The sequence below is a fragment of the Caretta caretta genome, chromosome 24 (assembly GCF_965140235.1).
Source record: "Caretta caretta isolate rCarCar2 chromosome 24, rCarCar1.hap1, whole genome shotgun sequence".
NCBI lineage: Eukaryota > Metazoa > Chordata > Testudines > Cheloniidae > Caretta > Caretta caretta.
In genome coordinates, this window is record NC_134229.1 from 7,786,433 (window position 1) to 7,858,050 (window position 71,618).

The window sequence follows — 71,618 nt, forward strand, 5'->3', positions numbered from 1 at the left end:
CTTACTTCCTTTGAAGCAGCCGTTATTATATAATCCTAATTTACCTCCACCTCATGCAAACCTGATCTCGCCTTGCCTGAAAAATTATTTACGGAGAAGTCATGAAACTGAGGTGAACTGACATGATTTATACTGAAACCACCAAACCATCTGCTTTTAAAGCAACTCCTGCACTCTTAATTCTTCTTGTGGCTGTCAGTGGGCTGGGCAGTCAGCTTTGTCCCACCATCAGGGTCTTAACAGGGGGGAGAGGGATACTTATTTTATAAGCCATTTCACATATATGTTCGCAGAGTTGTAGCTGTGTTGGTCCCAGGAGACACACATGGGTACGTGTGGTAGTATTTTTCACTGGACCAGCTTCTGTTGGTAGAAGATACAAGCTTTCGATCTACAAGCTTTTCGATTCTTCAGATGACCTGATGGGGCAGGTGAGCTGAAGAAGAGCTCTGTGTAGCTCAAAAGCTTGTACCTTCCACCAACAGACACTGGCTGGTGCAATAAAAGATATTACCTCATCCATCTTGTTTCGCTCCACAACATGTAATCATGGTTTCATGGAGACCTGTAACCTTAGCCCTGGTCTACACTTAAAACTTCCACCCCTGAGCACCCTAGTTAAACCAACCTGACCCAGGTGAAGACACAGCAAAGTCAATGGAAGAATTCAAGCCCCCCAAGCTCCAACCAACAGTGGAGCCCCCCATGCTGAAGTCCAAAGCCCCACCCAGCACTCCCAGATCCTCCCTCCACCATAATCCCCTGCCCCTAGTGGACCCACCCCCGAGCCTGGATTCAGACCAGGAGCTCCCCCAAAATCACAATCTCCCCCCATTCCTCTGACCCTCTCCCACCCCATGGCTGCCCCCTTGCTCCAGAAGCTTCCACACACCCCCAGTATCCCACCACCCTGCTCTGACCCAACCCTGTCCCGCCTCAGAGCTGCCCCACGCCCCAGAGGCCTCCACACCCCCCGCATCCCACAATCCACCACCCCTCACCCGCCCAGACTCACTCTGCACTTAAGCCCTATCTACCCCACGACTCACACCCCCCGGAAGTACCACCCCAGCAGGCCTGTAGCCAATGACCAAACACCATTACCGGGAGCGACGAATACGGCAGCCAATCACAGTGCGGCGGGCGCGTACGGGCAGTCCAAGTAGCCAATCGGAGCCCAGAACGATCCCGCCGCGACTCAGCCCTCACCTGTTTCTCGTCGCCCGTCTGTTCGCACCGGCTGTCGGTACCGAGCTTCTCCGACATGGTGGGGCAGGGAAGGGAAGAGGGACGTGACTGAGAGAAGGGCCGGTGTTCTGCTTCCCACACTCTCCCCGGCTCCTGTCACTTTCACTCTGTAACCAAAATGGCCGCCGCCGCCCCCCTAACGTTTCTGCCTGGTAACTGACAAGCAGAGCAGCCAATAAGAAAGCTTCGGAGGCCGGGGTGACATCATAACCAACCAATCACAGCCCTCAGAAGACGGGACGAGGGGGGTGGGATACTGAGATGAGACAGATGGGGCAAAGGGCCAATGGAGAGTGAGGCAAGAGCAAACCGGGCAGGGCAAAACTTGGGAATGACGAAAACTGAGCGGGACCAATAAGAGACGAAGAGGAGGCCGTGGGGCGGGGAACCAAAATAGGGGGCGGGGTGAGGCGGGTCCTGGCTGTTGCGGGGGAAATTTCATTGGCTGCCCTGAGCTCCGTGGCGCCCGGTCCTGCCCCTGGCTCGAGCAGTGGCCTGGGTGTGAGGGCGGGGACTGGCGTGAGCCCCGCCCCCTAGGCATGGGGCCCCGCCTCCAACCCCCCGTTCGGGACCCGCCGTCATCCACTGGGACCCACCCCCCGGACCCGGACCCGGACCCTCTGGGACTCACCACTGCCCCCCCGGGAGCCGCCCCCCATCACCCGGGACACGCCCCCCACATCACCCCGGGATCCAGCACCGCCCCCCAGGAACCTCTGGGACCTGCACCCGCACATCAGCCTGGAACCCACCACTGCCCCCCCCGGGACCCACCCCCCCTCCCCCTGGGACACGCCCCCCACATCACCCCGGGATCCACCACCGCCCCCCAGGAACCTCTGGGACCTGCACCCGCACATCAGCCTGGAACCCACCACTGCCCCCCTGGGACTTGCCCCCCAGGACCCACCCCCCACATCACCCTGGAACTCACCACTGCTCCCCCCGGGACCCGCCTCCCCCTCCCCCTGGGACACGCCCCCCACATCACCCCGGGATCCACCACCGCCCCCCAGGAACCTCTGGGACCTGCACCCGCACATCAGCCTGGAACCCACCACTGCCCCCCCCGGAACCCACCCCCCATCACCCCAGGAAACGCCCCCCACATCACCCCGGGATCCACCACCGCCCCCCAGGAACCTCTGGGACCTGCGCCCCTACATCACCCTGGAACCCACCACTGCCCCCCTGGGACTTGCCCCCCAGGACCCACCCCCCACATCACCCTGGAACTCACCACTGCTCCCCCCGGGACCCGCCTCCCCCTCCCCCTGGGACACGCCCCCCACATCACCCCGGGATCCACCACCGCCCCCCAGGAACCTCTGGGACCTGCACCCGCACATCAGCCTGGAACCCACCACTGCCCCCCCCGGAACCCACCCCCCATCACCCCAGGAAACGCCCCCCACATCACCCCGGGATCCACCACCGCCCCCCAGGAACCTCTGGGACCTGCGCCCCTACATCACCCTGGAACCCACCACTGCCCCCCTGGGACTTGCCCCCCAGGACCCACCCCCCACATCACCCTGGAACTCACCACTGCTCCCCCCGGGACCCGCCTCCCCCTCCCCCTGGGACACGCCCCCCACATCACCCCGGGATCCACCACCGCCCCCCAGGAACCTCTGGGACCTGCACCCCTACATCAGCCTGGAACCCACCACTGCCCCCCCCGGAACCCACCCCCCATCACCCCAGGACACGCCCCCCACATCACCCCGGGATCCAGCACCGCCCCCCAGGAACCTCTGGGACCTGCACCCGCACATCAGCCTAGAACCCACCACTGCCCCCCCGGAACCCACCCCCATCACCCCAGGGCACACCCCCCACATCATCCCGGGATCCACCACCGCCCTCCAGGAACCTCTGGGACCTGCACCCCTACATCACCCTGGAACTCACCACTGCTCCCCTGGGACTTGCCCCCCAGGACCCACCCCCCACATCACCCTGGGATCCACCACCACCACCCCGGGATACGCCCTCACATCACCCCAGGACCCAGCCCCTCCATATCACCCTAGGACCTACTGGCATCCCCCCCCCCCCCCAGACCACCCCACAGGAACCTCTGGGACCTGCCCCTCCACATCAGCCTGGAACCCACCACTGCTCCCCTGGGACCTGTCCCCCAAGACCCTCTGGGACCTCACGGTACCCATATCCCCACCACTGCCCCCGAGGACCCACCCCACATATCACCCTGGGACCTGCCTCCGCCCTCCTGGGACCCACCCCCTCAGAACCCCCTGGCTCCCCCATCACCCCAGGGCCTGCTCCCCGACCTCAGGACACACACCCCCACACCATATTACCCTGGGTGCCATACAGTTTGTGTCTTCTGTGGTGATTCAACGCTGAGTCCTCCTGTTCCTGGGAATTTGGGATGGGTCCCAACTTGGATGAAAATGATGTTTGCACAATTAGTGTGTAACCATGTGAATGGCTGTCGTTAACATGTTCTGATCCCAGTTTGGAGTGAGCAGCCTAGCTTGCATATGGTTCTTTAATCCAGCCGCTCTTTATGCCCTTGGGGACAGCTAGAGCCTGAATTTAGGCCCAAAATGTAGATTTTTGTTCAGGTTAAGGGGAAATTTGCACAATATAATATAGCTAGAAATGGGCTCCTCCAGCTGCATTTAAGATCTGAATTTCAAACACACAATACTGAATACTGCTTGCAGATGTGGTCGCCCCATCTCAAAAAAGAAATATTGGAATTGGAAAAGGTTCAGAAAAGGGCAACCAAAATGATGAGGGGTATGGAACGGCTTCCGTGTGAGGAGAGATTAATAAGACTGGGACTTTTCAGCTTGGAAAAGAGATGGCTGAGGGGGGAGATGACTGAGGTCTATAAAATCATGATGGGTGTGGAGAAAGTAAATAAGGAAGTGACTGGGCCTGGGAGTGGCTGGCTCATTACAAAAGCAGCTTTGCCTCTCCTGGAATTGACACCTCGTCATCTATTATTGGGAGTAGACCGCATCCACCCTGATCGAATTGGCCCTGCCAACACTGGTTCTCCACTTATTCCTTCACCCTCTCACTTCCCTGGTCCTTCTCGCATGAACAGAGAGCAACAATACCCGAAGTCCAAAGGTGCAAACAATTCAATGTTTATTGGGGTGACCTTCCAGCAAGCTTAAATCCAAGTTCCTTTTTCCTTATTTTTGAATCCCAACTTACTTCCTGTTTTCCCCTAATTTATATAGTAATAGTCTCAGCTATACCTTAACCAATCATTTTACTGAAATTTACCTAACCAGTCCTAACATACTGTAACATATTAGCTAACCAATTATATCCCACCACCTTAATTAGTTTACACCCAGCAAAATTAATTATACAGCAGGCAGAAACAATCACAGAACCAGACAGAGACCATGCAAATAAACAATAGTAAAGGGGGAACTATAATAACAAAACAATACAAAAGTAAGAATTTTACAACTACATCTATAAAGACATAAGGGTTTCCCAGCTGTGTCTATTAATAAGTGAGTTCTTATCAGACAGAAAACTATCAAACTAAATTTCCTTTTACATCTTCTAGGCTCTTCCCTTTCTCTGGAGGTAATAGATCGAATCACCTTTCCAACAGCCCCAGATTGCCTTATTTCAATATAACTAGTTTGAAATGTAAGAATGTGACCGTTCGCTTCCCAGCTTATGGCTGCCTCTGCTGCTTAGCCACAGCCTAAGCCTTAGCCTAAGACCAGGGCCTCAGACTGTCACAGTGAGAGAAGGCCCTTACACAGATTCTTTCTTTTATAACTGTATAACTAGCTAAATAATAAACATATACCTAAATTCTTAAGGTATAGGTTTTTACAAACAGGCTTAAATAGCTATATCCTAACACAAGGTAACACCCTTCCCTTCATGTGTCATTATATAAAGCCTGCATCTGTAATTTTCACTCCATGCATCTGAAGAAGTGGTGTTTTAGTCCACGAAAACTTATGCTCAAATAAATCTGTTAGTCTTTAAGGTGCCACCAGACTCCTTGTTTTTATGGATACAGACTAACCCAGCTACCCCCTGATACTTGACACCATGCAAGGCACTAAATTTAGCCGTATGGAGTGGAAATCCATCAACCTCAACAAAAAACTTGCACAGATACAGACAGACATCATCTTCCTCTCCAAGTGCAAACAGATGGACATCATACCAAATGGACTGAAGGTAAAAAATCCATTGCAATCGACATACTACACTGACTATGGTGAGAGACTGTGCCACACACTCCCAAAGAAACTGAGGAACCTCTTGATCAGCATCCTGTACAGCAGACAGGAGAAGTTCAAGAATGAGCTCTCAAAACTGGAGACTCTCATACAAAACCAACCTTCCACATGAATTTCTACGTGGCTGAACTTTACAAAAACGAGACAAGCCATTTACAACACACACTTCACTTCTCTACAGAGGAAAAAGGACAGTAAACTATCTAAACTCCTACATGCCACAGGGGGCTACAACAGTGGTACCCTCAACTCACCTAACAATATTGTTAATCTATCCAACCGCACACTTAGCCCAGCGGAAGAGTCTGTCCTATCTCGGGGACTCTCTTTCTGCCCTACCACCCCCACAAACACGATACAGTTCTGCAGTGATCTGGAAGCCTACTTTTGTTGTCTCCGACTCAAGGAATATTTTCAACACACCACTGAACAGTACACTGATCCACAGGAACCCTCCTACCAACACTGCAAAAAGAAGAATTCTGTGTGGACTCCTCCTGATGGTTGAAATGACAGACTGGATTTCGACAGAGAGTGCTTCCGCAGATGTGCACAGGCTGAAATTGTGAACAAACAGCATCACTTGCCCCATAACCTGAGCCGTACAGAACGCAAAGCCATCCACAGCCTCAGAAACAACTCTGACATTATAATCAAAGGGGCTGACAAAGGAGGTGCTGTTGTCATAATGAACAGGTCGGATTGTGAACAGGAGGCTGCCAGGCAACTCTCCATCGCCACATTCTAGAGGCCACTATCCTCTGATCCCACTGAGGAGTACCAAAAGGAACTACACCATCTGCTCAAGAAACTCCCTGCTAGAGCACGGGAAGAAATCTACATGGACACACCCCCAGAGCCCCGACCAGGGGTGGTCTATCTGCTACCCAAGATCCATAAACCTGAAAACGCTGGATGCCCCATCATCTCAGGCATCGGCACTCTTATAGCAGGATTATCTAGCTATTTGGAATCTCTTTCCTCAGACCCTACGCTACCAGCACTCCTAGCTATCTTCGAGACACCACCGACTTCTTGAGGAAACTACAATGCATTGGTGATCTTCCTGAAAACACCATCCTGGCCACCATGGATGTAGAAGCTCTTTACACCAATATTCCACATGAGGATGGACTACAAACTGTCAAGAACAGTATCCCTGATGAGGCCACGGCACACCTGGTGGCTGAGCTTTGTGACTTTGTCCTCACCCACAACCATTTTGGATTTGGGGACGACTTATACCTTCAAGTCAGCGGCACTGCTATGGGTTCCTGCATGGCCCCACAGGATGCCAACATTTTTATGGCTGACTCAGAACAACGCTTCCTCAGCTTTCGTCCCCTAGTGCCCCTCCTCTACTTGCGCTACATTGATGATATCTTCATCATCTGGACCCATGGGAAGAAAGCCCTTGAAGAATTCCACCTAGATTTCAACAATTTCCACCCCACCATCAACCTCAGCCTGGACCAGTCCAGACAAGAGATCCACTTCCTGGAAACTACAGTGCAAGTAAGCGATGGTCACATAAACACCACCCTATACCGGAAACCTACTCACCGCTATGCCTACCTACATGCTTCCAGCTTTCATCCAGACCACACCACATGGTCCATTGTCTACAGCCAAGCTCTGCGATACAACCGCATTTGCTCCAACCCCTCAGACAGAGACAAACACCTACAAGATCTTTATCAAGCATTCTTACAACTACAATACCCACCTGCGGAAGTGAAGAAACAGATTGACAGAGCCAGAAGAGTACCCAGAAGTCACCTACTACAGGACAGGCCGAACAAGGAAAATAACAGAACACCACTGGCCATCACGTACAGCCCCCAGCTAAAACCTCTTCAACACATTATCAACGATCTACAACCTATTCTGGAAAACGATCCCTCACTCTCCCAGACCTTGGGAGGAAGGCCAGTCCTCGCTTACAGACAGCCCCCCAACCTGAAGCAAATACTCACCAGCAACGACACACCACACCACAGAAACACTAACCCAGGAACCAAACCCTGTAGCAAACCTCATTGCCTACTATGTGTAAGGGGACTGTTGCCCCTTACTAACATTCAGTGGGGGTGTTTTAGTTGCTAGTTCCTAGTACTAAAAGGGGAAGGGTCTATGGGAAACCAGGACCCTGAGACTGGTAGCCCCCAGGAACAATGGGGAGAGGCCAATGCTCCAGGTCAGCCTGAATGACAGGGCGGGCAGGCTAATCAGAGAGTCAGGAGGCCAGGGAGGTCCTGTCCTCCGTGTGAGCTGGATTTGCCTGGGTCAGACAGAGTGGGGCCGAGCTAAGAAGAAAGCAGGGGCCCAAGCTGAGCTGGGGAGCAGAGCTGGGCCAGATCCCGAGGGACCAGAAAAGCAGCCCAGAGAGAGCAACCCTGTCCTGGGAGCAGAGCTGCAGCCCCACAGCCAGAGGCCCAGCCCAGAGAAAGCAGACTTTCCCTGGGAGCAGAGCTGCAGCAACCAGAGCCAGAGGGGCCAGAGAAGCAGCCCAGGAAGCAGGTCAGTGCTGGGAGCAGAGTCACAGAAGCAGCCTGCAGAGCAGACCTGTCCTGGGAGCAGAGCTGCAGCAACCAGAGCCAGAGGGGCCAGAGAAGCAGCCCAGGGAGCTGGAGGCAGCAACAGCAGCAGCCGTGCAGAGACCGAGCGGTGCAGCTGGGGCTGAAGCAGTCTGGAGCTGGGTGCGGTGAGCAGCTGGGGAGAGCGAGGGGGACCCTGGGCAGCGGGCCCAGCACAGGGAGACGCCTCAGCCAAGAGGCTCTGCAGGCCCGGCTTGGATCGTAACCCCAACAGGGCAGGGGCGACACTGGGCAGAAGGGTCCTACCACTTAGAGCCTGAGAGTGTGTGGCCACCACCAGAGCAAGTGTCCAACCCACAGCATCCCTGCAGCACAGCCAGGGCCGGAAAAGAAGGCCTGGGACTTACAAGGAGCAGACTGTGAACTGCCCTGACGTTCCAGAGACACTGTTTGTGATGTTCCCTGCCACAGAGCGGGGTGATGTGTTTCCTTTAACCTTTCCCATTTTCCTTATTCTTTTTAAAATTAATTGTTGATTAAATAACTTGCATTTGCTTTAACTTGTGTGTAATGGTCAGTGGGTCAGAGAAGTGCCCAGTGCAGAGAGAGTACCCTGGAGTGGGGACACCCTAGCCCCTGTCCTAGGTGACCACAGCAGGGTTGGGGGTCGAGCCCCCCAGGAATCCTGGGCCCAGCCTTGTTGGGGTTACGAGGACTCTGCCAGACAGGAGAGTGGAAGGGGAGTCCTCAAGGGCAGGGAGGCCACTCGGTAAAGGAAGTGAGAGCGAGGACTCAGATCCTTTCGCTAGCCCACTTCACCGGGGTAGTGAAGAAGCCAGGAAAGTTCCCTACAATAGCGGGACCATTCCCCTGCTTACATATGTCCCCATATCTATTCTAGCGACACCATCAGAGGACCCAACCACATCAGCCACACTATCAGAGGCTCGTTCACCTGCACATCTACCAATGTGATATATGCATCATGTGCCAGCAATGCCCCTCTGCCATGTACATTGGCCAAACCGGACAGTCCCTACGTAAAAGAATAAATGGACACAAATCGGACATCAGGAATGGTAAAATACAAAAGCCAGTAGAACACTTCAATCTTCCTGGACATTCTATAACATTTAAAAGTAGCTGTACTTGAACGAAAAAACTTCAGAAACAGACTTCAAGGAGAAACAGCAGAACTAAAATTCATTTGCAAATTTCAATTAACACCATTAATTTGGGCTTGAATAAGGACTGGGAGTGGCTGGCTCATTACAAAAGCAGCTTTGCCTCTCCTGGAATTGACACCTCCTCGTCTATTATTGGGAGTGGACCACATCCACCCTGCTCGAATTGTCCCTGTCAGCACTGGTTCTCCACTTGTGAGGTAACTCCCTTCTCTTCATGTGTCATTATATAACGCCTGCGTCTGTAATTTTCACTCCATTCATCTGAAGAAGTGGTGTTTTACCCACGTAAGCTTATGCCCAAATAAATCTGTTAGTCTTTAAGGTGCCACCAGACTCCTTGTTGTTTTTGTGGATACAGACTAACACAGCTACCCCCTGATAAATAAGGAAGTGTTATTTACTCTCTTTCTCATAACACAAGAACTAGGGGGTCACCAAATGAAATGAATAGGCAGCAGGTTTAAAACAAATAAAAGGAAGTATTTCTTCACACAACGCACAGTCAACCTGTGGAACTCCTTGCCAGAGGATGTTGTGAAGGTCAAGACTGTAACAGGTTTCAAAAAAGAACTAGATAAATTCATGGAGGAGAGGTCCATCAAGTGCTATTAGCCAGGGTGGGCAGGGACAGTGTCCCTACCCTCTGTTTGCCAGAAGCTGGGAATGGGTGACAGGGGGTGGATCATTTGATGATCCCCTGTTCTGTTCATTCCTTCTGGGGCCCCTGGCATTGGCCACTGTCAGAAGACGGGACACTGGGCTAGATGGACCTTTGGTCTGACCCAGTATGGCCGCTCTTACGTTCTTGCAAATGTTCAGGGATGTTTGGATCCAGGTTCTTCAGCTAAAAACAGGGATGAAATTGAAGGGGAAAAGTAGTGCTATGCTCCCAGGCTCCACCCTCAAACTAAGCCCTGCCCCTTTGAAGTGCCACAATGAATTGTGCAGCCCTTCCTAATATAGTTTTCTTTTTTTTTTTTGCGCTCTGCAGCACAGCGAGAGGAGTTGATCATCATCCATCAACTTTCTTGCATTCTTTGCACAGCAGTGAAGTAGTTTGCAACATTGCCAATCAAATGATCACCATTAGGTTTCAGAGTCAACAGTCTACTGAGGTTAACTGAGGCAAGTGACATCTCTCAGAGTGATTGTTTCAGGCTGGCTGCAGGCTCGGGCAGAAAGCAGTGCAGCGGTTTACACTTGGTTCGCAGTTTGATGATTCTGTTTGCAACTAGAAGCTTAATTTTGGTTTGGAACAAAACTGGGTTTGTTGGAGAACAAGGTGATGAAAAAACTAGGCCAAACCAGCCCACTTTGATCCTCTTTGTCATCCTTGTAAGAAAAGTCGGTGAAAACAAATGTTTAAGAATCTTGCTCTGCAGGGTTACCATCTCAAACGTGGCCACCTGGTGCAAACAAGAGGAGGGTTAAACTCAGAGCCTACGAGTGACAGGTTCACCTTTGTGCAGCGCCGAGCGCCATGGGGCTCTGGTCCGCGAGTGAGGCTCCAAATGCGACTAGATCATTACTGAGAATAGGAGAATAGCAGCGTGTTTTGGTTGCTATTTCCCCTCTAGAGATCAGGGCAGCTCCTCCGTGGGCCCCTTTCCTGTATTTGGGCCAGGAACAGGGATGGGAGGGGAGGATTCTGGTGGCTTTACGCTGCTTTTGTGCTCCCTGTACTGTGAGGCTGTGCAGCCTCAGGGCTGCTCTAACTTACACTCTGCTCCCCATGGACCCTGGAGAACAGTCACAGTGCAGCGGGCCCCAGCCGTGCCCCCAGTCCACCCTCTGTACTGAGGGCTGGGAGCAGGACCAACGCAGAGGGCTTATGCTAGCTCCACTCCAGCCAAGGCAACACCCAGGGAGCCATTTCCACCCATTTTAAGACCCATTTATGCTGCTAAAGTGGCATAAACAAGGCCTAGCACAAGGCCTAGTCAAGGCCTTGGTATTGAATGGTGCAGCAGAAACAATCACAGGGCTGGCTGTTACTGTTATTTTCCCTGGAGAAGGGTATGATGAAGTGGGAATTTTGGTAATACCGTATATTTGTGAGTCCTGCGTGTGCCTCAGTTTCCCACTGTGCATCGCCAGGCACAGGGTGTAAAGAGTTAAAAAGCTGTTCTTGGGGACTGGTTATAGGCTGGGACACAGCGCTGACCTTGGGACTCCGGGAAAAAGGTTTAAAACACCTTTGGTGTCACTTGAATTCAGATCACTCCAACAGCAGCATTCGCTGCCTCTTCAAACACCCCGCTAGTGACATTCCTCTTTTACTAAACATTCAAGCACTCCCCATTTCTCCTTTTGATGTCTGCTACCCGGACGGCACCATGCCTCCACCGGCCCCATTAGCAGAGCCGTGCTGAATGCAAACCAACCAAGAGCTCGCTTAGACACTCCGTTGGGGATTTCAGGGATTCTTAGGGTGACCAGACAGCAAGTGTGAAAAATCGGGGCAGAGGGTTGGGGGTAATAGGAGCCTATATAAGAAAAAGCCCCCAAAATCAGGACTGTCCCTATAAAATCGGAACATCTGGTCACCCTAGGGGTTCTTCCTCTCTCTAGTGGCCTTGAGTGCCGAGTGTGACATTAAACAGCCGATGCAGGAGTGGCATGAAACAAATCAAGCCGGGAAGATGTGTTTAACCATCCAACTTATACCTGGCACTTGCAGATTATTTACAGCAGAGAGAAGGAGGACTTGTGGCACCTGAGACTAACCAATTTATTTGAGCATAAGGGTTCGTGATGCATCCGATGAAGTGAGCTGTAGCTCACAAAAGCTTATGCTCAAATAAATTGGTTAGTCTCTAAGGTGCCACAAATCCTCCTGTTCTTTTTGCGAATACAGACTAACACGGCTGCTACTCTGAAACCTGTTATAGCAGAGAGGTTCTTGTCTTTAACCAAGGCCCAGTTGTCCAAAGCACGAAGATCACTGAGCTTGTAAATTCTTTGGGGGAAGGGACTGTCTTTTTGTTTGGCGTCGGCACAGTGCCTAGCTGACCCTGAGTGGAATTCCCGGGGTGTTACCGTAACACACACAATAATGTAACTAGAGAAATCTGAGCTGGGAACCCCTAGTCCCTCCTTTATTCTCCAGTCCTGTTTGAACTTCCCCTGGTAATGTGGCTTCCCTAATTCCTCTTCCGCTGCTCGGAAATGCTGCTCCCTGAGGTTCAGCCAACATTTCCCTTTGCTGAAGGACTCCAGGCATCTGAGGAAGTGGGTTTTTTACCCACAAAAGCTGATGCCCCAATAAAGCCGTTAGTCTTTAAGGTGCCACCAGGCTCCTCGTTGCCTGCGCTGAAGGGAAGCCACGCTCTGCAAGGCACTTGGCACGACACATTAGGGCCACTAGATGCCACTGTTGACACATTTTGCAGAGACTTTTACAGGCTTGGCTGAGGGCTGCACTGCAGCGGGGCAGCAGTACACATCTTCGCCAGGCATTCTGGGCAAGTGCAGCTACCCAGGTGGCAGATGCCCCAGTGTAGGAGATTGCTGACTGTGGAGGACAATCCTAGTTCTGCCGTGAACTTTAAATCCAGGCTTCTGGCCAGCCAAGCAGCGATAAGACCTCTCCCAGAAGACACATACGCTCTCAAAGTCACCGCCAAGAACAGGGCCGGTGGGAAGATCCAAGCAGAAGGCTTTGAACAGGGAAGCAAGGCAGACTGGCTCTTGGCTGGGTTTCTTTTTCAGCAGCAGCTTCATCGGGCCAGGCCAGGCTGATGGGAAGGGGATTCGCCTTCTCACCTTGCTATAAGTATGATGCTGCTTCACTCCACAAAGGGCTTCCCCATGGACTTGCCTGAGTGAGTTTCATTCATTCATTCATTAGTGCCAATCCGTGACTGACACCTCCATCCAATCTGTAGTTACTTGAGGCCTCTTTAGCAACCACAGAGCTGGGCAGAGTTGCTGATTTGAGGGGGAGAGGCAATCACACTTTTTTCCTTTGGCCTTCAGCTCCCACACCACCTTCAAAGGGCTCACATGCTGTCAACTCCTCCTCCAGGTGTCATCTCTCACACAGCATGAAGGAAATCCGTGGAACTCCCTGCTGCAGGAGAGCAGAAAGTCAGATACGGTGGCTGGGCTTGAAAAGGGGGTGAACAATGTTATGACCGATGCAGGCTACGCTGAGGGAATCAATTCTCACGTTCCAGGGCAAGAGTTGATCGCCATGAGGGTCCAGCAGGAATTTCTGCCTCATGCACAGAATGACCCAATAGGCCAGGTGCATTTTGGGAATCTTTTTTAACCTTCACCCGGGGCCCAATTCATCATTTGTGCTGGCTTTTATACCAGTGTAAAGTGGGTACAAAACTCCCAGTCACTTTGCACTGCTGTAATGAATGCACAAGGTATCAGGCAGCAGAAAATTCTGGCGCAGCTATCAACCACCAGCATTAGGAGTGACGGGCATGAGCCTTCCCTTGTTTGTGGGCCCGGGACTGTACTCTGATGCCTTTTAGAGGGAGTGGGCTTAGCTTAACGGGCCCTCCTTCCAGTAGGTTCAAATTCTAGCTGAGTTGACCTGTTGTGGTAGCTAAACGTGAATTCCATGCAGCAGGCTGGGTGAGAGTTTCTCAAAGAAAACTTTAAAAATCCAGGCTCTGTGTGGACTTTCTGGTCCCCTCGCCCTTCTTCTCCGAGTAGGGCTTTATCCATGGCCAAAATTCCACCCCCACAAACCCTATTTTTATGCACAGGGCTGCAGAGCTGTTGAAAGTTTTCAGCAGTTCACCAGTATTTCCAAATAATGTATTTCAACTCAAAAAAAAAAAAATAGGGACAAAAGCTGACCCGTTTTCACAAATTCTTGTGTGATAGCTTGTAGCTTCAGTAGATCTCAAAGCACTTTACAAAGGAGGTCAGTATCATTATCTCGATTTTACAGATGGGGAAACTGAGGCACAGAGAGGCGCAATAACTTGCCCAAGGTCAGCCAGCAGCCCAGTGAGCAAGCCAGGTATAGTACCCATGTCTCCTGAGTCCTAATCCAGGGTACTAGCCACTATGACACACTGCTTCCCTAAAGTAGGGTATCATTGAAGAAGTACAGACATCCCTAGTGTGAATGCAGCTATATAAAGGGGCTTTTTACCAGTACAGTGATTCCAGTATAAGCTGTACTATTATAAGGCACTGTTATACTCATGGCGCTGGGTCCACTCTTATGGTAAAACTATTTGTTGCAAATCAGACCCCTTAACCGATAGATTGTACAAAATGTGTGTCTAGACCAGGCCTTAGTTCAGTGGTTCCCAAACTGGGGTTCGTGAGCCCCTGGGGGTTCACGAAATGTTACAGGGGGTTCTCAGGGAAAAATTCCCTAATGGCGGACAGAGCTGTCCCTAGGAAGCATGGGGTCAGCAGCCCGGAGCCCCTGGACTGCCTAGAGCTAAGCAGATCAAAGCGAGCATCTCTATCACACTGAGGAGATTTAAACTTCAAGACTCCTTATAAGAAATGGAAAGGGAGGTGGATATTTTTTGCTGTTTTTAAAATTAAATAGGCAGCTAGTATTGTTTGTAAAATTATCATGATGAACAAGTTTAAGCTTTGTTGTAACGTGTGTCGTTTGCCTGGACTGCTCAAGACCTGAATGCTTGTGTAGAAGGAACTCTTTGAGTTGGCTTCTTAAATCCCTTTCACATCTGATACTCCTTGATGAAACCTAGGAGCCTTGTCTTATAACAGGCTTATTCAAAGTGATACAAGCTACAAAAGTGAGATCTTGGAAGAGTGTTGCCATTTTCATAATGAAATAAAAATACTGTAATGATAAATAATAATTATTAATAAATAGTGTGTAATAAGCATGTCATTAAAAACAAATTTTATATTTCCAGGATCACTGCTTTTATCATTTATACTCAGGTAAAGGAGAAAATCCCTGGAAATACTCATTTTTAGGAGGGGATTTGCGAGACTTGACATTTTAGTGAAAGGCGTTCACAGGTTGTTAAAGTTTGGGAACCACTGCCTTAGTGGAAAAGAGAATCCAGCCTAATTATGAATAGGGCCCTCTACGATGCACTCAGGGGTCAAGGTATTTGTAAAACACCCCAAATGGTAGACTCACGGCCCCACATGAAAGCAAATTGACCGAGCCTGGAGCTTTTCAATAAAGGACATTTACTTTGTGGGTAACATATCAACACAAACAGGTACAGACTGAGGTATCCAAGAAAAAACTTTGGTATAAAACGTACATGTCTTTAAAATGTTTACAGGCAAAGAGACTTTGGTTAGTTAGCACAGTCAACAAAGAAGAAACGAAGAAGAAACATTCAAGTGAATATATAGCAATGCACTGCTTTTCACACATGGTCACAGCACGCTACCAACGGGAAAGGAAGGAAAGGGCTGGTCGAGTTTAGCGTCACATATTATTTGTGAGTGGCTTCCGGTGGGGTCATTGCTTGGTTGGGTGTTTTGTGAATCGGTGCTGGTCAGCCAAAAAGAGAGAAAGGAATTCAGCAACAGAATTCAGATGTAGGTTTGGGGACGGTGGCCATGTGTTTGCAGTGGGATGGCACAGGGCCCAGTTCTGGACAGCGATCAAAGGGACCTGACGCCCCCCCAGCAGCAGCCACACGGATCCAGGAGACTCCTTGGCAGGGCAGCTACGCTCAGGGGGCTAGTCCCATTCCCACCCACCTTAAGGCCCCCTGTATGTTACCAGTGTGGCACAAAGAGGCCTGCATGTAACTGAGAATCAGGCCCACCGTTCTGTATGAATCCGTGTAGCCTGCCACAGCCAGAACGTGGCATCAGGGAAATGAAGGAAGGAGTATCACAGCAGTTGTTTGCATTGTGCACAGATAGGAACAGAGGGCAGGGTGCTCGCATGGCTAGGAACAAATGATGCTCAGAGCTGCTGCTAGATAATTCCCAGTTCCCCACTGTGGAGAAGAGGCCAGGCTGGGCTGCAGAGAATATAAAGGGGATTCTTGACTGAGGCTGCTGGACCCAGCCAGACCCTGTGGTTCTCTCTGACTGGCTTCTGCCAGTTCTGCAGCAGAGATGTGCCAGGGGCTGGCTGACAGAGGCACCTCTCAAAGTTGGACTGCAGTAGTGGGTGAGAATCTTACCATGCCTGACTTACAAGAGGGCACAGAGAGCTTCCACAGCCTTTTCCCTTTATCCCCATACTCCCACCAGCAGTCCTGTGTAGGGGAAACAGTTCCCCTGACCAAGACCGAAAGGCAGGGCTTAGAGGTAAAGTCAGCAGGTAGGTGGTCTTGGGATGATGGTATCTATCATCACAAGTTTAGGGATGGATGGGTTCAGAATCCCACTTTTGTGCCCTGGGGGGTGAATTGTCCAGGTCTTTTCTTTCTCTCTTTGATGTTGCCAATTCCAGTGTAAATCTGGACGTTAAAAGAGATGCCCTTTAGCCTCCCAAGTTGCAGACAAAGCCGCTGCTTGAGAGACACCAGTGGGGAGTGGACGAGGTTCGTGTCCTTAGAATCACCAGCATTTCCCAGCAACTGGGATTACTGGAGAGAGACTGGGATTTCCAGTGGAGTCTAAGGGAGTTAGGCACCCAGCTCACACTGCCATTCAATGAGATGCCTCAAAGCTCCTTTGAGCGTCCCCACCAGAGAGTCAAAGGGCCAGAGGGAAATCAGGGTACTAAAGTGAGCGGGAACCTGGACCCGAACAGCTCTGATCCTTGGGGATCCCCGTCTTGACCTTCCCGGCTTGTGGTGAAGTAACTCGGGCAGAATAAAGCCCTGCCTGAAACGCAATCAAAGCCCCTGAGCAGAACCATTTCAAAGTGCTGGATTGTTTCCTGCTCCAGGGGGATTGTCTGTGTTGGCGGTGACGGCTGTCTCACCTGGTTCCACATGAAAGCACCCCCAAAGGGCTTGTGTAACCCAAGCCAACGGGAGCTCCCTGCCCCAGCCCCCGTGGCCAGACCGCGTGTAGAGTTTCAGCAGCCCACTAGTCTCTCTGAGCCAACGGATCTGGGGCAAAATCCTGGCCCCACTAAAGTCATTGGCAAAACTCCCGTTGATTTCAAGCTTTCACTAAGCTTTCATTCTCTAATTCAGGCAGGGGCAGCTCAGGCTTTCAGATCCAGCGGTTCTGCATTTGCTCGTGACCCACCCAGGGACGCCCACTAGGAAGGCTCCTGCTGTATTTCTCACCTAAATGGAGACAGAGTCCCCTGAGAAACCTCCCAAAGGGGCCCGGATTTCATTCACAGGCAGAGCAGAGGGTTTGGGTCTGTCCCAGGACTCTGGGACGCTGATCCGGACCCAGCTGTCTGGGGTTTGCCCCTTGTTCTGACGGGAATGTTGAGAGGCTGTCCCCAGGGGAGTCAGAGACGCAACTGCAAGAATGGGTTGCGGTCCTGCTCAGTAGCTCTGCTCCCGGGGTGCGTTCAGGCTCATAGCAGCTGAACTGAGGGGCAAAGGGATGTTTTTAATGTTCCTAATTGCCCTGCAGGCTGTGGGGGACGGAGCCTGGTTCTAGCCTGGCTTGGGCCTCATGAATACAGTTAGTTCCTAGGTTCCCATTGCAAATCTCCCCCACAGATGTAGGAGCCAGCAAAGGTCCTAGGCACTTGTGCAGCCAGGGAAGCGTGCGCTGGCTGGAATGACATGGGGGCATGCTATGCAATGGAGACAGCAGAGCTGCCCAGAGCAGGATTTTTAGCGGGCAGAGGTTTTGTGGCTGGGGATGATTCCCAATTCAAAGTGAACCCAGTTTGATTCTCAGAGCCCAGCAGGAGTTTGCAGCACTGACAGCTTGTGGGGAAATATCTTTGCCCCGAGGATGTTTCTTGCTCAGTTAAGGGGGGGCGGGAACGAGCAGAAAAATAATCTTTGGATCTTTTTGCACAACAGCCTTGTAAACCAATCCGGAGCCCCACTAAACACAGATCCGGCCCCACCATCCTGCTTTTACGGAGAGTGACTCCTTAGCAGAACAGCACCGGTCTGTCCCTTGTTCGGCCACGGCTGGAACCTAATCACCGTTACAGGTGTCTCACTAAAGTGCATTGTATTGGTAACATCCAGAGAGCCGGGACCGTGGGGACTGTCACAGAATGGTTGTCTGGGTTAGGACAGATGCATCTAGGTCACTAGCTCTGCAGGGTGACAGTCCGACACCATAGAGCACTTCAAGAGACAAGCCATGCAAAAAATATATATCTATAAATATAGCTATCGACAGACGCCTGCAGGCCCACATAGGCGCCCACACGGAGACTCCTTGCAAAATCTTTGGTATCTTTGGTGCAAGAGACAAAGTGAGGTAGAAATTTGCCACAGTTTGACAAAACAGTAGATTCGCACAACACACATGAGGACAAATTCGGGTGAGGAGTGGCTGGGCAGGCAGCGGGATCCAGACTCCTGGGAGGTGTCGCTCCGGTTTGCGCTGGCGACGGTTTTCAGACAGCAAAGGGGAGATGGAGCCAGCAGAGTCTCGGCCGGGTCTGATGCGTTCATGCAGAAGCCAGGGCAGGGTTTTCTAGGTCAGATCCTTTCTTATGTGCAACTGATTCCAAGAGTTGGGGGTGGATTTCCCAGGGCCCTGGTGTAGCAGATGGATGGGGCAGGGTCTCAGCTGGGGGAATGAGCATCACGCCAAAGAAGCAGAGGCTCTGGCCGGTGCTATTTATCAGGACGAGCGCACACTGCATCGGGAGGGCTGAGGCCTTTCAGCACAGCCGCTTGGTTATTGATTCGTGACCGCGGTCGTCCCAGCTTGGGATCAGCCCTGCTCCATAGAAACGGAAGCCTGGCAGCGCCGCACAGGAGGGGTTAGTGGAGATCATTAAGGACAGGCTGCCTCTGGCTCGCTCATTTCACCCCAGAAGCGTCAACCATTTGACAAACCACTCAGATCAGAGCTTCACGGGTCAACCGCAGGTGCGATTTTGAAACTAGTTCACTTACACTGGTGCACCTTCGTGTGTGTTGACGCTCTTGCATGGCTTTAAGCCTGACCTATAGCGGGTTTAGTCTGGCCCAATGTGCCAGCTAAACCAGGTTGAACTGGATAGAATATGTCCATATGGTGGTCTAGTTAATCGAGTGCAAGCATGCGTGTGTGTAGACAAGCCCTAAATCACACCCGCATCCTGTAGAAGCAGGCAGCATGCCTGCCAAGCAAAGATCTCGGGTGCTGGGGTAGACGAGGGAAATTGGCCCAGGTTGCAACCCCCTCCTGCAGCCATGCTGCCCTGTGCAAAATGGGGCTCCCACCCGCTGGAGGGACCCTGGGAGCTGATCGGCCACAGTGATGCTGGCGCCAGCCCCGTCTTACAACAGCACAACGTGTCCACCACCAGCATAGTGACGCTGGTCAGAAACATCTCGGGTGAGAGCCCCCCCAGACCTTGGGGAGGTCGGGCACGAATGTCAGCTGTGCCAGGATTTCAGTCCTGGCCCAGGCGCGTGCTCTCGACTCCCAGCATGGGGATCCCATTCGCTTTCGAAATGGTCTCAGGGCATCACCTCGCCCCGCCACCCACAGGGCGCACAGATACCAGGGTGATGGGCACCTTAGTCAGACTCTGATTCTGTTCCTTGCTGCATCCTGCTTCCCCTTGAGCTCCGCCGAACAGGGAACCGGAGGGTGTCTGTCATGCACAGACAGGGGCGGGGCAAATAAATATAAGCGTTGCCACCTCCCCGAAGCAGGGGAGCCGCTCTGGACCCCAGCGAGGCGTCGGGGGGTGGTGGTGGGCAACTCCAGAGAGGGCAGGTTGGAGACGCTGGGTGGCAACCCAAGGAGGGTTTTTAAAGCACCAGGTCTTAGCTCTGAAGTCGAGCTCCAGCTCTGAACCCTCCCAAGGCTCCCGGAGGGGGTTGGAGCCGGTTTTTTGGTCTGTCCAGGCTGTACTAACGCCCTTAGCCCAGGCGCTAGCAGGGCAGGGGAGAGGGGGCGTCCGTAGTCCTATAAGCGCCCCCAAAACCCAGATCCCCCTTGACTTGCATGGGTGCTACGGCCCAGATCCTTGGCAGCTCTGCACCTGGGAAGCTTTCAGGATGGGTTTGGTTCATCTACATGCCCAGGCCTCTCCAGCGCACCAATCCCCTCTAGGCCAGGCAGAGATTGCCCATGGCTCTTATGGGCCCAGAAAACCCCCCTGGACCCACCCCCGCAGAGGCATCCATGGAAGGGACACAAGACAGAAGACCCCTTGATTTTTCCAGGCATCCTGGTTGTGAGGAGGAGGGGGATTGGGTCACGTTTGGGCAAAGCTCAAAGCCAGTCTGTCTTATCCAGATGGGGTCAAGCTCCCCCCTGCAGGCAGAATGGGCTCCTTGCCCCACTCCCCCCCGAGTTGATTTCCCCATCGCTCCGCACCCCATGCGGTCGCTGCATCAGTGCAAAGCGAGCGTGAGACCCCCCCTCACTGTTCTGTCCAGTCATGCACCACGAGCTCATCAGCACGGGAGTGTTTCACACTCACTTTGCGCGAGTGGAAGTGATGGCACCGAGGCGACAGAATCAGGACTCGGGATTTCAAAGCGCCAAGACTCAGATCCTCAAAGGCATTTAGGTGCCTAACTCCCCACAGGAAACCAATGGGAGTTGGGTGCCTATATGCCTCTGAGGATCTGGGCTTTAGGTCACAGATCTTAGCAAGCCGTCAGCTGATGCTGTTGGGCTGTTCACATGGGGCAGGACCACAGGGGAGCTGGGTGCAGAGCACTTGGCTGCCAGCCATCCCCCCTGCAGAAGGGACCACTCATATTCCCAGGGATTTGCTGTTTAAATGGATATGCCAAAAGCTCCCTGGGAAAACCTCCACATATGCACTGGGGAGAAGCCACTCGGGGAGCCGCACCACGAGGCGTGATTTGCAATCCAAAGCCCCCCTGCCCCCCGGCGCCTGAGTCTGAGCGGCACCAAGGATCCCCACCTCCCACTGGTGTTAAGAGAAGCTGCGGCTCTTTGCCACCACGCACTGGGTTCAAGGCTTCATTTGTACAGCACCTTGCGCAGCCATAAACGGCAGTGCCGAGCGGGTGGACAAGGCTGCCCTCTTTGAGCATAGTAGTGCGTTGAATGCACTTTGCACCTGTGCAAACAGCAGTACAAGGTGCTGGGCATGGGGGAATCAAGCTCACACAGAAACAGGCCCACAGTCTGGACACTTAGGCCAGAAGAGGAGGCAGGTTTGTCTACACAGGAAAATTAATCCAGATTAAGGTAGAGCATGAATTTAAAGCAGAATAGATATCCTGGAGTACCTCACCTGTAGATAAACCCTTAATTAAGTTGCCAGAGATAATTTTGATGGATTGACTTACTGCCAGTCAGCAAGAGAGGGGGAGCCAGGCTGGGGAAATGTCCCATTCGCCTTGGGACTTCTGCCCCTCAAACCTCCACCCAAACCAATCATCATATCCCGGAGAGGGATCTCCAGAGCACCTTTCCTCTCACAACACTTGACAGACACTGGCTCATTCAGCGTTCTGGCACCCCAGAGAGGTAGGGCAATTGTAAGGACTCCGACAGGTGGGGAAACTGAGGCACAGGACAGGGCGGCGATGTGCCCCAAGGTCACACACCAAGTCAGTGGCAGAGTCAGGAACAAAACCCAGGGCTCCTGATTTATCAGCTTCTGGTGATATTTCTAGAAACCTTGTCAGAGCCACATGTAGAACCCAGGAGTCCTGGCGCCCAGTCAACTGCTCTATCCATTAGATTGCATTTTCCCTCCCAGAGCCAAGGACAGAACCCAGGAGTCCTGGCTTCTAGGCTATCGTTCTAACCATTAGACATCACTCCCCTCTCAGAGCCAAGAACCAAATCCAGGAGTCCTGGCTCCCAGATAACTCTCCCCACTACCCCACCCCTCTCAGGGACACAAATAGGACCCAGGACTCCTGGCTCTGCTTCTCACCTCTGGCAGCGCCGCTTTCCAGAAAAAGGAAACAACCATGGGGTCAATCGTCAAGAGGAAACAAATGCTCTTTAAAGAGCCACGACCTCCCCCAGGCACCCAAATCTTCAGCCATGGGCTTCCCCTGCCTCCCAGGCAGTGTTATTGGAACCGGAGAGGGGGGGCCCAGCTCCCCAGCCGGTGCCAATCAGCGTGGCCCCATTTATCCCAGCTGAGGATCTTGCCTGTGATTATTTAAGCTCCGATCCCCAGCTGGGGTAAATCAGCAAGCCCCCACTCAATGCAAAGGAGCTGATTTATGTTAGCTGAGGATCTGGGCCATGTGGGTTCTGTTGAAACAGCTGAAAAAAAACTCGGGCAGGGGAAGGGGAAAGAAACCACCGAAGAGGAGAAATTAAAAACAACCCACCCTATCAAACCCCACCCAATTGACACCAGCCTGGCGTGGTGCTCCCTGTCCAGCACCCTGGCTTCCCCTCATGCTTTGGTGCAAGTGATGGTAGAAGAGGCGTGGGTGCCCGAGGATGGGGGGCGCCCCTCTTCCATCCACTTGTCCAGGCTGCGGCGCCGTGCATTCATGAAGAAGTTACTGACGGTGGAGAGCTCCAGGCCCAGCTGCTGGGCGATGGTGACCTGCAGGTCCTTGGAAGGCCGCTGGTTCTCATGGAAGATGGCATGAAGCGTGCGGCGCTGGATGTCCGTGAAGACCAGCCGGTGCCGCTTAGGGACGTGGTTTCTGTCGGCTTTGCCTTGCTCTTGCTCTTTCCTTTTGCAGGCTGCGGCAGAAGGAGAGAAGAGGAGACGCGATCAGAGAGGTGGGGAGCGGCTGCCCAGAGGCACTGAAGCTGGGCGGGTGGGGTGGGTTTAGAGCCAGGGAACCAGCCCAGCCAATAACCCCGGAGACTGGAATCCTCCGGCTACCCCCAGCCCTGGCAAGCTTCCCACATGCTACTTGGAGCCCCCGGCCACACTCCAGATCCTCAGCCACAAGCTCAACTCGGGGGGGACCTGCCCGACTGGATTAGCGCAGGGGCTTGTCCAGCTTCCCAGCTGCTAAGAAATCCTGCAGCAAAGGGATAAGCCGCCCCACGGGAAGTTTCCTCCTGACCCCCATTTGGCGCTTGCCCTGAAGGAGGAGGGTGTCTGTCCCAGCAGGGCACGCCTGATCCCCTGGCAGGGGATGGGAATTTCATCCGGCCCTGATCCAGGTTTCCTTAACCACAAGACCAACCTCATGGGCTCATAGGGACTGCCTGGTTGGATCAGAACCAAGGTCCAGCTAGCCGGCTATCCCACCTCCCACAGGGGCCAGTACCAGCTGCTTCAGAAGAAGGGGTCAGAACCTCGCAGTTGCCGATGGGGGAATATATGGGATATAAGTTTGAACTGGGGTAAATGACTGCATAAGGTGCAGGGCAAAGGAGACTCGCCCGCGGCATTAGATCATGTCCCAGTCTCCTTCCTCCCTCCTCCGGGGATGAGTCTCCTTTGCCCTGCACCGTGTGCAGTCATTTACACCAGTGCAAACTTATATCACACAAGCCTGCAACTGGGCTCAGGACCCCGGGGTGCTGGGCGCCGCATGGACACCCAGCGAGAACCGGGCCCTGCCCCAACAACTCACACTCTGCTGCCATAGCCGGGCCTATGAGTTTCCCCTAATTGTCAGCTCAGCTGCAGGGAGTGAACGGGAGCTCAGAAGATGTCAGGATGACCTAAAACAAGAACCACGGGTGGGCAAAGGGGCAGAAGTGAGACAGACAGAGACTGAATTTGTCCAAACAAACAGGTCTCCTGACATAACTCAAGGACTGAGTTCAGATCATGCCCGTTGAGCCAGAGCTGTGTAAGACTGGACCAGAACTTGTGTGAGACATTAGGCCTAACTGGGGGATAAAAGAACACCCATCCAACTCTTCATAACAACTCTTCCACACATCGCTCCCCCTTCGGGGTCCTCAGAAAGGGACTTTGGGAGGAACGCTGGCTGCGGCGACACTGGGTTGACACATGGAAAATGTGTCTAAATCCCTTGTTTAGAATGAATGGAAAACCCATCTAACCCCGCCAGGACAGGGCAGCTCTCAGCTGGGGTTCAGTTTGTGGGCACAGTGGGCTCCAGGCTACAGAAGTAACTGGGGATGGGACAACCAGTTCAGAGACAACCTGGCCTGAACCTACAACCCAAATCGCAGGTAGACGGCCCACAAAACTGTGACCAACACCCCCTTCCTCCTACCCCATATTCAATGTCCCCCACAGGGAATTCCCCTGCATAGCAGCTTCCCCAGCTGGCATTGAGTTGGTGGGCCCAACCCTCCAAGGTCTCTGCTCTGGCAGCGTAAAGGGGCCTTAAAGGGGATGGACAGGACCCCAGTGCAGGGGTCTCTCTGGCCAATGTGGAACTGGCATAAGGGGAGGCATTTCAGCGTGGCTATTCTCTCCTTCCCAGGGGCCACAGGTAGCAGCGCGCAAGTTAGAGCAACTCTGAGGCCGCTCTAAAATACACCTAGCTGGAAAAGGCTCCAGAGTACGGGGGACACAAAGATGGCTTAAAACCATTGCAACGCTTCCATGAGCATAGGGACTGAGTGACTGAGACTCAGGCCCATTGCCTCTTTCTGGGGATGGCCACAAAATTACAGCTGTTGCAAAGAAGAAGAAAAAAAAAACGGTCCTCTCTGCAGACGGTTCACTCAACACCATCACAATGTTAAACCCCCAGGGTATTTTTGCAAAGCCAGAATCCATGCCAGAGACCCAGACAGAACTGGGCGCCTGGCCAACGAGTCCAACAAACATTAACGTGAAGGGATTTGATTGCATGTAGTAAAAGCCTTGCGCACGTTCATTTTAAACAAATCTTCTGTTTTCATTAACAATCCCTGGATGGCTGAAGCTTTAAGATCCCTGCCATCTTCTTGGCAGCCAGCAGGGGCAGTGGGGAGAAACAGACCCCATTGCGCTTGGTGCTGTAGGAACACAGAACGAAAAGACCCCACAGAATTTACAATCTCTTATTGATCTGTGTTTGGACAGCCCTTAGCGCAACAGGGTGCTGGTCCGTGACTGCAGTGCGGGGTTGCTACTGTAATACACCTAGTAGCAATAACAATGTACAGCACCTAACACAGTGGGATCCTGGTCTGTGATTGTGGCTACCAGGTGCTAATACAATACAATTAATAATACGAGTTACTATTATTAATCATAAGTGGGAGGCGGAACCTTTCACCTCGAAGCCAGTGGTTCAAATACAGCCCCATGCTGGAGTGACCAAGTGAGGAGCTGGTTGGATGGGGTGCAGGGGTGGGTCAGGCTAAGTCCCAGTGGGCGGGGGTCTATGTTAGTGCCAGCTGTGTGGATGGTTCATCTATTTCACCCCCTGCCCTTCCCTTGTCCACCTCGGTAGAGCTGCCAGTGGCTGACTGGACCAGAGAGGCTGGTGTCTAGGGCAGGGCGGAGGGGAGTTGTCAGAACATGGGGCCTAGCAGGCCTACCCCAGTTATGAGCTCAGCCGCTGAAGAGCAGGTAAAATGAACACACCGGGGGGCAGAGCGCTGAAGCTTGCCCGCCCACTGCCCGTACTGGACATTGACTTGTGCCCGACCTTGCTACCAAGGCTGCTACTCCGGCTAGCTTTGAAAACACAGAACCTGGTGAGCTCCGGCAGAGGGCCTGCAGACTATTTAAAGGGCTACCACCCTCTCCCTCCACACCCCACGCAACTGCAGCCTGACACACCCGCTCCAAGGGAGTAACCGCAGCCCGGCTTCAGGTCGGGCGTCGATAGCCGTTCACAGCTCAGGAAACCAATAATGCATGAGAACCGTCACTTCACTTCACTCAAGCCTGGTCCGAGCAGCCACCCGCCATGAATATTGCATCAGGCACTTTAGGAGGCGCGTTGGGGGTGATGGATGGGATGGGCCCAGGGAGCCCAGTAATGAGCAAGAGGCCGACGGGGATGTGTGTGCGTGTGGGCGGGGGTGAGCTGTTAAATGCTGCCGTATTCAGCCACAGATCCTGTGTGAAAGACAGGCAGAACTATTTTGGGAGTCCTCAGTCCAGTGCTTCATGGGCCAGGCTCCTGGATCGACAGGGCCCAGCTAAGACCTGCTGCGACCCAGCAAGGCCAGCTAAGCACTTACGACTCCATATCCTACAGCACAGCCGAGGATAGGGGACGTCAGGCAAACGTCTGAGCGACGCAGAGGGTCACCGGGCCATTGTCTCTTATATCTGCTGCACCTCTTCTAAACCCTAGTATCTGAGTACCTCGTGATTGTTAATGGCCGGATCCTCCCAACCCCTCTGTGAGGCAGGGCAGGGCGATCACCCACTTTGTGCAGATGGGGGAAACCGAGGCACAGAGCGGCCAAGTGACTTGCCCAACTCTGCAGCAAAGCAGGGAATGGCACCACTTGAAAAGCAGGCGTGTGCCCTAACCACTGGGCCAACCTGAAGGTCACTCATAGAATCATAGGTTTCAGAGTAGCAGCCGTGTTAGTCTGTATTCACAAAAAGAAAAGGAGGACTTGTGGCACCTTAGAGACTAACCAATTTATTTGAGCATGAGCTTTCGTGAACTACATCCGATGAAGTGAGCTGTAGCTCATGAAAGCTTATGCTCAAATAAATTGGTTAGTCTCTAAGGTGCCACTAGTCCTCCTTTTCTTCATAGAATCATAGAATATCAGGGTTGGAAGGGACCTCAGGAGGTCATCTAGTCCAGCCCTCTGCTCAAAGCAGGACCAATCCCCAACTAAATCATCCCAGCCAGGGCTTTGTCAAGCCGGGCCTTAAAAACTCTAAGGATGGAGATCCCACCACGTCCCTAGGGAACCCATTCCAGTGCTTCTGGAACCCACCACCCTCCTAGTGAAATAGTTTTTCCTAATATCCAACCTAGATCTTCCCCACTGCAACTTGAGACCATCGCTCCTTGTTCTGTCATCTGCCACCACTGAGAACAGCCGAGCTCCATCCTCTTTGGAACCCCCCTTCAGGTAGTTGAAGGCTGCTATCAAATCCCCCCTCACTCTTCTCTTCTGCAGACTAAAGAAGCCCAGTTCCCTCAGCCTCTCCCCATAAGTCATGTGCCCCAGCCCCCTAATCATTTTCATTGCCCCCAGTGAACTTTCTCCAATTTGTCCACATCCCTTCTGTAGCAGGGGTCCCAAAACTGGACGCAGTACTCCAGATGTGGCCTCACCAGTGCCGAATAGAGGAGAATAATCACTTCCCTCCATCTGCCGGCAACGCTCCTACTAATGCAGCCCAATCTGCCATTGGCCTTCTTGGCAACGAGGGCCCACTGCTGACTCCTATCCAGCTTCTCATCCACTGTAATCCCCAGGTCCTTGTCTGCAGAACTGCTCCTTAGCCACTCAACCAATCCTGTTCTAAGGCTGGCTCCGGGACCTGAGCACAGCTGTCCTTGGACCTGGTTTAGTAGCCAGGCATGCCCGAAGTCAGGACCTCAGTCAGTTGCTAGAGGATAAACAGGTGAGTCTGTAGTTCCTAGCGGGACAACTGCAGACGGAGGCTGCAGCTGGGCTGAAATCAGCGGTGAGGATGACGAAGGCCTGGTAGAGACAGGAAGGACTAGCTGGAGGGCTGGATGCTTTAGTTTGAGTTAAACTTCCTCTTTGTAAAGCCAGCCACAGAAGGGAGCTAGTGCCCCCCAGCAAACCCAGCCCATGCGGGTAGAACCTGCCATGGCACTGAGATTGCCTTAAAAACCATGAGATTTTTAAGCCAGCAACAAGCCCGAGGCTCTTCTGATTTGGCTCCTGTTGTCCTAGCCGTTCGGGGTCCCATTTTCAAGCATTTCTCTGCAGCTGACAGAATCACCTGACTCCAGGAGCTGGGACTTTAAGCACCAAACGGCATGGGAGCTGGCGACACTGCCCTGCATGCCAAGCACACCCACCCAGAATGCACCTGCTGGTTTACCGGTGTAAGCGGGGCCTGCACACGTCTCTGTCAGCCCTGGCACACCTGTGACCCAGTGGCACCAGGGCACCGGTGGCAGCATACCACGTGATGCAACACCCCCTCGCTCCCCCTCCAGCCTCCTGCCCCACGCGCCCCCCCCCGGCCAGCTGTACAGAGGCTTCTCTCCCCAATGGCACCACTGTATCCAGCGATGATCTATGTGTCTGTCTTACGGCTGTGAAACATGAGGGCCCTGCCTTTCCCTCCTCCCCCACCCAGTTCCTGCTGTGCCCCCACCCCCAACCAGCCCCCACCCCACCCCCGCTCCCCGCCTGGCTCCTTGTCTGGGGCCGCGCGCTGATAGAAAATATTGATCAGATCCAAGCAGCGCGTCTGCAAGCAACAGCCTCTTTCACGTTAACCCTTGCCAAGCCGGGCTTGAAGCAGCCACGGATGGAATTGGCGGGGGGGGTTGGGGTTTGCTCAGCAGCCCTGAGGGTGCCTGATTCAAGCCAAACCAGCTGCTCTAGTGCACAGGGGCAGCCGTTACCCTGTCACCATCACACAAGGCAGCCTCTTGCCAGAAGCCCCTTTCAAAGCCAAAGAGGCCCCGAATAGATGAATAGCTATTCTGTGTGTGTGTGTGTGTGTGTGTGGCGGGAGGAGGGGGTTGTCTCCTGTCTTAGTACATAAAGACCCCACCCAAGACTGGTCTGACACAAGATGGGTGCCAGCCACAAAAATTCAGATCCAGGCTTTGAACACACTCAAACTTCGATGGGGAGGAGTTTGGGTCCGGGGTGGCTGGAGGTGATACTGGTGACAATCCCTAGTTCTAACTAGTAACAATGGGATGACAGGAATTGTCCATCTGGACCGATCTCCTCCTAGCCAAGTAACCCAGCCTCCCCGCAATGACCAGCCCCACTGGCTCCAAAGAAAGAGAGAGCCCAGGAGACAAGATTTTGTTTCCAGGACATCTTCCATCAGAAGATCTCAAAGCCCTTGGCAAAGAAACTCTCCTGCTTTTCTGTCTCTCTCCCCACCCCATTTTGCGTATTGCTCTTGTTAAGAGCCGATTGCAACCCCAGTCTCACTCCCCCCCGGCCCCCACTTGCTCCCCCTCTCCCACAGCGTATTCCCCATAACAGCTCTGCTGGTAATGTCACAATGGGCCCACAGCTGGAAATTCACAAGACGGCTGGATAGGCAGAAATTCAAAGGCCTCATTTTTCCCTGGTGTTGGGCACCTGCGACTCCCCCTGAGTTTGGCAGGAGCTGGGGGGAGGCTCAGCATCCCTCAGAAATCAGGCCCAAAGGTCCTGCGCCCCACTGAAATCAACGCAAAGCTCCTGTGGAGCTCAGCGGGGCAGGGTTCCCTCTGACTGCGGCACTGGCTTGAACACGGGAAAGGATGAGCCGCTGAGCGCCAGGTCTAAAGCCCTGGCAGGTCGCGAGGCGTAGGGACACTGAATGTACTTAGGGGCTGAGGGTCAGCCCTGAAAGCCGGACTCAGCTCAGCGCCTAGCGAAGTCAGGGCGAGTTGTTTGACTAAAAGCCCTTAGTCTATAATACACAGCAAGTCCCCAGCAGGCGCTTGGCCTTGTGGTGATGGGGCTGGAGTAGAACTGGGAAACCAGGGCTTGATTCCAGCTTTGCCACAGGCTCCCCTGGACGAGTCACGTCCTCTGTCTGGGCCTCAGTTCCCCAGCCGCTAAAATGAGTATAATAACCCTTCACTTGTCTGTCTAGACGTCAGGACGGGGACGTGGCTGGGCAGGGCCCGGCACGACGGGCCCCTGACCTCGGGCACTGTGTGTCTGGGCAGGGCCCGGCACGACGGGCCCCTGACCTCGGGCACTGTGTGTCTGGGCAGGGCCCGGCACGACGGGCCCCTGACCTCGGGCACTGTGTGTATGGGCAGGGCACAGCATGACAGGCCCCTGACCTCGGGCACTGTGTGTCTGGGCAGGGCCTGGCACGACGGGGCCCTGACCTCAGTCAGGGCTTTGAGCTCCCTTCAGATTCCTGGGTGTAAGGTCACTGACTTCCTCATTTCACGGGTGTGACTGAGAGGGGGATTTTGGCCCTAAGATTCCAGGCTGGGATCCCAAGATGCCTACGTGATTTAGGTGCCCAAAGCCCATTGGGTCGGCTCCAGTGGTGGCTCTACTGCTACGATTCACCCAAAGGACCAGAGCAGCCTGTTCTCTCGGTGCCCCTCGTGCCGGGGCAGGGTGGGGGTCCGGCACATCGTCCCTGCTCTAGTCCTTGTACCTAGACACCAGGACAGAGATGCTGGGAGCAGAGCAGGTGACATCAAGGTTAACGCAGGCAATGAGGGAGCGTGGCCATGAATCACGCTGCCGAGATAAATCGCCCACCGGGGGTTGCCATGGCAATGGAAAAGGCCAGGCAGATCGGCAGGATCCTCTCTGGACACAGGGGCACCGGGGTAACCAGCCCCCACCCTCCGGGAAGGGCGAGGGGCTGGGAGAGTCAATGCCCAAGGAAAGGATGCAACCTTTCCCCTTTACGTCTGGGAACGTTTGGCTGCCCTGCTCCTCTTGCAGGCATTTATACTGGTGCTGGGGGGGTACGCTGCTCCCCAGTCAGCATCCCTCCTACACACACACTTTGGGTCAGGGCAATGGTCACCAGGTCTCAAACCTTCACGCCCAGGAGGGCCAGTTCTGCTCTCTGGGGCAGCCCCCTGCACTCAGTGGTGGATCATGCTCCTTCCATGTGGCCTCTTTTCCCGATTTAATTTGCACCTGCTTTCGCTGTTCCCACACGACCTGCTGTCGTTTAAGGTCACGTCTCCTGCTCTCCCTGGCCCCGCCCCCCGAAAACCCCATGGCCAATCCTTTCCCAACTGGATCCAGCCCCCAAGCCTTAAAAGACCCATAGCTGGGGGAACTTCCCCAGCCCTGAAGGAGAACAAACACTGGGAACAGCCAACGCTTCCTTTAAGCATCTTCGCTAGGATACGAAACCTTACCGAGCTAAAAAACAGCCGCTGGCCCATGGAGAAGATATGGCTGAGTCCAAAGGGCCTGATCTCTCTCACAGAATCATAGAAGATTAGGGTTGGAAGGGACCTCAGGAGGTCATCTAGTCCAACCCCCTGCTCAAAGCAGGACCAACCCCAACTAAATCATCCCAGCCAGGACTTTGTCAAGCTGGGTCTTAAAAACCTCTAAGGATGGAGATTCCAGCCCCCAGAGGAAGGCTGACTGGCCCAGGACTCCAGCAATATGGCCTCCATCATGGCTCCGTGGCTACCCGGCCGCCATGGCCAGGTTGGGTTTTAAGGTGGCTGAGAGGAAGAATCTCTGCTGACGCTGTCTCTCAGCTGGGCCCAGTTCTTATTCGCCACTCCTGTAAATACACCCACTCTCAGGCCGCTCCCAGAGCCACCGTGTGAACGAGAATCCGCTTCCAGGGACTCGCCTCCGTAGAGAATGTTGCCCTCGCTTTGCATAGAGGATAAACACAGGCTGGGGGAGGGATGCAAAAAGAGGGGGCAAATTTTGGCAAATCCAAAATCAATGCTGCCCTTGCAGAAAAGCCCCCCTGGGGAATCGGGCGCAGGGAATTGTGGGCTATTGACTACTAGCTTGTGACTGTCACTGACTGACTGACTGCAAGGAGGAGAGAGAGAGAGAAAAAAATCAATGGCTTCCCTTAAATAAAGCACCCCAGGGGAGGTTGGAAATCAGCCAGGAATTCTCTCCTCCTCCCTTCCCCGATGGCAGCCTGGGTCTCTGTGGCATGGATGGGCTCTGGCACCTGCCTTGCTCGCCAGTCTGCATCCCTGCCACGTCCATCTGGTACCCAGCCCCCAGCCCCGCCGAAACAATGGACCCAGGTATTGCAACATTACTTGGTGCTTTCCATGGGAATGTCATGGAGCTTCCCAGCCCCGCACTGTGGGGTGTTAGGAGAGATGGGTAAATGGAGGGGGATGCTCCTGCCTGAGGGCATGCAGAGACTCAGGGCCAGGAATAAAACCCGGGAGTCCTGGATCCCAGGCCCAGACGCTAGTTCATGCTCCCCTCAGGAGCTGGAAACAGAAGACAGGAGTCCTCCAGCCCACGTCTCCTGCTCTAACCATTAAATATTCATGGTAAATACGCCCAATGGCCTGTGATGAGATATTAGATGGGGTGGGATCTGAGTTACCCAGGAAAGAATTTTCTGTAGTATCTGGCTGGTGAATCTTGCCCATATGCTCAGGGTTTAGCTGATCGCCATATTTGGGGTCGGGAAGGAATTTTCCTCCAGGGCTGATTGGAAGAGGCCCTGGAGGTTTTTCGCCTTCCTCTGTAGCATGGGGCACGGGATTCTCTGCTCCTTGAAGTCTTTAAACCACGATTTGAGGACTTCAATAGCACAGACATAGGTGAGAGGTTTTTTGCAGGAGTGGGCGGGTGAGATTCTGTGGCCTGCGTTGTGCAGGAGGTCGGACTAGATGATCATAATGGTCCCTTCGGACCTAAATATCTATGAGTCTATGAACCACTAGGAACCACTCCCCTCCCAGAACAGAGACTAGAGCCCAGGAATGCTGGCTCTCCCTGCTAAAATCACTAAACCCCGCTCTCTTGCTTTAATGGGGCACTGGGGACCGCCTGGCTGCAGCGTGAAGCCACCAGGCCAGAAATCTGCACCGTGTCCCTCCGTGAAATTCTCCCGATTGTGGGCTTCTCTTTGCCCAATGTTCAGAGTCGCTCTGGCTGGGAGCAGCTGCCACTTTGATGGAGGGCTGGGCAGATTTGACTCATTGGTCCTGTCTGCATCCTCAGCTGACATGGGGTCCGTAAACCTCTGCAGCCCCCCCCCCCCCCCCCAGGAGCTAGATCTTGCGTCTACACTGCATTGTGAAGCTGGGTCAGACTCAGGTTTGAGCCCCAACCACCTATCCATCGCCACACAAATCAGTCTGATGTGGGTCAGCAACCCCTGAGGACCCATATCCTATGGCCTGTCTTGGGGGGTGTCTGAGCCTGAGTCCCGCTGAAACTCTGATCAAAGCCCTGTCATTCTGCAGTGCGGACGCAGCTCAAGCCGCAGACCCTAGCCAGAAGGTTTGCACAGGGCAGTGTGTACGCTGCAAGACGTGGGTCCAGCAGCTGCAAACCCAGGTTTACAACGCAGCATGGATGCTTGAAAACACCAAGTCCACAGGTCCAGGTCCCACAGATACAGGTTCACAAGGCAGGGTAGACATCCCAGAGGGTACCCGCCCCCCCAGCCTGGTTTCAGAACCTGAGCAGGAACGGCCACACAGCTATGTTTAGTGCCACTGCAAGTCTGTAGACCCGAGTGCTGAGGCTGGTTGCCATGGTTTTTAGGGGTTTTTTGCAGTGTAGACGTACGCTTAGGGTAGACCTTCGGGTGAAGGCTTCAGCCCAGGCTCTGGGACCCTCCCACCACTCAGGGTCTGAGCCTGAACATCTGCGTAATAGTTAAACAGCCCCTGAACCCGAGCCTAAATCAGCTGGCACGGGCCGGCCGCGGGTTTTTCACTGCAGCGTAGAGGTACTCTCAGTGACTGGCCCAGGGTCAGGAAGTTTGTGGCAGAAGGAATTGAGCCTAGCTGGGACGTCTCCTAAATGACAGGCTTGTGGCCTAAGCCCCGGCCCCAGCCCTAGCCCCTCTCCCTCTCTTGTCTCTGTTTGCACCCAGCCAACATCCTGACTCGACCTGCCCGTCAAATCTAGAGCAGCTCCCCTCTCGCTAATTACCCGGCTCCCTGAAGTCCGGCTCATGGCTCCCCCAGCTGGAATTGGCACAGATCCTAAGATGACAGAGCAGCAGCCACTGCTAGCAGGGGACATTTTCTGACTGGTAACGTGCAGCCCAGCCAGTCCCCAGCTGTCTGACTTCATTCTCCCACGTGTCGCCCCCAGCCCCTGAGATTTTACCCCAGCCGTTTGGTCTAGGTTACAGAGCATTGCCTCATTCAAACAGGAGAGGAGTCAATTGCTCTGTCTCTCAGGGACATGCATGTTTCATTTACATTTTTGACACTAGACTAGGGAGCGCGGTTAGTGGTTAGAGCAGGAGGGGACTGGGAGACAGGACACCTGGGTTCTATTCCCAGCTCCAGGAAAGGGGTGTGTTTATAATACCACAAATAGCGGCTCCTTTCCAGTAAGACTCTCAAAGTGCCCCCCCCACCCCGCAGGGTCAGTATCTTTTGCCCCATTTTGCGGAGGGGGAAAGTGGAGTTCACAGAAAAGAAGCCACTGGCGCACGTGGGAACAGAACTCAGGATTCCCAGTCTCATTCCCTGTGTGGGTTTCCTATCTCTGCAGCCGACCTCCTGTGTCCCTTCAAGCAAATTCCCTCCCGTCTCTGTGCCTTAGTTTTCCCATCTGTAAAATGGGGGTGCTGACCCTCCTCTCCTGCAAATGACTATATTAACCGATGCTAGGAAAGTGCTACGAGACCCTGCAATCACAGGCGCTCCTAGGGCGAAGGATGACAGCTGTTAGACTGTTTGCTCTCTGAGTGTGTTTGAAGGTGGCCCAGAAAAGACCCTAGTGCTACATGATTTCTTCTGACCGACCGTCGGGCAGAATTCAGATACTCCTCCAGCCTCAAAGAGCTCCAGCAGGGAATATTCCCGCGCTTCAAAATAATGCTGAGCGACCACTGGATCTTTTGGTGCGGGGACCAAACCAAAACCTCCCCCCCACCCCCAAAATCCTAATCGTTCCTAGCCAAAAACTATTTTTTCCATTGAATCAGAAAACTCAACGTTCATTGGACATTTTGAGTTGCCTTGAAACAAAGATTCCCACCCCCCGGTTTTTTATTTCAATTCAGCCATTTCAGGTAGTTCCCCCCTCCAAGGGCATCATCATGGTGCTGGATGTTTTTGTCTCTGATAACAGGGGCTGAGACCCAACAAGTCGTTTCACACAAAGCAGCCATCAGAGGGAAACAGCTTTGGGTCACTGATGACCAGGCTGTGGAACCCAGACCTGGACCCCTGAAGGGGGTGAGACGCGTGGGGAGGAGAGATGTGTGGGGCAGGGGAAGCTTGACCTGAGCGGCACCTGGTTTTGGTTTCCAGGGGGAAGCCGATCCAGAGATCGCTCCAAAGAGCAGGGCTGACGGACTGGGCCCAGTTCTGGTCTCTCCCTGGTTTTATGCTAGCAAATCTCCAGGGTTTTCAGCGGGCTCTGGCTCGGATCCTCGGTGGAGCCACACCGGCATTAGCACAAGAATTGGGATCCCTGTCTCCATCCACCAGGCTGCTCCCCTTCAAACCAGGGGCCTGGCTCCAGTGGGAGCAGGGGCAACTTGGTTGTTTTCCAGCTGGTTCTGTTTAGCCCCCGTTGCAGCTGCAGCTGCTGCTCGCCCCCCCCGCCCGTTGTCGATTCCCAGCCTCGCTCTTCGATTCCTCTGCAGCAGCAAGGCCCAGTGTTTTGTCTGTGGCTCACGTACTGGAGCGGATTCTGCAAAGGGGACGCGCCGTGCCACACTGCGGCGGAGGTGGGGTTGGAATGGCCAGCCTGACTCCCCCGGGGGGCCTGGATTTCTGCGCTGAAACACACAGGCCAGGAGGCTCTGGAAGGAGTGTGCGTGTGCGTGTGTGTGTGTGTGGGGGGGGTCTATGCCCTTCTTGACCTGTGCACCCCCTAATGCAACACCCCCGCAAAGCAGCCCCCTCTCCCCTTTTCCCAGCAAAGCTGGAACAGCAGAATGTTCATACCGCTATAGCTTCATCACACTTACCCATGATACCACAACATTTTTACTCACCATTCAGATCTAAGGGCTAAGACACTAGACTGGGTCTATTCCTTGCCCTGCCATGGGCCTGTTTGAGTGACTTGGGGAGTGGGACGTCCACGCTTGGTGCCTCAGTTTCCCTCCCCCCCACACCTTTCGTCTGTCTTGTCTAAGTTCTCTGGGGCAGAGACTGCCTCTCACTCTGTGTCCGCTCACAATGTCTCCAGGCTCTAGTCCCATACAAGTAATAATGGCTTGCGACGGAGCGATGGTCTCAAGTTGCAGGGCGGGAGGTCTAGGCTGGACATTAGGAAACACTATTTCACTAGGAGGGTGGTGAAGCACTGGAACGGGTTCCCTAGGGAGGTGGTGGAATCTCCATCCTGAGAGGGTTTTAAGGCCCAGCTGGGATGATTTAGTTGGGGTTAGTCCTGCTTTAAAATGGGGTTGGACTAGCTGACCTCCTGAGGTCCCTTCCAACCCTGATATTCCATGATTATCAGTATTTGACTACCCCCTGCAGCACAAAGTACAGTTTGTTAAGTAGCGGGGTCTCAGGCCCGGGAAGCTAGGCTTTGCGTGTGGATCCCTGCACCCGCACCGAGCCCGGGTCACATGAATGGGGTTCGGGGGCGGGGTTCTACAGCACGGAACGGCTTGTGGGACTGACGCCTCGCCAGCACATTTGTTACAGAGCTAGACCGATGTTTCCCCCTCGATACATCATATCAGGGGGATTGTTGCTCTCCTGCTCCCCAACACGCTCTCCAGAATTAGGGCCCAGCCGTCCGAGCCCTGCGCCTTGCGAACGCCACCAAATCAGGACAATCGCGCTTTGCACCCCCCGTTTTGGGCTCCTGAAGATGGACGGGTCACAGAGACTCAGACCTGAACACCAAGGGCAGGAAACACCGGTTGATTGAAAGGCTGCTGGGCCAATCCCATAGTTTGCCCCGCCCCAGGAGGGGCCAAGGGGACATATTAATGTTTGTAAAGCACAGTTAAGGTGAAAAATGGCTACAGAACTGCTGTGGGGGGTAGCTAGGGTCCTGGGAATCAGGACTCCTGGGTTCCATCCCTAACCTGCCATCTTGCCCACAGCCTTGCTCTGTGCCTCAGTTTCCCCATCTGTAAAACAGGACTAACGATACTCACCTTCCTTAGAGAACCACGGATGAGACGTACTATCCACTATTGGTGCGTTAAAGTTTCTACTGATTATGAGTTGCCAACATATGGCTCCATTTGGCTTGGGTTTGAAGTCTGGGGCGGTATTTGTTTGCACACAGCTAAGGCCATAAGTAAATCAAAATCCAACTCTTACTTATACGGCAATAGCCTTGGTCTGTATTGCTTATAGAGTCAAAGGCCAGATGGGACCCACCGATCATCCTCCCTGATCTCCTGGATAGCCATGAACACTTCCCACCTGCCCCCACATTCATCCCCATAACCAGAGTTACACCAAAGTATCACAGCCCTCAGGAGACTAAACGGAGGTAGCACCCAGGGCGGAGAGTTGACTCAGCGAGCTAGACTAGAACAGAGTATGGACGCACTTCAAGCTGGTGGCGTGATTCCCAGCTTGATACTGATGCTAGCTGCCATCGAGCTTGCATGATAAAAACAGAGCAGAGGGGCTGGGGGCCCTGAGTATTGCCTCCTATCTCAGACAGGATCATATTGGGGCAGTTGGCCCCTCCTGGCCCGTGCCCAGCCAGGCTACACTCTATTGGGAGTATGCTAGCTCAACCACACTCCCTTCTCAAAGGACAGACGTAGCCAGAGACGTATTACAGTAGTGTCTACGGTCCCCAGTCAAGACTGGGACCCTATTGCTACAGTGAGAGAGAGAGTCCCTACCTCAAAGAGCTTACAAGCTAAAGAGACAAGCCAAAGGGTGGGAGGGGAAACTGAGTCACAGAGAGGGTCAGTGACTCGCCCAGGAGGAGAGGCAGGATCCCTGACCTCCTGAACCCCCGTTCAGCGCTCTGGCTGGCTGGACCCCAGCCCCCACTTGCTAGGTGCTGCACACAGAAACAAAAAGACACTCCAGTCCCAAACCTTAGGCACCAGACCAGTCTGAGTTTCTGGAGGCTCAGGCTAGGCAGGGTACCTGCCCCTTTGACAGCCTCGTCACAATTGCATGTTGTTTGTAAATCCAAAGCACATTTATCTAAGGAAGCTGGGAAAAAAGCTCAAACCGCACATTAAGGTCTAGTGTGGGCCGACTTTTTATTATGTATTCTTCAGGCAGAGGAGCGGCCTCTAAGTATTACTGTATTTTTCCTAACAAGCGCTGTCCTTCTAGGAGCCCTATGTCAGATCACCCTCAGTTTTGGAAAGGGGCTGCCTTAGGTTGAAACAGAGAAAGTCCCGCAAGTTCGTTTTTAAATTTAGTCTCTAAAGGGTTGATCCTGCACTCCTTAGAGTCAATGGCAAAACCTGCATAGACTTTAATGGTGCAGAATTAATAAGATCTCAGCTGATGTCTAGTTGTAATTTTCCCACTGTTTCAGGAAAGCTATTAATTTATAGGGAGTTAGTATTGCCCACCACAAGCAATCAAACAACATGAGTTAATGCCTTCTCCCCAAAAAATCACGTGATTGGATCTAAAGGCGTGGAATTTTAACTAGAATAAATCCTGGGTTGTTTTTATTTGTCATCTCCTCTTGGAGCCTTTAACAGCCACATTTGCAAGCTTCTCTCTACAACTCCAAAGGTTAGAAATAATAATAATAAAAAAAGTCATCGGCAATGCAAGATTCTTACATCATCACCTGACTCCAGGAGCTGGGGCTTTAAGAAAACCCAACAGCATCGCAATAAAATTGCAAAGAGTTGGCAGTACAACAGGTCAAATCCCGCAATCTTTGTTCCTGCAAGTAATCGCAGTGGACTCAGCAACGCTACTCTCAGGAGTCCGGGATGCTGGATCTTGCGACAGCTAGCCACCATTGTAGTCAACAGCACAACACTTACTGACTTCAGCGCGAGCAGGATTGGACCCTGTGTATCTGCCACGTACCTGTAAAGGGACTCAGTTTCAAATCAATAGGAATAATCTAGCTACACTAAAGAGAGACTCATTTCAAGTTAAATCAATATTTAAAAAAAAAAACCCAAACAACCTTCCCTGCAATCCCATAGTATGGTAACAGCTGATTGTACTAAAAGTGACACGCTTAAGGCCGAGAATTTTGCAAAAGGGACTAGCAAGTTTGGAAGCTCAACCTGAGACATCTTACAGGGGCCTGAGTTCCCACCTTCCGAAAACAAGGTCTCAAGATGGGCGTCTGAAAACCAGGGCACCTGTTACTGACTGTTTGTATTGGGATAGCACTTAGGAGCCCCAGTCAGACCTCAGGAGCCCATGGGGCCAGGTGCTTGTGCCTAAAAGCATTCGTCATCTTTTAAAAAGGCCCGGGGACAGATTTGTAAAGGTTTTTAGGCACCTGAACATGCCGGTGGGCACTTTTGAAACTCCCCCTAGGCGCCAATCTGCATCTTTCGGCACCTAAATGTATTTAAACCAGAGGTTCCCAAACTGTGGTCCGCGGACAGTTCCCTCTAAGGTGCCTGTCTGGGCAGCCGCACACAAGAATGAAGGGCCACCCACCTAATTAGTGGAGCCGTGCTGGCGAGGCTCCACTAATTAGGTGCCTGGATCCTGGAGAAGACGCACATGTAAGGTGAGGTGGTGGCCTGGGGGGGAATAGGGAGTAGGTGGGAGGGGGCAGTGTGGTGAGAAGAGGGGGCGGGGGGAATTTGGGATGTGCAGGGCTGTGGCGGCCAGAGAAAGAGGTGACTTTCCCCAGCTCCAGGGTTATGGCTGCCAGGGAGAGAGCCCCCCCACACTTCCCTGCCCCAGCTCAGGGGCTGCTGCAGCCAGGGAGAGACCCCCCTCCCTCCCACTCCCAGCTCAGGGGCTGCCGTGGGGGGGGGGGGGGAAAGAGGGCACATCCCTCGTATTAGAAAGGTAAGACTGCTGCTATTAAAATATGAGTTGTGTGCTTTTATTTGTAGAACAAAAAAAAGTTAATTAATATTCATTTTTTTATGTAGCGCTTTTATCCAAAGCCCTTTACAATAGTGAGCTAACGGGACAATCAATATTTGGAAAGATCATTAAGTGGCTGGCCGAGACCCTCAGCAATTTTCAAGTGGTCCGCAGGAAAAAAAGTTTGAGAACCACTGATTTAAATAATCTCCCTCTCTTTTTCTGTATAAATATATCACGCTATTGATTTTATGGGGAAGGTGCTCTGATGTCACAGTGATGGGCAGCAATATAAAACCCTAAGACACACACACCTCCCCCCCCCCCCATTGACTTTCATCACGGATGCTCTGATTTCCACTTCACTCAGCTTTGGACAGCAAAAGTAGCTTTACCTAAGTCTAGCCAGTTTCATTTGCTGGCTTTCAGGCCCAGGCTCCATGCTCCTGTCCTGACACAGCATGGGAAAATGTATATTAAAAAGCATGTGCGCGCGCGCAGGGGGGAGATCCCATTAAGTTTTTGTTTGGTTTTAAAATTTCATAAAAACTTTTCTATTCCTCCCAGGTGAAGATCGCCCTGCCTCAGGGGCGTGGCACAAAACCTATGCTCCATTTTCATCCCAGGGCCTTAAAGTGCTTTACAAACGTTGGTCAGCCTTCACCACCCTTCCGGGTGAGTGATCATCTTCATCTGGAGAGGAGGGGGAAGCAGAAGCCCAGAGAGGTGAAAGTGCCCTCCCCAGGGGGCCCCACATGCCAGGGGGAGGAACAGAGCCCAGGAGTACGGCCCCACTTTATTACAGGGAGTAGCGCCCGCTGACAAGGGCTGTTTTTCTGGAAATGTGTCACTGCGTGTGGTGCAACCGGATCTGTGCAAAGTTTCCGATTTACATTGCAGGACAATCCCTGTGCAAAACCTGGTACCTCGGCACGGCGGGCCCCCTTTCACAAGTCAAGATTTCGCCATGAACCCCGGCGAGCCCGGCTTCTCTTGGCAAAAAGTGCCTGGCAAAAATACCTGATGTTGAGTTCCCTCCCCGGGCCCAACGATCTGCAGCCTCCCCCAGCCAGAGATCTGGAGTCTCGCCTCCTCCTGAAATAGGGATTGCCTCCATACCCCAATCCTGATCCCCCGGAATGCCTCCCTGCAGCTCACTTCCCACCGGTAATGGCGCCACGTGAGCACAGCTGCTGGTGGGCCGCAGGCAGAGGGACGTGTGTGCTGTTGCATAAGGGCACAATCCCACCAGGCCCCACGCTGGGCACAACTTCAAAGTCAGCAGCACAGGAAGACCCCCAGGTCCTTTCTGTCTCCCACGTTCGCTGAGCCAGCTCAGAGCCCAAAGCACAGGGGCTGATCTCATGGGTGGCTCTTACTCAGTGGAGGCAACAAGACTGGATTGGGGGCCGGATCCCGCTCTTTGTTCCATGTTTGTCCAGGACTGGACACCGTGGGGGCCTGGTCCATGACTGGGGCTTCGAGGCGCTATGGCATAACCAAAAATAATAACATAAATCACCGGTAGGCAGCCACCTCTGGGGTGGAAACAACCGTCTAGCCTGCAGTATGCTGAACAGTGGAGGAGGGATCAACTGAATCCGCAGAGATGAGGCCATAGCTATGGAACGGGGCTCTGAAGGCAGTGACTGAAAAGGATTTAAGGATCATAGGAGACAAACACTTGGACATGAGCTCCTACTGTGATGCTGTGGAAAAAAAAGGGCTAATGTCATACTTGGACGTAAACACAGGGAAGTAGTGAGTAGGGATGGGATTTCCCTGCTATGGGGATATTGCAGCCAGTTCTGGTGACCAGAGTTTATAAAGGATACTGAACACTTAGAGAAGGGGCAGAGAAGAGACACAAAAATTATTTGAGGACTGGAGAAAATGCCTTATGGGGAGAGACCAAGGGTAAGTCTACACTGCAGACCAAACCCCACAACAGTGATTCTCAGAGCCCAGGTCAACTGATTTGGGCTTGCGCTGGGGGGCTAAAAATTGTAGTGTAGACATTCCTGCGCAGGGTCTGAAACCCCTGTCAGCTTTAGTTTGTACTGACTTCGCTAGTGATTTTTATGTAGCCTGTTGTAAAATTAGGCAAATATCTAGCTGAGTTGATGTACCCCTTGGAAGACCTCTGCACACCTGCAGGGGTTTGCATACCCCCAGTTGAGAACCACTGGTCTTGTGGAAAAAGGCAGCATGAGAACCAAATGGCCTGAAGCTGAAGCTAGACAAATCCAAGCTCAAAAAAAGGCTCCCATTATTAACAGTGCAGATGACTAACCATTGGACCAGCCGGCCAAGGCAAGTGGTGCATTCTCCATCTCTTGATATCTTCAGATCAAAACTGGCTGCTTGCCTGGAAGAGATGCTAGAACTCAGTTGTGCTCCGGGAGGTCAGACTGGGTGATCTAACGGAGCCGTTCTGGCCTTAAAATCTGTGAGGGCAACTCTCCTTCTCTGGGCGGGTTTTCTCATCCATGCAGAACAGACCCGGGTTTCTCTGGGGATCATCCAAAGGGCGACAGGCCCCGTAGAGCTCAGTGTGTCTCTCCCAGAAGGGTGGAGATGAGTCAACTCTATTGGGGTTCAAACTTGCAAGTCCAGGGAGCATAGGAATTGCAAACTGGAGGTTTACTGCCCCAAGCCTACCCCTCCAGCCAATGCAGCGGGAAGCCGAACACTTCTCTTAGCCCAGCCAAACGGCGTTGCTAACACAGGGCTGCAGCTAACTCCCCGGTGCTCACCAACGACACCTAGCGACAGTGGCTGCCTGCATGCAGACCAGGGTCACCGTCCGCAGGCCAGATCACGCAACACAAGCCCACAGGAACGCACTCACAACATTCACCACTGCTGGGTTAAGCTGGGGGCTGGTGTGCAGCGGGGCCTTCTATACCCTTCTCTGCCCCCCACGCCTCTTGGACAGCTTCATTCCCGGCTGCCCACCCTGCTACAGCAGAGGGGACACAATCGAAGACAGCCACTGCTGCCCGATGTTAAGCAGCCATGAGGCTCTGCTCCGACAGTTCCGGGGACAGCAGCTTGCATGGCTCAGTAGTCGGATCAGGACAACACAACCAACCACCCCTCTGCCATGCTTTCGGCATCACAGGATCTGGTCCTCGGCCTTCACGGTGCTAACCTCAGGGCCTGGGCACTGTGACAAGAACCCCACGCCAATGGCTTTCTTAGTCAATGCTAGAAATCAGAGGTGAGGAAAGGCCTCATGCAGCTAGTGCAGCCCCCACAGCCGTCTCCAGCCCTAGGATTTCTCTGGGGAACCGCACCCAAGAGAAGCCCTCTGCTTTCCCACGAGCCCCGGCAGAACTAAACACTGTCAACGTCTCGCGCCGCGAGAGGAGCCGGAGGACGGAAAGCACAGCACACAACTGGAGCGAGATGCCTCTGAAAATAACTAAACGCTGGATCTAAAGCTCACGGCAGCCACCGGGGGACTTGACGCTATGGCTCAGTCCCTGAGCCTGCCCTGCTTCCTATTGCCCAGGCCTGCTCCTTCTCCTGCTAAGAGACGGCAATAAAACTCGGGGGTTGGGAGAGTCCTAGGGTGTCTAAATATCATTCCCACCAGCCACAAACACCCCCATTTTGTTTCCCCTTTCCCAATGGAGCCATAAGCCTCCCAACAGCATCATTAGCGGCTAACGAGCAAAGAGAAGCTGTTATCGCAGGGCCCTGCTGTGTCATATGATGGGGCCAAGGCCGTTGTCACATGGCTTTTAATAGACATACGCACACAACCAACGCTAACTGGCTCACCGGGAGGCAAGTCAGAGAGATTGGGACCAGGCTGAGAGCCTGAAACACAGACAGTGCCTCGCATTGGCTTTATCTTTTAACCTTCGCTTTTCAACCGCACCATCCCTTCTGAAGATGACGGGAGAGCCTCGCAAGCATGAAGGAGAAAGGAACATAAAAGAAGCAGAATCATTCCGAACAGCCATGCAAACTCATTGAACTGCAGTGATGATCTGAAGAATCACCAGCCACCAAGATTTGGGCCAAGATTTTTCAAAACGAAGGACGACAGTTAGGCTCCTAGATCCATATTGAGGCCACTAAATAAATAGTCTCATTTTTGGAAGCGCTAAACGCTCACCAGCTCCCAGCGGTAACAGCTGGGGGAAAAAAAATTTAGGCCAATTATTTAGAAGCCTAAATAGGGATTTAGGAGCCTCGCTTTGGATAAGGGTCAAATCCTCAACTGGCCTCAATTCAGCAAAGTCCCTCCCTACAAAAGGATATTAGTTAATGTTAGATATTAGATTTTAATGGGACTTAAGCACACATTTAATGATAATCGTATGCTTAAGAGTCTCCTGCTTCAGGACTTAAGTCAAGCTCTAGACTATTAGGGGGAGAAGCCCCTACGCCAGGTTGTCACATCACTGCAGGGTTTCTTACACCTCCCTCTGAGGCATCTGGTGCCGGCCCCAGTCGGATACTAGGATAGATGGGCCTTGGGATTGATCCAGCCTGGCTTGCCTAACCAGGACTTTGGCGTAAATCAGTATTGTGCCACTGAAGCCAATGGGAGTCACGCTGGTTTATACCAGCTGAAATTCCGGCCCGCACTTTAGAAAATCTTGGGGGTTTTGGTCAATGAAAAAGGCCGTCCCCTCCCATCTGTTGCAAGGGGGCAGCACTGTAAATCCTCCATCTGTGGAGATTCTCCCCTACAACTTCCTCCCACTGACCCTACAATAATAACAGCAGCGCAGAAACATCGCTGTCTTCAGTGCTATTTGGACCCCATCCAAAGCTCGCTGAAATCAGTGGAGACTCCCATCAGCTTTGGCTCAGGCTTCCACGCCACGGGATATGGTACACAACCATTGAGAACAAGGTCTCCATCTTGATCGTGCGGCTGAGACATTCAATCACACCATGGCAACACGAGGAGCAGGGTGAGGTGACAAAATGGCTTTACCAGCATAAAGGGCAGAAGGCAGGTGAAGAAAAAACGATGAAGCCCCTTGTGTGTATGTTGAAACCACCCCGAAACAATACAGGGGAATGCAGGAGAGGGAAGGCATCCGGAGATTCCTTTGCAACCCAATCACCCCCACCCCCCATAATGTGGGCGTGTACATTGCAAGTTCTAATCAATAGCTCTGATCTGTATTACCAAGCAATAAAGGCTCAGGGTGTAATTATTCGTGCATTGCGGCTTCATTCAGGCCTTCCAGTTTGCAAAGAGATTAGCAGAGTCTCAGAGCTGGTGACCTTTGCTCTTTCTCTCTCTCTCCCCAAAATCAAGAGGCAGCTCCATATATCCCTGTATTGTTCCAGGCTCAGTTCCTGACCATGCTCATAAAAAATATCTTACCTTCTAACCTTAAAGCTGCCATTCTCTGAAACTCGGGCTCCTGCAGCCAGCGCCACATCCTTTTGAAAGTCTCCCTCCCGGACTTGAGCTTGCTCCAGGGCTTAGGGTTCCTGAGAAGGTCTGACAAGGTGCCTTGAGACCGGCACAGCACCCTCTCGGCAAAGATGGCCTGGGGGATGCTGTATCTCTTGAGCTCAGCGATGATCCGCTGGGCCACTTCTTTGGTGTTGATCTCCTCCAGCTGGCTGGAGAGGACGGTGGTTTGGGTGGAGATGGGCTGGTTGGGTCTGGAAGTCACGTCCGGCCGGGCATGGACATAGTGGTGCTGGCCCATGCTGTTGGGGGATCCCATGGTGGAGTTCTGGGAGGGGGAAAGCTCCCTGGAAAAGTGCTGGTCGATCCTGCCAAACATGGCAGGGTGGGCTTCGAAGCTATTGGCCGCCACCATCTTCTCGTTGCCCAGGTGTCCGGCAGGGTGGCTGTAGCTATGCATGGGGGTCAGGTTCGGGCTGGGCAGGGACGACAGACTCTGCCCCATGCCAAGATCCTTGTGGTAAGGGCTGTAAAAGTTAGCGCCAGAACCCAGGCCCCTTTCTTCCCTCATCAGGGTGAAGCTCCCAATCACGTTGCCCACCGGCAGGCACTGGGGGTGATGGTGCTGGTGGTGGAATTTCTCGTGCAGCGGCTGCAGAGGGGTCAAGGTGGTGTAGCTGTTGGCGGCCCCGGTGGGCGAATCCCCCCCAAAGCCAAGCCCCGGGTGCAAAGAGGTGGCCAGGTGGTGCTCGGCTCGGTGATACTCACTGCCGTCCAGCACCGAGGCCACCAGAGACGGTCTGGAGAGAGCGGAGTGTAAAGCTCTGCCTTGGCCATGCATCAGCTCCTGCTCCTGGCTGGACATGTCCCCGGTGTTCTCCAAACCCAGCTGGACATTCATGGCTGCCGGCTAGTGCATCCTCTCTTTATCTACTTTGCGACTCATTAATCTTTCAGTTCTTGAGTGTGGGGAAGGGCTTGCCAGATTTCAAGGGGGTCTGAGGAAACCTCTCTGCCTTTATCAGTGGGGATGGACAGCCAAAGCGGGAAGTCCCCTCTGTATTCAGCGACCAGATCTTGTCTCCAGTGTGGGAAATCTAACATCCACTGGTCTCGGCTGCAGCCCCAGGAAGACAAGGGCTCATCATTTCTCCCCAGCCCCCACACAAGCCCCTTTCAAACTGATCAGAAACTGGACACATTCTAACCCAATGCTGGATGGATTTGGGGGAAGGAAGGGGGGGAGAGGAGGGAGGCTGGAGAATTCCCCCCACCCCCTCCCTTTAAACCCCAATCAAAGTGAGAAAGTTCATGAAGAACCTGGCTTACCTAGTGCGGCCGGTGCTTTTTCTAGGCATGCGGGGGAGGGGGGGGGATGTAAAAATATAAACAAATAAAATAAAAACAACAACGACAAGAAGAGTAATACTAAAGAAATGAAAATCAGCAGCAGGGGTTCAGATCCCCCCTTCCTGGAGCTTTCAGCAGAGGGGCTCCTGTGTCCGGGAATGTGGAGGGGAAGGAAAGGTCTCCTCTTCCCTGATCATTCAGCCCTTTTAGGGTAGTCCAGGAGATCTCCAGCAAAGTGCTTGCAAAGCAGCAGCGGGCTCCAGCAATTAGCTACCGGCTGTGTTTTGGTGGTGTGGGGGGACGGATTAGATCTCTCGCTCCCTCTGGTTTTAATAGGTGTAGCTCAGAACAGTTCCATCCTCTTTGTGTCTGCTACACACTCACACACACACACACTGATCTCCTCCCTCCCTTCCTCCCTCCCGAGAATACTGCCCTACTCCAGCCCATAGCTACTCTCATCGATTTCACTAGCAAACACTCCGCTTTCCTGCTTCTCACACGTCACCAAGCCTAAAATCTGACAGATGTGCAATCAGCAACCAACCTGATTTAACCCGATCGGGCCCGGCTTCGACAGAGAGAAAAGGGGCGTGGGGGGGTGCGGAAATCTAGATTATATTGACTTTGCAGTTTGTTGCAATACTTCGTGGCTCAGGGTTAAAATGTATATTTAATACTTCCCCCAAAATATTTATATCTTTATCTATCCAACTGAATAAATACACCATATCTGTCTAGCTTTACACTGCTGCCCATCACCGTGGTATCTGAGCCCCTTCCACGTCGAACCAACAGCGAAGTCCCTCGTGGATTTCAGGAAATCTCTGTCTCTCCTCTGTATAATACCTGTATTTTTGTAATGCCTCTCTCTTATGTATGAGATCACAAATAATCTATATAGAGTCTGTATTTAAATATAGATGAATCTATACAAACCCACTTAGAGAGTCTATGTGGAAGCTTGGGTTATAAATCTATATAAAGCCACACAACTGTGTACATTCTTATATTTTTGTGATTTACCTACCTTATGTAGGAGATCATAAAAACCCCATGTAAATCTAAATAGTATAGAAATTGCAAATGCATGTTCCTATATTTTTGTGATTTCTCTTATACAGAACTCACCAAAAAATCTATATATAATATATACAAATCTAAATATATAAATCACACACACATATTCACCTCTCTGCCTTGCTTATATGTAGACGGAAAAAGTGTGACAATCCAAGCTATGAGAGTTTCATAACCTTTCACACTGTATAAGGGGACACTTAATTAGCCACAGAGCTGAAATGCGGTTTAAACGGGACTCATCCGTTTTTAAAATCATTCCTGTCCGACCAATAATGATCCCACGGAGCCAATAACGCGAGATTTTTTTAGCTTTGTGCACAATATTAATAGCTTCTAAATCTTGGTAAGCCTCTGTATCTATGTTCTGCAAAATGCAGATGTAGTATCCTAATCCCCTCCCCTTATACTCACAATGATTTCAACCGAAACAATTACAAAAGTAGATATTGGCGGCCCTGGGACAAAGTAAAAACTCTCCAAGAGTCCCCCGGTGTATAGATTAATTGGGGGAACATCCTAACCCCCTTTTGTGAATGGATCTCAGACCCAGTGAAATGGGAAGAGATTCATCCTATTGTCTGATCTAAGTAAGTGTATTCAAATAGGCATCTTAATAAAATGACGATAATGATAATAGGCGAGCAAAGGGGAGTCCGGGGGGCTACAGACACAGGAACCCAGAGAAATCAGTTCATGGTTGGCAGTTTCTTCAAAGGATCTTAAAAGCTCCAGTTGCAAGGGAGGGCTGGGGGGTTTCCATTAGGATCCGCAGCTGCTGTATCCTTCTCTCCAGCTGGAGCCTTTGTGGTTCACAACCTGGAAAACGCCAAGTATTAAGTTCCATGGAGCATTTCTGAATATTTACCCTCTTTTCCTCAAAGAGACATCACTGAAGTAATCAATGCAGTATGCAGCAATCTACGAAGCCAGCGTAGAAAAAGAGAGAGAAAGACTGGGGAGACTGGTTGTTTAGTGAAGAGTGGGGAGGAAGTCAGGATTTGGTGGGCGGGGTGGGGTGGACACACCACAAATGTGTGTTCCCCCCCCCCCCCGCCCCAAATCTCACCAGGTGCGCTCTGGGAAATTGGATAATCTGCCCTGCATTTTAACCGGGCCAAGGAGACAGGATTGTCCCTGTCCAAAAAAAAAAAACCAAACAAAAAAAAACCCCAACCAACCAACCGATTTCCAGCCGCTGGATTAAAAGATGGGCTCATCTCCCTGTTTAAAAACAAACAAAACAGCTGCAGAGAGTGGACCGGGAACTGCACGTGTTCCTGTGGGGTCAGTGTGAACGGAGAAAGAAGGGGAGTGTGTGTGAAACAGACGAGCTAGATCTGTGCACTAACCTCTTCCATTGGGCTCGCCTGCTGTAGGGCTAAAATGGGGGAGCTGGTGTATGTGTGTGTGTGTGTGGGGATTGTTAGAAAGGGAAGAGGCTACATGAGAGATCCGGGTGTTGTACTGGGAGGGAGGTTCATGGCCACACAGGGAGGGGAGAGGCTTAAGGGCTACTACTGTCAAAGCCCCTGCTGGTCGAGGTCAAGGGTAGAGGCTCACAGCCCTGGAGTCAGACTCCCTAGATCGCCTGGGTTCCAGCTGGTAACCTGAACTCAGTCCCGCCTGACTTCCTCACCTCCCAGGGCAACGCACACGCTACCCACACAACATTACACATTTCAACCTAGTGCACAATGCGTCTCAAAAGGGCCCCAACCACCCCCCCTCCAAAAAAAACCCCACCCACTGACCCAGAGAGGCAATGCCCCGCTTCCGTCCCCCTCCCTCATAATCCTCTCTCCTCTATGGTTAATGGTTTTGTTGTGATGGTTTGAGAGTCTGGGGGATTTTTTTCCCCCTCCAGTTGCACTTTGTGTGTCTAGCTGCAAAGCAAAACAGGCCCCATGGAGGCCAATCGATGCGCAGCTACTGGCAGATTTTCCAGAGAGATCACTTCGCGTTTAGACAGAGGCGGCTCCCTGGCTGGGGTCTGAGCCCGGGTGGCGGTAATTTTCCTCCCTCCCCAAGTGCTGAACCGAGAAAGTTTTTTGTAGGCTGCCCTGTGGTTGAAGTGAACTGCCCCCTCGGGTACTGCCTTGACAAATCTGCCCCTAACGACTACAAGGCTCTCGGAGGAGCTGTCCAACCCGTCGGTGCTGAAGGGGCTTAGGGCGGACGAACTGGTGTCGGGGCGGGAGAGAAATATTTACAACATATCCAAAAATCAAAGTCACCCCATAGATCCAAAGGGGCTCGGATGGAAACAGCAAATACAGGGACTTTCTCTTTAAAAAAAATCATTTTGCTAAGCCAAAGCTTCCAGGCAGGAACGCAAAAAATATATTTTTGTTGTGTCTACATGGAAATAAAGCCGAGTTAAGAAGCGCGTGTACCCCAGACAAACACTCACGCACAAACCGGGCACCTCTCCCACTGAAACTGAAATAACTGCAGGCTTGGGGAGTTTTAAAATTATTTGGGGGACGCAGGCAAGAGAGAGAGAGAGATGTCAAAGGGTTCAGTTTATACTTAGAAATATATGAGCTCACTGGTTTTAGAAGAAGGCGCGCTCTTACTTATTCAGCGAGAGAAGCAGTTTAGATTTCAGCTTGCAAGGATGGTATCAGGGTCAGGTTTGAGCTCCGAATCCAAAAGCAGAGAAATGCCAGGAAAAGCTGCAAGCCATCGCTCAGCAATCCACGTTTTGCAGGGGCACCTCTTAGCCACTGGAATGTCCCCCTCTCTCCACACTTTCAGCTCGTTTCATCCAGTGGTAAAATGGCCAAAAAAGAGGTTTTGTTGCGGATGCCAACATGAGGTTACTAACTTTATTCCTGGTCAGAACTGTGCCAAGAGAGACGTGTTCGATTTCCAGATCACAGTGTCTTCAATCATTTGAAATGGCATTCCGTGGTGTGTAACAAGAATGAAACACACACACACCCCATAGTCCAAAACACATCGCTATTTAAAAGTCGATTACTATATTCTTTATTTTTTCAAAAGTGTAAAAAGGGGTAAATCAAACTTAAAATAACTGGGACACTTAAAATACACGGAAATACTGCGATTGGAAATTTATCGCGCCTCCCAAATGACTTCAAAGATATCAATCAATTGCTTTACGGTGGAGACAAATGTTGCCATATCTATATTCCAGTGGAACCTAATTATGAAATAATATCATACTCCCGAGTTTCCCGGCACCTCTGTATATGGCCCCCACACAAACACTTCAAGGCACTAGCCTCATCAGTTTGGTTTTTAGCTCTCCTGAACAGAGTTTAAAACACCATTTAGTTGATTAATTGCTTTTTATTGATCACTTTGCTGTTTGGCAGGAACATTGGCCCTTCCACTGAATATATTGAAATACTTTCCCCTAGCCCATTAAAAGACACAAAATACTTTGTTTTACAATTTGGTTGGCTCCCCCACCCCACCCCCATGGCTAAGCAGAAAAGACAGGCTCTCTCAGTTATCATTCACTTCGAGGAAATGAAGTTGTGTTTAATGCAATTTAGCCCCCTTAAAAATGAAAATTGCATTACATAAATTTAATATTTCTCCTCTTTAGGGCTTTTCAGAAATAATAACTAACATTGTTAATGAAATGCCAGCCAACTTTCTCCTGTTGTTCGTCAGATCTAGCCTCCACAGAGGACGGATGGTGTCAAGAGCCCTAATGTATTTAGGGGATTTATTTCAAATTGTTTAAAAAATAAGTATGCTCAAAGCTAAAATAATATAAAAAAAACATCCTAGAAACAAGAATAGATTTTTAAAGGAATTAAAAGGCACCGTGTCGGGGGCAAATAATCGCCAACCATATTTTTAAAAGCTCAAAATATCCAGGAATGTAACACTTTAGTTGCAAAGGAAGAAAGTTGTCAGAACTCGGCATGTCCTTGTTATAACAATGAGAGTTCGAGATTTGTTTCGTGTAAGTGTGTTTATTATTTAAAATGCTCAGTGCATATGAGAGATGCTTTTATTCAGAGGTCTACATTATTCAGAGGTCTATCCAGATCAGCTGAATGGATGTTTAACCACGAACACTTCAAATTTTCAAACTGGCAGTGATCTAAAGAGATAAAACATCCTGTGATAATTGGATTGTACCTATGTGATATCTATATCTATCTACACACACACACATCATCTATACATACACACAAACACACACACACACACACACACACACACACAAATGCACCCATATGGATGCCCATGCACCTACACATCAAATTTCACACCCACACAGGAACATTTAAATTATGTCTAATGTCAATTTCAAGAGGGGAAAAATCATTTCGCTGCCTCTCAAATAATATTCACTTTTGAAAGCTCGTTGAGTTGTTTGTATTTACTTATTTTAAGTAATCTTCCAACAAATGCCAACTCTTTGGGAATTATGCTGAAGCCTTTAAAAAATACTTTCCCCCTTAACAACTCTGCCCCAGTCAATAAACAAATCCAACCTGACACAATGAAACCACTTGGCAAGTTGGTAATTGATAGGAGGGCTACGGGTTTAAAAGGAGAAATTTTAAAATAAAAACTTCATCAATAAAAAAATCAGAGGTCTGCAGGATATTGCGAGGCAGCCCCCAAAATAAAAATAAACATTAAATAGCTACCTAGTGAAAGACTCAGGAATTCACTCTCACCTGATAAACAAATATTAACATGACTCAATATTTAAAGCAGCCCTCTGGCGCTGGGGGGTTTCTGATCTCATTCACACCATACTGTGAACCCGTTTCAGGAAAGTCAGTGAAGTTACATCTGTGTAAACGAGATCAGAATCCGTCCAACCCATTTTGCAGTGAGACATCACAGCAGTTATAGGAGATGAAATATAGAAGTAAAGTAGCAGACAAGAACAATCTGAAACACCATCTGATTATCAGTGGCTACTGGTGTTATCAGTTGAAAAATGTAAAGTGGTTGTAATTACACAAATATTCTGTGGATCTGATTCAGTAGAGATCTGAAAATTATATATATATATATGTTTAATAATATATATAATTACACACATATTGATTATTCAGCTTTGTATAGAATCAAGCTGTATAGAATATCCTATATACAATGAAGACATAGATAAACACTGAGTATTTTAAATAATAAAACATAAAAATGAGAAGTGATACTATTTGAGAGGAGAAAAATATTAACTTTGCATAAACAGGCTTTTAAATAAGCCAAGAAAAGACCACTCAGTATAAAGAGGGGAAAGTGACTCCTGGTCATTCAGACCTAATGTAACTATAACACGACACGTCCACAAATATAAAAAAAGAAAAAAAAAAGAGAAAGAGAAAATTAGTACAGCTCTTTTCCTCTCCATTTAAAGTCCCTAATAAAAAGCAGAGTGAATTATCTTGAAGTCAGGGAAATTTTTTTACAAATCTGGTAAGCTGTTAACCTTTAGAGGGCTATAAAAGTGGCTGTAAGTAAAAAAAGGAGAATTTAACTTGATTTAATGTAATCAACATTATTTAAACTATTCCCTGGACTATTCCCCAATGTAGTTTACCTTACAGATAAAGGAAATAGCAGGGAAGGAAATTGAATTACATTCCTATATTTGCCATGCTATGGATCAAGTTCCTGACAGCAAGGAGGTGAAGTATCTGCCCCAGCTATGAATCATTTTGCATTTACAGTATTTTATGTTTCTTAATAAATACTACTTCTATTGGGTTAAGCTTTAATTTGGACGCTATTACAGTGGAACCCATGGCTCTTCGAGGCTGTTTAAATCTGATCAATAGAATATTGTAATAAAGTATCCCTTAATGAGAGTGAAATTAACAAGGGCCGAGAGATGACAAACCGTCTGCGTTCATTGGGGAGTTTGCTTCTTGTTTTAACCAAAGATCTTTAGTATTGTCCAAACTTTTTACTTTTTATTCTATAATTTGTTGGGAGCCCCCTCTCCCTCCCCCTTTTGCTTTAAAACTGCAGGGAAGAGAGTTGATGGTTTTTAAATCAACTTGGTGCAAACTTTCCCCTCTTTGAAATCTCAGTGCTGCATTAAAGGGATCAATAGGGATTGTGTGGTGTTGTCTTCACTAGATCCTTCAGCAAGACCACTTATTTGGCTGCTAAACAGAGATGATGCCCTTTGCTTGTGGCAGGGGGGCTAAAAGGGGCTTATGCTTCAGCTGTGAGTTGAAGGCAGGGGAAGCTAAAGGTTATAGGAGACCTTAGCCAAACCTCGCAGTAGGGTTCATTATAGCGAACCCCTACATCAGGGGCGTGTGTAGTGATCATTCTAGGGAACTGCAGAGAGTAGATCTGAGTCAGGGAATGGGTTGCTTTTATTCTTTTTCATTTCTAACCGGCTGGTGAGAGCCCTTTGGTTTTTTGTATTCCTCCTCTCCACATTGATTTCCATCCTGTCTATTGATCTGCAGCACAATATTGCACGGCGTGCACTTTTTAAAAAACGCTCGGTCATTTCCATCTTTAATAGTGGGAGCCAATTTATTGTTTTCTCTAAGCCCCTTAAAAAACAAACAAAACTAGGAAACTTTAATGGATCAGTTTAGATCCCGGTTTCCCCGCCCACCCCCCTTTCATCTTTAATGCAGTAGGTAGGAAATGTATTTTAAAGCAAGGTTGTTTCTCCTCCCCCACCAATCCCTAAAACCTTTGCTCAAAGCATGGGTGTTGTGTTCGCACGGACCTACCAGTTGAATCAGAAAAAAATAAAATAAAATGCAGATTTTGTAAGAATCGCAGAGATTTTATATCGTCCTTAAACGAGCTACACATTTGTCTTGTTTCTCTTGTGGATCATTCTGTGGTTAATTTCTCTAATGCTGTGTATGCGAGACAGCTCCCTAGATTCGGTTGCAGGGATGCTGTAGCAGAAAACCAGATAATTTGCTAAATCCAGATCTCTTTAGATGTATTCCACCACCCGCAGAAAACTACAGTTTGGTCCATTCACACGCTGCTCGATCTTTTTTTCACAGGTGAAGGCGTGAGAGAGTCTGTGCTCAGCTTAGGAAAGATTCTGTCGTGATCATAACAATAAAATCGCAGAGCTTCCGTCCTCAGTGCTAAACGCAAAGCTGGTGGAGACAGAACAGGCTGGAATATTAACCCCAAGATGCACGGTGATATGAACATGACCATTCTGCTTCGTGGGAGGGGCGGAGCGGGGGGTTAATTGCCGAGAAGGTCATGCTAAAAGAAACACAAAGGCGGGGGGGGGGGGGGGGGGGATGGAGAGAGATTTTACAGTACAGCTTCTCGCAAGGAAAATACACGTCACCATTAAATGCAGCCACGGATGCATATTGACCGGTCTGCTCTGGCTCCAAGCTGTGTGTGTGTGTGGGTGTGGAGGGGGAATAGTTTTTTTAAAAGGGGGTGTTTTATATAACAATCAGATGCCAGCTCCTTGCGAACTAAAGAGCTCAGGAGTTGCAGCAATTGGGGGTTTTCTTTTACCCCCACCTCTGAAGGGGATTTTGTAAAATTCCCCCTTAGGGTGAGGACGAAGCGAGGGGGAGTGGGATCAACCTTCCTCTATTCCTTGCCTTTGTCCTGTGAAAGTAGCAAAACCAGGTTTCGAGAGAGCAGCAGGAATAAAAACACAGACTAACTACTCGAGTATGTACTTTGCAGCCCAGGGAAACAAGAGAGACGGGGGGGGGGGGGGGAGAACCAGACGCTCGCTGCGTGTGACTTGCTGCCCGCTCTCCATCCAACCCTTTCACCTGACCCCCAGCTCTCTGATTAATCCCCTCTGCCCCGCCCCCCAATTAGAGACCCGAGCCGTTCATTTTCAAGTACACTCACAGCTACTCCCTCCAAAATCTGGTGGAATCCAGACCCCTGCCTGCCTGGCAGCCCCACATCTTCCCCAAAGAAGAAACCACAAGTCCAAGCTGGCTCCCAAAGTTTCCACCGCCTCCCACTTGCCTGTCCTTGAATCAACTGGGGAAGGGGCGAGAATCTCCATCAAACGCTCAGTTTGTGGCTACTTCAGTCTGGGTCCCGCCCCCTTTCTCCCCAGTGCTTCATAGGGATCCAGCAGTCTGCAGCTGCCTCTTTGCTACGTGCCCGTCAGAAATTCCCACGATCTCACCTCCGCTTCTTCGCCTCCCTGTGATTCTTCTCCTGTGGACCCATGGCTGGGTCTCCTGCTTTCTGATGAAGGGACCCAGGGACTCCTGCCCCTGGGATATTCTGTCTCGGCCCTCCTCCTGCAGCTTTCCCTTGCCAGTAAAATAAAATAAATCCACCTTTTGCTTCCAAAGCTGTCCTTCTCTTCTGGGGATCTCTGCCCCCACACCCGCCCAGTTCCTGGCTAATCAAGATGTTAACGAACAGAGATTCCAATCAATAGATTCAATCAGAAAAGCAGAAATGATCATACTTTCACTTCCCAAAGCTCCCCCTCCCCCCAGCACACACAGCTCTTATCAGCTAATGAAAACAAATAATCATTAGAGGATAATTTGACAATCCAATTTAATTATTCCTAAACCAGATATGAGCTTTTCCAGTGGGCTAGCTGGAGCTAGAAAGATTTTTCTTTGATGGTATTTTGCAGGGGGTGGGGATTTTTTTCAGAGTTGAGTTTGAAGGATCTAGTCAGTTTCATAGCACCTTCTTGCAAGCCACAGAGCATGTGGAAAAATCCGGATTTAGTCTTTGCTAGTTCAGCCTAACACATTTTTAGATGTATGTGCATGCATCCTTAAACATGGCATGTGAAACCCATATAGTATTACGTTTCTGATTAACCCGATTTGATTTTTTATGAGTTTGCTAGGCAGAGTTTACTCGCCTTGTCTCTAGAGGAAAAAGGTCACATGGAAAATGTTGATTTTTCTAATAAAATAATTATGAAATACTGGCTGAGATAAAAAAAAACCCACACGCAAACAAGGAGACAAGCAAACCCATGGAGTGATGGTTAGATGAACTACAATGGGAGAGCATCGACTCTGGGTTATTACTAATTCCTGATAAGAAAGAGCCATCCATCCCACCCTATTAGGATCTGACGCTTTAAGGGAGGTATAGATGGTTAGTCAGATACAGAAGGAAAGTTAAATAAATTCTGGATTGCGAGATCTCTGAGGGAGGGACTATCTGTGTTACATTTCAATAGTCCCTAGTACAGTGGGGCCCTGATCCAGGCCACTCAGTGCTACCACAATACAAACAATCAATAAGAATAAATCCTTGTGTGACTTTCTTTACATTTGTTTCCTCAAGAAAAAAAACGGATGGAAAAAAATACATTGGGAGGATGACTTGCACTCTTTCATGGGGTATAATAATTGGATAAAGCTCTGGTTGAAAAATAAACCCCAGCAAAATGACCACAAACCACAGAGGGAGAGAGCTTTTATGCCTTAATAGGGAAGAAAATAAGAGAATGGGTGTTAACACCTAAACTAAAGATAAAGTATAAATTCCCACTTAGGTAGCATTACCTTGTCCCTCGGAAATCTGTGTGTATGAAAGGCCCTTTTGTTGTGTATAACATGCTGGCACATTATTTTCTGGGCTACATTTTTTCTAAGAGACATTGCAACCAAGGGCAAATTACTTCCCTGTCCAGTTATAAAATCCAGGCATTAGGGATTTTGAATGGGAACAATGAGTGGGGCTAGCCTGTTAGAGAAGGCAGTGGCCAGTGGATTGAGCACTGACCTGTGATTCAGAGTAGCTGGGTTTTATTCCTGCTGTGGCTTAAGCCATTTTGCCTTGGTTTCCCCTCCCACCATTTGCCTTGTCTTCTCTACCTAGGTTGGGGCAAGAACTGTCTCTTACTAGAAATTTGTACAGCACCTGGCACAATGAGGTCCGGATCTCAACTGGTGCTAATAAGGGCTACTGTAATACAAGTAAATAGTAATATAACGCACACATAGCTAGTGGGTGTTATGTCTCTCATCTACCTCATTCTTTTGGGATCTGAATGCTAACAGCAAAGAAGTTAGTTCAAAGGGTTGTTTGCCAGATACGCTAGTCTAGGCCCAACATTTAGGTCGGGGTTTTTTTTTTAACTGCCCAGATTAACAACAGAAATAATTTAAAAACCCAGCAAAAAGTGTTTTCTTTAAATCATTATTTAAAGAGGCCTCTGCCTTGCTGGAGCCCACAGCTGTCTATTTATCTAGCCCCTCTGTTTTTCCCCAGCGCTGACATATAACAGAAGGAAAGCATTTAAACAGCATTTTGCTAAATTTCAATGGGCTTTGGATGCAGTCCCATGAGACCCGGAAAGTGAAACAGACTAGAATCAGGGCCTTGACATTGAATGAGCAAGAGTCACCATCCTAGCTGAGTGAAATGCAAACAGCGTAGATGGTGAAACATCAATGGGAATTTTAAATTTGTTTTAATACTCCAAGGCACAGAAAGTAACCTAAGCAAGGATTCCCCACCCCCCATTATACAGGTCTAAGGCCTGATTTCTGTTAATTGAGACAGTCACAGGGAATCCCCAGTGTGAGAACTGATAATCAGGTGGAAGCTACTGCTCAAGGAGTGAGAGACTGTCAGGAAAGGGGTTGCAGCGTGGTTAGACAATTAGACCTGACTGTCCTTTTCATAGAGTCTCAAATCACAACCGAGGAGAGGGGAAGTTTGCCAGGAAAAAAACAACAGGGTGCTATTGGGAAAACCAAGGCTAATTAAGAGCATGTTCAAATGACAACACTGCAAATATATGAGGGTCCTATTCATTGCTCTTTACTCAGGCAGGCCCTGATACAGCAAAGCACTTAAATGTAAGGGTATATTATTAACTTCAATGGAGTCTAAGCAAATGTTTAAAGTTAAGTACCTGTTTAAGAGCTTTGCTGTATCAGGACTTCAGGCTTACTCCCAGTGATGTTCATGGAAGTTTTGCCTAAATAATAATAATCCCTAGGTCTTATCATCTGTAGACCTCCAAGGGCTTTACAAAGGAGGTGAGTCTCATGATCCACATTTTACAGCTGGGGAAACTGAGGCACAGAAAGGGGGAAATGATGTGACTATGGTCACCCAGCAGCACAGGTCTCCAGAGCGCTAGGCCAATGTAGTAAGTACTCACAGTAAGACTCAACTCTAGAAGGGCTATTAAACTTCATGCTTCAGGATTTAAGCTGATCTCTAACAATTAGAGACCAGGATGAGACTTTCACTGGGGTGGGAGGGGAGGTATAGAGTCTCTCACATCTGCCTGCTGTTGGGTTCTGGCACTGTCCTCTGACACATCGTTGTCAGAGACAGGACACTGGGCTAGATGGATGCTGGCCCTGATCTAATCTGGCAGTCCGTAGTGGTATGCCCACATTGAAGCCTGGGACTCACACTAGCAGAGTGTCAAGCCCACCCAACCCCACTGCTGCTGGGAATACGGCACATGGGACAGCTGCTGGACGACTGCTTAGGTGGTTAGCGCTTGTCTCTCTGCAGGAGCTGCCATGTCCTCTCTGCTATTTTTAGCACACTAGCTAGAGCTGAGCTAGCGCAAGTTTGTCTCCCTGGGCTGGGAGGCTCATATGTCCACACTGAGCCTGAGCGCTGACTCAGGGCTGAGCCCAACTCCCTGCTTCCGTCCACACACAAATCAGTCTGACTTAGGTCGGCAAGGACTCAGAACCCACTTCGTAGGACCCTGCTGAGGGAGGTCGGGGCGGGGGGGTCAGAGCCCAAGTCCTGCTGAGATTTGGGTTCAAGCCCTGTCACTGTGCAGTGTGGACGCAGGGCAAGCCTCAGACCTGAGTCAGAAGGTCTGGTTAGTGAAGTATGGACACAGTGGCACAGCCGTGAGACCCAAGTCCAGCAATTGTAATCCAGGTTTACAATGCAGTGTGAATGCTCACGCATGGACTGGGAAACACCAAGTCCACAAGTCCGGGTCCCACAAACCGGGGATTAGTGTGCAGTGTAGACACAGTTCCAAGCCTGCAAACACGTTCTCTGAGAGTCCCATTGAAATCTGTCGGATTCCTTGGGTGAGGAGCACTGGATCCTAAATTATCTCCATGTTGGGCTGCTTCCTTGATTAAAGGATCATTTATATATTGCCTCTTCAATAGCTTTTAAAACCCCTTTGCACTCTCAGTCAGAAATAACACTCAGGGTCTAACCTGTAGTAGCAGGAACTGGTGACATCTGTCCCCATGCACTCTTGCAGTTACTGGACAATCAGCAAGGATCTCTGTCATTTCCACTGCGTGTTTGTGTTATTGGAAGGCTGATCTAGGCTGCATTCCCCCTCCAAGAGTTTTGCTACGGCTGTTCCCCTCCCTTAATACAGTCACTTGAAGATACCACAAATAGACAGACACGCTTTGCTCTTAATACATTGGTTTCCAAACAACCTAAAGACAGGGCCTGGAAACGGCTAGTATGCATCTATACGCTGTATCTGGCACCTCTCTGAAGCTACTGTCTTGTCCTCCAGCAACTTGCCTTTTCATTTTAACAGGCAGAGTAAGTTCCTAGGTGCTACAGTTGCAAAGATGTGATGTCTACAGTCCCAGGAGCTCTGTTGTCCGGGTCTACTCCAGGCAGGTGAGGGTCTAGTGCAGGGAGCGGCCCTGGTTGGCTGGGAAGTTACACACAAGGTGAGCTGCTAGATGTGCTCCCCAAGCTGGGCAACCAGGAAAGGGCATTTCAAACATACGCAGGATGTTTTAAAGTGGGGAGGGGTGTTGCTGGTCTCCTTGACCCCGGGGCAGTGGAGTTCACAATTGTGACCAGTGCAGCCACTGCTGCAGGGAATCGGGCATTGCGGGACAGCTGCTGGAGGACTTTTAAGGTCGACATAGGTCACGCAGTGTCTACGCTCACACTGCATCCATCTCAGTAGGTCAACCAGGGCTCAGGGCCGTTCGGGGAGGCGGTTTTACTGTGTCACCATAGACCAATCTGAGTGTAGACACCCGCACAAATAGGTCAATGCCAGGTGACCTAGGTTGACCTGACTCAGCAGGGTCGACCAGTTTGCAGAGAACCTGGGACAATAGCACCAAGAGGTGTGAACTGCCCCATCCATCACACTGAGGGGTTAACTCAGATGCCCAGTTATAAGAATTTAAATATCAGAATTGTTAACTATTTCACTCCTGGTGTAAGAACGGCGGGGTGTGTGTGTGTGTGTGTGTGCGTGTGACAGAGCTGCACAGTTTACTGTGAGAGATGTCTCCTTTCAATATCATAATAACAACTGCCCCCCCCAGTGCTTTTCAGACAGAGAATGGGCTTCAGGCATCAGGAACGGTAACATACAAAAGCCAGCAGGAGAACACTTCAATCTCCCTGGACACTCAATGACAGATTTAAAAGTAGCCGTCCTTCAACAACAAAACAAACCCTTCAAAAGCAGACTTCAAAGAGAAACTGCTGAGCTACAATTCGTTTGCAAAGGTAACACCATCAGTTTGAGCTTGAATAGGGACTGGGAGGGGCTGGCTCTCGACAAAAGCAATTTTCCCTCTCTTGATATTGACAGCTCCTCATCAATTATTGGGAGTGGACCACATCCCTCCTGAGTGAATTGGCCTTCAACACTGGTTCTCCACTTGTAAGGTTACTTCCTTCTCTTCATGTGCCAATATATATTTATGCCCATATCTGTAATTTTCACTTCATGCATCTGAAGAAGTGGGTTTTTTACCCACGAAAGCTTATGCCCAAATAAATCTGTTAATCTTTAAATTGCCACCAGCCTCCTTGTTGTTTTTGTGGGTACAGATTAACACGGCTACCCCTCTGATAAAAGGAGCCCAGAAGCACTATCCCCCTTTAACAAATTGGGAAACTGAGGCACAAAGCAGGGTGATAACTTGTCTAAAGTCAGTTAGTAAACAGAGCCAGGACTCGCACTCCAATATCCCAGTGCCTAACCCGGGACCTTACCAACTAGGCCACACTGGTAGGTAGCATAGAACCTACTCCACCACTTTTGCTTTCAGACAAGGGGGATCCCGGTTCAAGGACCCTGCCAGAGGTCTTCTATGGGGAGCTACGCTCTAACCACCCAATGGTGCTCATGCAGCATATTTTAAATCTCAGCACAATCTATTCAGAGCAGCAGATCATGTGGGTGGAGCTTGGACCATCACCTTCCCCCCAGCAAGCTGCCCCCTGCCTGGATGCCTGACAACTGAGAAAATAAAATACATTGTGCTGGAGTTATTCCTGTCCAGATTCCTGCGCTGGGACTTTGTAAAACTTGGAGACCGAGCTCTAGAGAATCTATCCCAGGCTTCACACTTAGCCCGCTGCAAACCAGCCCCGGGGGAGTTTAGGGCCTGATCCTATCCCCATTGAAGTCAATGTGAAACTTTCTCTTTGCCAGGAGGGAGTGAATACTCTTCCAGGGGAAAGTCACCTGAATAAACTTGATCCCGATCTCTGCACAGGGCAGAATTTTGCCCCCCAGTGCAGTTCAGCTATACCTCACCATGCAGTCACAGAGCCTGACCAATACCAGGAGACAATCCAGTTTGGGATGGGAAATGAAAAACCCAACCCCTTCTCCAGTTGAAACTTCCCTGGGAATTTAGCAGGGAAGGATGTAAGTCCCCAAGCGGCATTTAGTTAGAACACGGGGCGTGTGTCTGGAAAACACCATGGGGTTCTTTAATGACCATCGGTGGCTGGAAGGTGGTCTCCCCAAGAGCCCAGCAAGCCACACCAAGGCCTGGTCTACACCTAAAATGTAGCTTGATCTAGCTACATTGCTCAGGGCTGTGAAAAATGCCACTCCCTGTGAGGCCAGTCAGCCTCACCTCAGTCCCTGGAAAAATCATGGAGCAGGTCCTCAAAGAATCAATCCTGAAGCACTTGCATGAGAGGAAAGTGATCAGGAACAGCCAGCATGGATTCACCAAGGGAAGGTCATGCCTGACTAATCTAATCGCCTTCTATGATGAGATTACTGGTTCTGTGGATGAAGGGAAAGCAGTGGATATATTGTTTCTTGACTTTAGCAAAGCTTTTGACACGGTCTCCCACAGTATTCTTGTCAGCAAGTTAAGGAAGTATGGGCTGGATGAATGCACTATAAGGTGGGTAGAAAGCTGGCTAGATTGTCAGGCTCAACGGGTAGTGATCAATGGCTCCATGTCTAGTTGGCAGCCGGTATCAAGTGGAGTGCCCCAAGGGTCGGTCCTGGGGCCGGTTTTGTTCAATATCTTCATAAATGATCTGGAGGATGGTGTGGATTGCACTCTCAGCAAATTTGCGGATGATACTAAACTTGGAGGAGTGGTAGATACGCTGGAGGGGAGGGATAGGATACAGAAGGACCTAGACAAATTGGAGGATTGGGCCAAAAGAAATCTGATGAGGTTCAATAAGGATAAGTGCAGGGTCCTGCACTTAGGACGGAAGAACCCAATGCACAGCTACAGACTAGGGACCGAATGGCTAGGCAGCAGTTCTGCGGAAAAGGACCTAGGGGTGACAGTGGACGAGAAGCTGGATATGAGTCAGCAGTGTGCCCTTGTTGCCAAGAAGGCCAATGGCATTTTGGGATGTATAAGTAGGGGCATAGCGAGCAGATTGAGGGATGTGATCGTTCCCCTCTATTCGACATTGGTGAGGCCTCATCTGGAGTACTGTGTCCAGTTTTGGGCCCCACACTTCAAGAAGGATGTGGATAAATTGGAGAGAGTCCAGCGAAGGGCAACAAAAATGATTAGGGGTCTGGAACACATGAGTTATGAGGAGAGGCTGAGGGAGCTGGGATTGTTTAGCCTGCAGAAGAGAAGAATTAGGGGGGATTTGATAGCTGCTTTCAACTACCTGAAAGGGGGTTCCAAAGAGGATGGCTCTAGACTGTTCTCAATGGTAGCAGATGACAGAACGAGGAGTAATGGTCTCAAGTTGCAGTGGGGGAGGTTTAGGTTGGATATTAGGAAAAACTTTTTCACTAAGAGGGTGGTGAAACACTGGAATGCGTTACCTAGGGAGGTGGTAGAATCTCCTTCCTTAGAGGTTTTTAAGGTCAGGCTTGACAAAGCCCTGGCTGGGATGATTTAACTGGGAATTGGTCCTGCTTCGAGCAGGGGGTTGGACTAGATGACGTTCTGGGGTCCCTTCCAACCCTGATATTCTATGATTCTATGATTCTATGGTGCAGTCAGGTAGAGCTGTACCACTGTAGACACAGCTAGACAGAAGAACTCTTCCATTTACCTTCCTGCCGCCTCTTAGATTCATAGATTCATAGATATCAAGGTCAGAAGGGACCATTATGATCATCTAGTCTGATCTCCTGCACAACGCAGGCCACAGAATCTCACCCACCCACTCCTGCGAAAAACCTCTCACCTATGTCTGAGCTATTGAAGTCCTCAAATCGTGGTTTAAAGACTTCAAGGAGCAGAGAATCCTCCAGCAAGTGACCCGTGCCCCATGCTACAGAGGAAGGCGAAAAACCTCCAGGGCCTCTTCCACTCTGCCCTGGAGGAAAATTCCTTCCCGACCCCAAATATGGCGATCAGCTGAACCCTGAGCATATGGGCGAGATTCATCAGCCAGACACCCAGGAAAGAATTTTCTGTAGTAACTCAGATCCCACCCCATCCAACATCCCATCACAGGCCATTGGGCCTATTTACCATGAATATTTAAAGATCAATTAATTGCCAAAATCATGTTATCCCATCATACCATCTCCTCCATAAACCTATCGAGTCTAATCTTAAAGCCAGATAGGTCTTTTGCCCTCACTGCTTCCCTTGGAAGGCTATTCCAAAACTTCACTCCTCTATTGTATATGTGTGTAGACTTATATACAAATAGTCTGAAACAGTTAATTAAAAAAATTAATACAATACATTAAAACAGTTGTTGAGGGGCTGGAAGTGCTAAAGTGACAGAAAAACCCCCTTACATCACTGTAGTCTGGGTCTATGCTACAGTGGTATACCTGTGGTGCTTTTAGCCTAGAGATACCCCAAGACATTAGATCAGTAGTGACTCAGGAAGCAGACACCATCCATGTTTGTCATTCAGGCTTGACAAAGCTCTGGCTGGATGATTTAGTTGGGGATCGGTCCTGCTTTGAGCAGGGGGTTGGACTAGATGATCTCCTGTGGTCCCTTCCAACCCTGATAGTCTATGATTCTATGTTCCTTCGAGGTCCCCCATCCCACCAGTGTCCCAGGCTGACCCTTCAGAGCGTTAGCAGAGACACCAGCCTGGAAAATTTAACTCTGCTTGGGCACAGCTGTCATTAAGTTTGAGAAAGAACTAGCTAAATGATGGGCACATACATACACGCTGGTGCCAGCTCTTGCCGTTTTGAGTGTTATGCAATCAGGTGCGTCACTTAAAGTCACACAATCACACACAGTTTCTAATCCTGTGGCTGTGGAGAAAAGCTTCAAAACGTGGACTTGATTGAAACCTAGAGGCTCAAAAGCCAGACCGCAAATAGAAAGAACCCAACTTAAAAAAACCGCAGTAAAACCCCCTAATTTTTTAACATTTGGAGTTGCCTATACTGGATAAACTTATCTATAGCAGCATCCTCTTTCAACCTGAGTTTCAGGGTCACTCAGCATCCCCACTGGAAATCCCCGGTTCCTGGGGTTTACACTTTGGCTGGAAATGAATTGCTCTGTGTCAACACGTTGCATTGAAGAGATCTAGCTCAGGCTGGATTTGTGCGTGAGTGGGGCACAACACTTAGCTCCTAAAGAGCCCTCCTCCTCCACAGGGCTCAAGGCACTGGTAAGTATCATTACGCCCCTTTTTATGCATGGGCAACTGATGGACAGGGACCTGCTTCACGGAAATAAGTTGGTGGCAAGTTTGGGAAATAGAACCCAGGTGTCCTGAGTTCCAGGTCAGTCCTCTGCCTTACTGGGGAAACACACACACACACACACACACACTCTCTCTCTCTCTCTCTGTTGGGGGTGGATATAGCATGCATCCAGGTGATTGAGGGACTTTTGGACTCACATCGCTGGCCGTAACCCAATTTTGAAGCCTGGAGCTGTAGAACAGGAAGGGGTGCAAAGCAGCAGGGGTTTCGGAGGCACCTAACCACAACTCCCGTCTCTCCCTCGAGCTAGAGCCGTTGCTCCGAGAGCTAACTTTCGCGGTGTCTTATTAATTCCTAATGTAGACTGGGGCCTTTGGGTGCTATGGAGGATACATTGAAAGTCCCAGGTCTAGCTGAATTGCTTCATTAGCAGCACTGGGAGCCCAAGGTGGGCTGGGAACCTGGCCAGGGTCGGGGATATGCCTCCACTGCCCCCACCTCCCTCCTGCCCTCTTAGGGGCAGTATCTGCCCTTGGCTCTGATGACAGGCCAATCTGACCCCCCCCCCCATGCCCATTAATACCACCTCATGGAGCCCACAGAGCCCTCCTCCCTCACCCCCTCCCCGAGCCCCAGTCTAGTGACCTCTGCCCTCCCAGCTGCCTGCCCAACTCACTAGCCCCCATCTTCGATGCTGCGGTCTCCTAGCAACCGTATCTGACCCGGCGTCTCCAAGAAGTGGCCTATTGATTGTGTAGATAATAAATGGACAGCAGCGATGTGCCATCCCCAATCCATTTTTACTCTTCCTTGTGGTTCCTTGATAGATTCTTGCTCTGAACCTCGGCTGGAGGGATAAGTGGGTTAACTCTTTAGGAACCAGGCCTTCCGGAGGGCTCCCTGGCTTCTGTCAGGTCACCCACTCCCTCCGACGGTGTCTTTTCACCTTGTTCGCCACGCTGCCAGGCCCAGATGCTCCTGCTTGCAAATCAGTGTAGCTCAATCGGCTCCAGTTTACACCTGCTGAGGCTCTGGTCCTAGGCTATGTTGTTTCTGTGATTTGCAGGCAACTCGTGTATGTTTATTCAGGGAGATGGGGAGATCTTTGGGTTATCAACCCCCTCTCCTTTGCATTCTCACTTTCATAAATTCTTAGATTCTAAGGCCCAGCAATCCTTTAGTCACATACCACGGGCCGGAGACCTTCCCGGAAATAATTTGTGTTTAGACTAGGACACATCTTTCAGAAAAGCAGCCAACCTTGCTTTAAAGATTCCCACCATGAGCCTGGGGAAGTGGCACCAAAGGTTAATTTCCCTGGCCATTAAGAATTCCCGCTGTATTTCCAGTCCGCATTTGTCTCGCGAGACCACAGGTGAGCGCACCGAACTGACGCACACTGAGGAATGCAGATCGGAATCCCCATGACACTGGAGGGAAACGGGATGACTCTGGATTTATACAGGTGTTGCTCAGAGCAGGACCCTGCTGTCTGAGAGGAGACAGAAGCAGAAGGAGGTCAAATGAATCGGTGGGCAAGGCCCAGATTTTCAAAAGGGCTCAGCACTCAAAATTGGGGGCAGCTTGTCAGAAGAGCTGTGCTCCCAGTTAGCCACCAGACGTTCAGAAATGCAATCACATTGGGTGGCTAAACTCTTTTGAAAATCTGGCCCAAGTGGAGCCTGTTGGGGGGTGAGTACACAGGGAAATCTGGCCATTGTTTAGGTGCCTAAAGGGAGCACAGCTGGAAAAACTGGTCATAAAAGTGCAGTTCACAGACTTTAAAGCCAGAAGGGACCATTACGCCCGTGTATCATAGAATCATAGAATCATAGTGTAATCTTAGCACAGGCTGGAGAGCATCACCCGACAATTTCCACATCAAGCCCATCACTTCAGGCTGAACTATAATCGATCTTTAAGAGAAACAGCTAGTCTTGAGTTAAAGTCTGCAGGGGATGGTGGACCCACCATGACCCTAGGTAAATTCTTCCAGCGGCCTCTTACTGTCCATGTTAAAATTCGGTGCTTTAGTTCTAATCTGAGTACATCTAACTTCAATTTCGAACCCTGGAAGCTCATTGGGCCTTGGCCTGCTAGATTAAAGAGCCATCTAGGTTCAGAAAGCCCTTCCCCATCTGTGTAACTTTAAAAGATTGGTCTCTTGAACCAGGCAAAAAAATAAGATCCAGGGTGTTTACAGACCCCCTTAGACCAGTCTGGCTCATGTTTCCAGATTGTCCTGAACAGGTAAACTGAGAGCAGCACAAAAACTGTCCATTTTTCACTCCAGGATCATGTCAAAATTCATTGATTTGATCAAAGATGAGACTTGCAGGTAACATTTAAAAAACAACAACAACCCTTCGTTACTTAGGCGCTCAAGGTCCAAATGTTCAAAAACATCTAAGTGATTTAGAAGCCTCACTCTCATTTTCAAAAGCCACTTAGGACTAGAATGTGGCAGGTAGTAGGGGACTTAGGCACCTATCTGCATCTTAATAGGATTTTAAAAAGTGCCTAAGCGAGTTAGATGCCTAGCTCGCTGTGATACGTTCCCCAGCACATGAACCCCCACCACGGTCAGGTCCCTGGTGCATGGCTACTCCCTTCTTGTCTAGCCACAAAGCTAGGCCTAACCCTTACTGATGTTTGGCAGACTTTGATGGCTCGGAGATCCACCTAACATCACTGCTGGGTTCAGGGCGGTCAAGAGAACGTTCCATCCCCTTGGGGAGTCAGGGGTGTGGGCCTCTTCACCTGCGCCAGCTCTTCCACCCCCATTGGCTGGGAGAGAATGGAAATATTAATCAAGGCCTGGGGGTATCCATCCGCTAGGACTGCCAGCCCCTCACCCTGCTGTCTATGGGATACCCCACACTCTCTGCCTCCATGATGTTTGATTCCACCTAGCACCACCAAGCTTGCGGACAATTTTTAAAAACAGCAGCAGTGCCAAGGGCCGGTTGTTGGGTTCCTGCAGTGAGCTGGTCAGAACGGGCCACGGGCAGAGGGCAGACGAACCGCTGCCTTTCCAATGGGTATTATTCTGTGTATTGTAGTAATGCCTACAGGCCCCAGCTGAGATCAGGGGCTTATTGCGTCAGGCGCTGCACAGAGAGTGAGAGACAGTCACTGCCCCAAAGAGCTCACAGTTTGAATAGACAAAAGATTGGAGGAGAAACTGAGGCACAGAGCGGGGATGTGACTTGCCCATGGTCACACAGCAGCTCAGTGGCAGAGCCAGGAAGAGAACGCAGATGTCCTGACTGCCAGTGCCTTACCCACTGGACCACGGTGCCTGTCAATAAAACACAAAGCCAAGGTCCTCACCCACCTGTGATCACTACACATCCCAGGAGGCTGGACATGACTCTAGAGACAAATGAGCTGGGGTATTGCCCATTTGCTCTGCTACCTCTGTGCCTGCTGGCTAGAGCCAGGGCAGGGACAGGAGCTGAGAACACTCCACCAGAGAAGCTGTTTGCAGTGGATTTTCCTGCAGCAAAGGCCAGGAATCAGGCAAGACGAAAACCTGACGGGGTGAAACTTCCAGACTTAGGTCCCAATCCTGCAAACCGCCCTGTGTCAGCGGATCCCCCGCTGTCCCTTGGAAGATTAAAGCTGGGGTCTTCAAAGGAGGTTTGGGGAACCAGGGGAAATTTGAGCATCTTGCTCCCTTAGGCTTCTTTGCCTGACGCAGTAACGTGTGCAACAAATCCAAAAAGAAAAGGAGGACTTGTGGCACCTTAGAGACTAACCAATTTATTTGAGCATGAGCTTTCGTGAGCTACAGCTCACTTCATCAGATGCATAAAGTGAGCTGTAGCTCACGAAAGCTCATGCTCAAATAAATTGGTTAGTCTCTAAGGTGCCAAAGGTCCTCCTTTTCTTTTTGCGAATACAGACTAACTCGGCTGCTACTCTGAAACCAATAAATCCAAAGGCACTTAAGCAAATTTTAGCACCTAAAGTCCACAGGATGGTTCATGGGCTTCAAGTTAGGCACGTACTTAAGTGCCTTGCTGAATCGGGGCCTAAGTGGAAAGCTAAACACGGCCTTAGCTATGGAGTTGGTAGCTCTGCCTCTTTAACACACACACACTGCGGAGTATAAAACAGCAGGTAAAAAAGGGTTAAGAGCCAGGCATTTTAAAAAACACATTTTAGGGAGGCAAGAAGGGGCTGTATCTTGGGAACCCCTTTGTCAAATGATCCCAAATTTTCACCATTTACTCTACCCCAACCCTTGATGTGGCAAACAAATTTTCAAGGCAATTTGCCCATTCATGTGCCTTTTACAGCATGTTGAAAAAAAATCAACCCTTAAAAAGAAACTGCTACAACCGTAAAAGTGTGATAACTCCATAGTTCAGTTCAGGCTTTCACTCTGTATACACACATACACAATTGTGCCCTCACACTCACTGCATATGTGCAGCTATACAAACACACACACAGTCTTGATCTTACACATTCACTCACTGCATATTCACACGCATGATCTCACAGACCCACATACACACACGTATGATCTCTCACACACACTCACTACATATACACACATGTATGACCTCACACACACGATCTCTCTCTCACACACACACGATCTCACTCTCACATACATGATCTCACTCACACACACACGATCTCACTCACACACACACACACACGATCTCACTCTCACACGTATGATCTCACTCTCTCTCTCACACACACACACACGTACGTACGATCTCACACACACATTCTGCATATATAAACACATGTACAAACAACTGTTTCCTGGCGACGTCACTGAAACACACACACAGGCCAAGGCTACAAGCCAGAGCTGTTGCCCAGGTCTCTACGGCACGCCTCGCACCTGATGGAAGGGGCGGCTGTGCTGCTGGCGAGATCCATTACAGACCTGCTGTTAAGCACTTCGGCGCTGGCCTGGGTCACTGATGGAGCTCCCCGGGCCAGCCACTGGAGCCCAGCTGCGCTCGCGGGTGGCAGGGAAGAGCACATCATTAGGAGCGAATCGGCAGAGTTACAGTCACCAATGCTGCTATCAAGATTAAAGAGAGGGCCCCGGTTAGCTGGGCTAATGGCCACTCCGGCTCCAGCGCTGTGCAGAGTGGGGTTTGGAGGGCTTCTGATAAAAGGCCCAGAGATGACACAGACCCGCCTCTGAGGGCGCTTCAGAAACACTCCAGCCTTCGCCTGGGGGAGATGGGCAGGCGAGGAAGAAACAGGAGCAGCACAAGGAGCCTTTCACTCAGGAATCAACACCCACCCCCCTCCCTCACCCCCACCCCCCTGTTGCTGAAGTGCCTTTCGCAGATAACAGCGGCCAGGCCTGCCTGCCTTCCTCTCTCTCGGTCTCAAAGCCGGCTCTCTTTGCTCCCATTCTAGGGCCTGATCCTTCCAGGCGCTTCCAGCCTCCACCAACTCCCATTGAGACCCCCCCACACCTTGCAGGATGCGTCAGGTCCACAGCCAGACCATTGGGATCACCTCATCTGACCCCTTGCATGGCACAGGCCAGAGACCTGCCCCTCGATAATTCCTGGAGCAGATCTTTTAGAAAAACATCCATTCTTGATTTTAAAATGGTCACTGATGGAGAATCCACCATGACCCTTCGTAAGTTGTTCCAATGGTTAGAACCCCTTGTTAAAAAGGTTTCAGAGTAGCAGCTGTGTTAGTCTGTATTCACAAAAAGAAAAGGAGGACTTGTGGTACCTTACAAAAGCTTATGCTCAAATAAATTTGTTAGTCTCTAAGGTGCCACAAGTCCTCCTTTTCTTGTTGTTAAAAAGTTACTCCTTATGTCCAGTTTGAATTTGTCCAGCTTCAACTTCCATGCCATTGGTTCATGTTAGATCTTTCTCTGCTGGATCAAAGAGCCCATTATTAAATATTTGTTCCCCATGTAGGTACTTACAGACTGTGATCAGATCACCCCTTTATCTTCTCTTTGTTACGCTAAATAGATTTAGCTCCTTGAGTCTCTCACTATAAGGCAGATTTTCTAGTCCTTTAAATCATTCTCGTGACTCTTCTGTGACCCCTCCCCAATTTATCAACATCCTTCTTGAATTGTGGACACCAAGACTGGATGCAGGATCCCAGCAGCGGTCACACCAGTGCCTAATACAGAGGTAGAATAACCTCTCTACTCCTACTCAAGATTCCTGTTTACACAGCCCAGGATCGC

General features: G+C 50.6%; 2 protein-coding genes across 3 annotated transcripts in view; both read right to left on the reverse strand.

Annotated features, from left to right (window-relative positions):
- Positions 1-1,391, reverse strand: part of ENSA (endosulfine alpha) — a 12,960-nt gene extending 11,569 nt beyond the window's left edge. For both annotated transcript variants that reach the window (XM_048827792.2, XM_048827793.2), the window contains exon 1: positions 1,210-1,391. In XM_048827792.2, the coding sequence (XP_048683749.1) occupies positions 1,210-1,266 (57 nt within the window). In that variant the 5' untranslated portion in view covers positions 1,267-1,391. The remainder of the gene's footprint in view (positions 1-1,209) is intronic.
- A 13,979-nt stretch (positions 1,392-15,370) lies between these two features.
- LOC125626044 (hepatocyte nuclear factor 6-like) lies at positions 15,371-46,518 on the reverse strand. Its single transcript, XM_048828727.2, has 2 exons — positions 45,184-46,518; positions 15,371-22,908 (listed from the first exon to the last, which is right to left on the reverse strand). The coding sequence occupies exons 1-2, from the start codon at positions 46,115-46,117 to the stop codon at positions 22,610-22,612; spliced, it is 1,233 nt and encodes a 410-aa protein (XP_048684684.2). The 5' UTR covers positions 46,118-46,518; the 3' UTR covers positions 15,371-22,609.
- Between the last annotated feature and the right edge of the window lie 25,100 nt (positions 46,519-71,618).

Excerpts from the sequence above, each read along its gene's own strand:
- LOC125626044 (XM_048828727.2), bottom strand. The coding sequence starts at position 46,117 with ATGAATGTCCAGCTGGGTTTGGAGAACACCGGGGACATGTCCAGCCAG. Across the intron at positions 22,909-45,183 it reads GGCAGCTTTAAGGTTAGAAG|CCTGCAAAAGGAAAGAGCAA; the intron begins GTAAGATATTTT and ends CTTCTGCCGCAG.